This window comes from Spinacia oleracea, chromosome 1, assembly GCF_020520425.1.
Source record: "Spinacia oleracea cultivar Varoflay chromosome 1, BTI_SOV_V1, whole genome shotgun sequence".
In the NCBI taxonomy this organism is placed as follows: domain Eukaryota; kingdom Viridiplantae; phylum Streptophyta; class Magnoliopsida; order Caryophyllales; family Amaranthaceae; genus Spinacia; species Spinacia oleracea.
Genome location: NC_079487.1, coordinates 1,128,994 through 1,201,082, shown reverse-complemented (window position 1 = coordinate 1,201,082; position 72,089 = coordinate 1,128,994). Strand labels below are relative to the sequence as shown.

Below are 72,089 nucleotides of genomic sequence, written 5' to 3'. Positions count from 1 at the left end.
AAGCACATCTTGTTTGTCGCTTTTGAGCGTCTTTTCAGCGGTCTTCAGCATACCGTGAAGCTTAGTGAGCGTTTTGTCCAGACTATTCATGATGTAGTTTAGCTTGAATTGATCATACCCGCTATGAAGAGAATGGAGGATGGTGTCTACATCCATTTATTGAGAGAACTGTTGATCTAGCCGACTCATATTCTCAATTAATCCAATCATCTTGAGAACATGTGGACTTACGGGCTCTCCCTTCTTGAGCTTAGTGTCAAGAATTTGCCTATGAGTCTCGAATCTTTCGACTCGAGCCAGATCTTGGAACATGTTCTTTAACTCACTGATGATTGTGAAAGAATCTGAGTTGATGAAATTTTTCTGTAGATCTGCACTCATGGTTGCAAGCATTAGACATTTCACATCCTTGTTGGCATCAATCCAACAATTGAGGGCTACCTGAGTGACCCCTTCGCCCGCGGCATCGGGCATCGCCTCTTCTAGAACATACTCATTTTCTTCCTGCATCAGAACTATTTGCTAGTTCCTTTGCCAGTCAAGGAAGTTTTTCCCGCTCAACTTCTCATTTTCAAGAATTGATCGGATGTTGAATAAATTGTTGTTTTCCATAATTAAAACTACAATTGAAAAGAATAAACAAATAAATAACCATTCATACTTTCTCTTAATTATCTTAAATTCTAGCATTCATGCATAATTCAATATTTATTAAGCATTTTATTCGAGTTTTGTGTTGTGACAGGTGTGAATAAAATGAATCCAAGATCCTTAAATCATTGAAGAATTAAGAACATTATGTATTTGTTAATAGTCTAGAAACTACTCTTGGTTGATAGGTACGTCTAAGAACTTATTAGGTAAACCTATCCCATTTGCCACGACATAAAATGACTCCTTACTTATATCGTTGAGTTTTACCAAAACTAACATGTACTCACAATTATTTATGTACCTTACCCCTTTAGAATCAACAAGTAACACCTCACTATGGCGGGAAACTATTACTTAGATTGATGTAAAGGTTATCCAAGTAAGTGTTATTTTGGAATGACACCTTTTAACTCAATTTTTAAAGTTTGGAACTTAAGGCTCTTACTATGTTGGTTAGATTTTAAGTGAACTAAAATCCTTAATTATGCAATATAATCAAACCATAATCTCATGCATTATTAATACATATTTAAAGCAATAAATAACTTAAAGCATGCATAAGATATAAATGTCATCTAGTATGACCTGACTTCATCTTGAAACTTCAACTTCAAACTCCGTCTTTGAAAATGGATTTGAAACTCCGCCTTCAATTTCACCATGGGAGGCGCCATTTTCTTCAAATAGGATATGCTATAATTAAAACTAATTACAATTATTTGATGGTACGCATACCATATTTAAATAAAAACTTTGGTGCATAAGACCAATTTTACATTCAAATTAATGGTACGCAGACCATATTTTCTATCCTATTTGGGCCATACTAGTCACTTTCCATAACCTGCAAAACAATACATTTACAATATAACATTCATCCATTCATTTATCAACGAATGGCCCACATAGCAAGTTAGTAGAAAAAGCATGCATCACATAAACATTTGCAGCAACTAATAAGAGGTTCCAACAATCTACAAATGATTCAACCTTATTAGTTCTAATCGAGTTATTTTAACCTTAAAGGAATGTAGACCTAATCAAGAGTTTAATGACTAAAAGCTCCCACTAAAACCAAGAATTTACATGTTTTACCAATTTTAAACATAAAATTGTATTTCCTAGTCCAACAGAAAACTTACAAATTTAATTAAAATTTAAAGCTTATATAGAATAATTTTTAAATACCTTAATATTATTTTCAGTTGATTAAAATTAATTAATTATAATTTTACCAAGGTTTTAATTTTAATAAAATAATTAGTATAAAATAATTTATAATAATTAAATTAATCAAAATTAAATTCCGAGAAAAATTATATTACGAAATTAAATTTAATTAAAAATCGTTTTCAACCGAAAAATTAAACGAACGACCCAACGTGCCAAGGAAAGGCCGTAGGCCGAAGCCCACGCCTTGCCCAAGCAAGCCACACCGCAGCGCCCATGGGCCGCGTGCACTAGTGCAGCACCCATGGCCTGCTTGTCGCTGGCCGAGTGACGCATCATAGCGAGAAACGCAACATCTCTTGATGTGCTTGCTGCTGTGCGCTGGGCAGGGGGCTTGGAACAGCGACACGCAAGTTCCCTTGCTCGTTGTGCTGCTGCCTTGCCTCTTGCCTTGCGCTATGATGCATCATCGCCTTGCTCGATCACCCGCACAGAACACGCCGCACAGGCCCGTGCCCGCGCGCGCATGCTCGTGCTAGCTCCCTACCTCGTACCGCATGGGCGACGAGCTCCCTTGCTCGTCGTCGCATGCCCGCACTATGCAACACCCCTTAAGGGTAACACTTAGCTTACATTGCTACGTTCGTGCAAGATTTGTGACCGATTTATAAAAATTAATAACTTTTATATTTAAATTTAACGACAAATTAATAATCCATATTAATTTCACTAAATTTAGGCGAAAAAATCAAAAATTTATTATTCAAATTAATTTCCGATTACATATATTCTTAGGGATTAAAATCTAGGTCATAAAATTTTAAACTTTACAATTTGAACAAATTTTTATGGTGGTTTTTAATCATAGTATCCTAATTAAATTATCAATTAATTATTAAATTCAAAACAAATTCTAAATTATTTGAAATTCAACAAATTAATCATAATTACAAATTAGTTGTATAATTAACAAAATTAGACCTTAAACTTGTTAAACATATACAGTAGGTCAATCATAGATTCAAGATTTACATACAAGATTCGCAATATTTCATTTAACATCATAAAAATTGCAAATTTTGCATTCGAAAAACTAAAACGTCCGAAAAGTCATAATTAGGATTCGAATTTGGGAATTCTGGGTTCGGCATCAAATCTCTAAATCATGTCAAAATTTTAAAACGTCGTTTACATGCGAAATTCGCTAAAAAAACATAAGATTTCAACCATTATTGACAAAACTGCCGAAAAATCCTGCGAACATATAATCAAATAATCGCACGAATTTGCAATTAATTACAATCAGGAAATTAATCACCCCTTTAATTCATTGCAAATTTATAAAATTTAATCCATGTTAACTATGATTGATTATGGAATTTAATTAGAGGCTCGTGATACCACTGTTAGGTTATGAATAATACAACAATATAACTCATGCGGAAAAAATCATAAAGCCAGAATCCAAATTAATTGCCACATAGTCAATTAGCATAATTTAGGAGACATACAATGTGATGCGTGCCTTCCCTAGCTGCTCCAGAACCGAACTAGAACAAGTCTTTAGATCCCCAAACGTTGCTCCTTCGTAGAAAGTCTACATCACGTTCGGATACGCCTTAGGTTTAACCAACTAGGATTTTACTTAAGGTTTTATGTATTCGGGCAGGCTTTTATTATGTTCTCCCTTGAACACAATGGGAATAAAGAATATATGTTTTCAATTCAATTGATGTGTATAATTATGAGGCCCTAGCCTTATATTTATAATGTATGAAATAAGAATTTGAGTTTTACTAGGAATAGAATTACCAAATCTACTAAGATTGAAATTCTTATTCAATTAAAATTGCAACTATAATTAAACTCTTAATTATTTGAATTCTAGTAAAACTAGGTGTAATCCCCCCGTAAATATAGAAACATTATTTATACATTTTAACGTATAATTAATTATATTTAAATAAGAAATTACGGATTTTAGAAATAAATATATATACTTAACGTATATTTATTTTATAAGATTTTGAATATTTTTAACGATTTACGAAATCAAAATAATTTTATAATTTTAAGGTGAAAAGAAATCGAATTACGAAAATTGATTGAATATAATTTTATATATTGGTTTAGATCGATTGATCGTTGTTCCCTTTTAGCTTTTCACTACTTTATGAAGCCGAGGACCTTGTTTAGTAAGTTGAAACCTTATACCCATGTAGAGGGGTTGATCATTATTAAAGGAAATGTTGAATTAATTGGAATGAGTCTTGATTGATACCTTTGTGATCACATACTTAAATCTAAGATAAAAACAATTGTGAATAATTGTTGATTGTATGACTTATGTGATTGTTGAGTCATAACAGAGTTTTAATATGTAAATCATGTAAAGTGAAACTGAGTAGCAATAGCTTTAGACTGTGCACGTCTGAAGTGACGGACAATCAGGAGTTGGGGTCATGGATCGCCTATGGCTTTTCTGGGGCCGGACTTATCACCGGTTTTATTTTATTCAAAAGTTCCTCGATATCGCAGGTCATTGGGGTTACGGAGTCGCGCCCGTACCTCGTCTTCTTTAGTGAAGGCTTCTAGTAGACAACTCAGTCCATTGACTATTTCAATTAAAATAATGTTAATGATACAAAGGTCTAGTCGGTCAAATATAGTCTTCAAGTTAATATGTTTTGGTTATCCTTACTTATGTTTTGTTAGTATCATGTTAGGGTTGTTCGTTTAATAGAATCATCTTAGGATTATTATTGCTTTAGTATGTAGTACTCAGCTTTGCTGATTACGTGTGTTGTTTGTGTGTGTTGATCATGGCTATGCCTTATTGATCCTGTGATGACCCATTTTGGTGGGAATTCTCTAAGGATCAATAAGCGTTGCCCATCTACAGGTTTGAAGATGATGCATCATTGGGATCGGGATTAGAGAGCTTGTATTTATTTTGTTTTGCTAAGTGATTTGGATTGTTAAATTAGACTTTAAACTTGTCTTACTATTTGCATTTTCTTGTTTTCGTTGATTGGTTTTTGGGATTAATTCTGTAATTGATTATTTATAAACCTAGAGTTAGTTTTATGTTTTCCGCTTCAAAATTCTGAATAAGCTGTTACGTTTTCACACTGGCGATAATACTTTGATAATTCTCTATAGTTATATTTATAAAAAGGGTTATTTTAGAAAAGGGAGAATTGTCAGGGTGTTACAAAGTGGTATTTTTGAGCTAAAGGTTTTACTGACTTTTTGTGTCTACTTTTTAAATTTTTAGGCGCCTAACTAACTAATTACCTAAAACGAATTTTGTTGAATTAAGCTGCAACTATTAAGTAAAGGAAAATCTGGTAATATTAATCCAACCTTGGCAGATTTTCTTTTATTAAGCCCACCTACGACATATTTTTTAATAATCCCACCTTTACTACCCAACGAATTTTATTGGGCCTAACATGTCATAAACCTGTTGTTGCCGGTAATATGTCCCTACATAGCAGTACTCTCTCTAGATATATTCAGTCATCATCATCAATTCTGAAGGAAATAGTGCCCTTGGTCCAAGTATGCATATAATATTAAGTCTAATAAATGCGGTTCAGTATTAATTAACAAGTTAATAATTCAGTGAGATCAAGTGAGCTGAATGCCTGACTAGAGGCCGCTTCAGTTCAAGTGGAATTAATTATATTAATCCACAACTTACTCTTGACTGAACCCGTAAGGTCACCCAAATAGTACGTAAACGGATCAAGTATTTAATGGAATTAAATACTCCATCTATGGATATTCGGAATCGACGGATCTTGGTTTCAGTGGGAGCTGAGATCGTCACAGGCAAGAAATGAATACTCCGGAAACGATGATATTGCCGAAAACGGAAATATGGATCGTATCGGAAATATAAATATTATCCAAGTCGTAGATGATGCCGGAAACGGAAACATGGTACGTATCGGAAAATATTATCGGAAATGGAAATATTGCCGGAATCGGAAATATTGCCGGAAACGGAAATATTGTCAGAATCGAAAATATTATCGGAATCGAAAAATAATTCGGAAACGGAAATATTAAATATTTGTTCGAAACGGAAATTAATCCGGAATCGAAAATATTAAATATTGTTCGTATCGGAAATAAATTCCGGAATCGGGAATTTAATCGGAAGTGTATCGTACGAATTAGCATCGGACGAGGCCTGCCAGACGAAGGCCCAGCACGAAGCCGGGCCATCGCCCAGCAAGCCATGCGCGCCACACGAACAACCAAGGCCACGCCAGGCCCAGCGCAAGGCCAGGCCCAGCAGGCCGTGGCAGCGCGCGCAGCGCGCGCAGTAGGCTGCGAGCATTGCTGCAGCTCGCGTGGGCTTGTAGCTCGCGTGGGCCGAGCGACCGTGTGGGCTGTGCGCGGGCATGGCCTGCACGCTTGCGGGTCATGCTCGTGTAGAGTTTGTGTTCACATACGAAACCTAAAAAGTATAGGATTTGTTTAATGATTAAATTCCTAATCCTAAAAGATAAATTAATTAAATAAGAATTCTACTAGGATTCTAATTTAATTAATTCGTATCCTAGTAGGATTCGATTACTTATTCCATGGTCTATAAATAAGTTAAGGGCTCATAATTTACATCGAGTATTCAAGTATTCAAAGTGATTTTGAGAGCAAAATTCAGTCACACAATTGCCTACAACTAGCCGAAAATTCCAAGTACCTTAAGGGTGACTTTAGTTGATTAAGCTTAAGGCGGATCCGGACGTGCTGTGGACTATCTACGGAGGGACGACACTTGGAGTCCTAAAGACTTGTTCTTGGTCGGTTCGGGCGCAGCTAGGGAGGGCACGCAACAAAGTGTATGCATCTAAACTATGCTAAATGATTATGTGTAAATAATATGCTTTCCGGGCTTTATGGTTTTTCCGCATGATTTATGTTTTGCAATATGAATCATAACCTAACAGTGGTATCATGAGCCTCTTATTATTTTCATAATCTAAATTGCATAAACATGGTTAAATTTCACAAATTTGCAAGGAATTAAAAGGGGTGATTAATTTTCGTAATTGTTAATTAATTGCAAATTGCGTTTATTTAATTATATGTACGCAGTTTTTCGGCAGTTTCTTCGTTACTCATCCAAATCGAGTGATTTTTGTGTCAATTCCGCATGTAAAAGGCATTCCCAAATTCGAAGCCTAACTATGACTTTTCGGAGGTTTTAGTTTTTCGAACGCAAAAGTTTGTAAATTTAAGATGTTAAATTAAATATTTGCGATTCTTGTTGATAAATCTTGAATTTTTGATTGACCTACAGTATATGTTTAACAAGTTTGAATGCCTAGCCTTGTTAAACAACCTAATTTGTAATTATGATTAATTTGTTGAAATTCGAATAATTTAGAATTAATTTGATTTTCATAATTAATTAATAGTTCAATTAGGTATCTATGATTAAAATCCACCATAAAAATTGTTAATTTATGTTAAATTTTTAATTTTTATGACCTAGATTTGAATCCATGTTAATCGGAAATTAATTGATTAATAAATTTTCGATTTTTCGCCCTAAAATTATGAAATTAATATGTTTTATTAATTTGTCATAAATTTTGAATTAAAATTTTTTAAATTTTTTATAAAAACGCTCATTAATGTTGCACGCACAAAGCAATGGAAGCTACGTGTTACCCTTAAGGGGTGCTGTATAGTGCGGGCACGCGACGACGAGCAAGGGAGCTCGTCGCCCGTGCGGTACGAATGCAGCGAGCAACATAACGCATGGCGCGGGCACGAGGCAAGGGAGCCTGTACGTGTGTGCCGTGTGTGCTAAGCGATGGGCGAGGGCGACGATGCAAGGCACGAGCGACGAGCAAGACGCGTGTGGGAAGCGATGCTGCCGCGCCACAGCGCGCCTGGCTCGCTCAGCAAGCAAGAAGAACGCGCGAGCAGGGAGCGATCCCTCGCTCGGCGCGCGCTGGCCTTTGCAGCAACACGCGACACAGCACAAGGCTGCGCGCAGCGTGGCCAGCAATGGCCCGTGTGCGTGTGGCGTGTGGCTGTCTGTGGCATGTGGCTGTGTGTGCCTTGTGCAACGATCGATCGAGCGGGGCGCGCTGCCTCGTGGATTGATGGGGCTTGGGCGCAAGCCCAAGTGCCTCGTCTTGCGACGATTGGTACGTTTTTATTTTAATTTTGAATTTTCAGTTCGGAAATAACTTTAATTAACTTTAAAATTGATAATTTAAATTGTTTTCTTAGGAGTTTAATTTTGAATATTATAATTATTATAAATGTTAATTTATACTAATTATTTTAGTAAAATTAAATCCTTGAATTAATTTAAATTCAGTTAATTCAAACTGAAAATAAATTAAATAAATGGATTCAATTATAATTTTATATGAGCTTTAAATTTTAATTAAACTTTTATGTTTCCGGTTAGACTAGAAATACATTTTTATGTTTAAAATTAGTAAAGCATATAAAGTTATTGGTTTAAGTGGGAGCAATTTTAGTCATAAACTCTTGATTAGGTCTACAAATCCCTTAAGGTTAAACAACTTGATTAGAATTAATAAGGACTGAATAATTGGTAGATTATTGGTGCCCTTGATTAATTGCTGCAAATATTTATGTGATGCATAACGTGTTTTACTAACCAGCTATGTGGGCCATTCATGATAATGAATGGGTGAATGGTATATATTGTATATGTACTGTTTTGCAGGTTATGAAGTGACTAGTATGGCCCAAATAGGATAGAAAATATGGCCTGCGTACCATTAATTTGAATGTAATTGGTCTAAAGCACCAAATTTATTTTTCAATTCAAATATGGTCTGCGTACCATCAAATAGTTGTAATTAGTTTAATTATAGCTTATCCTATTTGAAGAAAATGGCGCCTCCCACGGAGATTTTCAAGACGGACTTTGAAGTTGAAGCTTCAAGATGAAGTTGGGCCATACTAGATCACATTTATCTTATGCATGTTTTAAGTTATTTATTGCTTTTAAATATGTCTTAAATATGCATGAGATCGAAGCTTGATTATGTTGCATGATTAAGGATTTTAGTTCACTTAAAATCTAACCAACATAGTAAGAGCCTTAAGTTCCAAACTTAAAAATTGAGTTAAAAGGTGCCATGCCAAAATAACACTTACTTGGATATCCTTTCTTCATCGATCTTAGTAATAGTTTTCCGCCATAGCGAGGTGTTACTTGTCGATACTAAAGGGGTAAGGTACACAAATAATTGTGAGTACATGTTAGTTTTGGTGAAACTCAACGATATAAGTAAGGAGTCCTTTTATGTCGTGGCAAAATCGATAGGTTTACCTAATAAGTTCTTAGACGTGCCTATCAACCAAGAGTAGTTTTTAGACTATTAGCAAAAGGCTTTTGCTTACCTAAAAGATTTTAGAATTGAGTCTAAATACATAATGTGCTTAATTCATCAATGGATTTTAGGATCTTGGAATCATTTTATTCACACCTGCCGGAACAATAAATTCAAATAAAATGCTAATAACTTGTTTAAATTGCATAATTGCTTTAATTTTCAAGTTATTACTCATGATAAATGTTTAGACTTTGCATGCTTCAATATATGTTTTAATTATTGTTTATAATTAAATATCTTGCACTGCAGTAAACCCTTTTAGAAAGGTAACAGTAAATTTCCTCGATTGGCAGTGAATCCAAGAACGATTCACGAAAATGAGAGAAAATGAGCAATTTAAAATGTACGTTTCTTTTAGCGACTTTTATGGTTGTTTTCGAGTATCAAAGTCGAATGGCGAACCGATTGGTGCTTGTGAATTCAAAATACAATGTAGTTTTGAGATCATAAAGCATTGAGTTTAAACGCTCAGCTTTACCAATGGTTAACAACCTAAAATCATTTTCCATTTAATTCTCGAATGAGTCTAGTCCCTAGACATTCGAATAGATCGATGCTTAGAGAACTTTAGAAGCTTCTGGTAAGATCATCTAGTTGAAACAAAATATTCAACATAAATTAAAATGGTAAAAAAAACCTTGTTGGTGACATTGGACATGTCTAAACAAAGTATAAAAGTCAAATCTAGAGAAATCAATTCTTAAGACTATAAGAAAGGGTACAAGAAATAGGAAAACAAGGAGCAAATGAAAGAAATTTTACGATTTCGTTTCTACCTATAAATTTATGTTTAAAGAGAAGTGACCTAGCAATCAAACTTCCTTGGTATCATATACCGCTCGAGGTTCTTACTTCGGTAATAACTCAAACAATGGAAGCTAGGCTACACTAATGGCCTACAAGTGGGAAATGAAGCATGGAAATGCTACATTAGTTGTAGGGTCATCTAGTTTGTTTTAAGTCCTTTCAAAGGCTGGAACTTAATGGCTATTTTGTTCCATAATCAGCATACCTAAATTTCTGTTTCAAACACAGAAAGACTCACATTCAGAAGAACAAAAACAATGTTTGTTTGTTTATTTGAATGAAATGGTCATTTACGGGTTGAGTCAATATGCTTGATTAAAACAAACAACTCTTTAACAATAAAAACTTTAAATCAAACCCTTGATTTGAGTTCCACTAATCTTTGGCATTGTTGCTTAGACCATATCAACAAGATAACATTCATAAGCTCTATTTTGATGGACTTTTGAAAGTTGATTGATTTCTAGATCAATTCAAGACAAGCTAGTCTTACTTGTTGAAAGTAACAAAAGATATGAACTATTGCTAGAACGCCTAGACGATAGAGTTCAAAGCTAAAGAAAGGTTTTATGACTTTATTATTTCACACAGATTTGAGTGAATATAGGTTTATTTACTCAATGTGATATAAGATTGAATTTGTTTGGCTAGTTCAAAGATTCAGAAGTATAAATCCCACTTGGCAAGAAATCATAAAGATCTAAGTTAGATCATGTCGATGATTACTTTAAGACCAAATATGATCATCTATGATTGTGTGTTGTAATTTCACGATCTAGCTCCATAAGATATTGCGTATCTAAGTTGGGATGATCAAAGTCAATTAGTACTTGATTCGATCGATGATGAATCATAAAGACTTTTCCTATAATTTCTAAAACAAAATGCTCAACTACCACCAAACTAAACCAAATTCGTCAAAGCTATTGAAAAGTAATTTCAGAATATCTTTTCATAAATATATATCCAAAGAGTTGCTAAACTCAGTGGGAGCTTAGTGTTTGTTATTCAACAAACTAAGGCCCATGTCTAGATATATGTTTCATTGTGATTTATTCAAATGAGACACAAGGGTATTGTTTCTACCACGAGATTTTGAGAACATAATGTTTGTTTGCTCGAAATAATATCCTTTTGGAGATTCGTTTCCAAAATGACAAGTGGGAGAAAATAGACCTCGAAAGTCTTCGAGGCGAACAACAAACATAAACGGACATTCCGGAGGCTTTTCGAAGTGCTTCAGAAAATCCGAACTTATTCTTTAAGGACTTTAGAAGTGGTTTTAAAGAATAGACATCTCTTAGAAGACTTCACAAGTGCTTCAAGGTGAAACAGAATATTCAAAGGACTTTCAAGTGGCTATTGATATTCTATTGTTTGATGTTCTATACCCAAATAGGCATAGAGTTCAAGTCACTGAAACTATGAGATTCTTCTATTAGATAGTGAAGAATCATGGAGTTCAGGTCACTGAAGCTATGCGATTCTTCTATTAGATAGTGAAGAAACCTACAACTTGTAGTCAAACTATTATCATGTAGATTAATGAGTTTGTGACCTGTAAGAAAGCTATGACGAAACCCAGATCCCAAAAATGGTTAGAGGCCATATATAGACTCAAATGTTTTAAATGGTTAGAGGCCATAAAACATACTCAATGTTTTGATGATTTGCAAGAATAGTTTCACACCTATTGGTTGCAAGTTTGTTTTAAGGATAAAAACCATCAAACATAGAATTGTGTTCACACACAAAGCTAAATTAGTTGCTAAAGGTTACAAGCAAATTCACGACGTGGATTGTGTTGAAACCTCAAGCAAAATCGTAATGCTTAAGTCTATAATTCAAGCAATGATTGCATATTGGTACATATGGCAATTGGATGATAAAACAATTCCTCAATCAAATGTTGGAATAAACTATGTACATGGTATGTCATAGGATTTGTGGATCTAAATAAATGCTTGAAAAGGAAAGCTAGCTTATGAAATTTAAGTATAGATTTAAGCAAGCAATTGGAAATTGGAAATGTATCTTAGTGAAGCTAATAAGTATTTTAGTTTCATAAAATGTACATAATTCTTATAGATATATAAGTGTTTAGTGGGAGTACATAAAACTTAATTGGTCCTATGTGTATCACACACATATCTCTCCATTGTGAAATAACATTCAAATGCTAATGACTTAGAGTTGAAATTATTCATTAATGATGGACCATGGCGAAACTTAGTACATACTGGGTATTAAGATCTATTTACAAAGATCTTATGATATTGTTTTGGATTAAGTAATGGCATTTACTAAATCAAACACGAAATACTCCATTGGAGATATTCGACCCATGTGAATAAATCTAAGTAAAATATGTTTGAACTATGTATAAGCGTTTACTAAGTTAAACATCAAAGGATCTAAGGAAGATTCTTACCCTATATTATATGTCAAAGAATTTAGCTGGATTTAGTATCTACTGAAACTAGATGAGCTAAAGTTACATGAATAGAATTCAATTGGGAATTATTCTGCAAAAGAATTTATCATGTATGATATAATATGAGGATCTCCAAAAACGTATCGTATGACTTTAGGCATGACGAACATATACCAATCTCTATTGATCTAAGTGAAGATCAACTAGATTGAGATCAAGAATACTTATGGTACTTGAAAAGGTACATAGGAATAGTTCTTGATTCAAGGTGTTAGGTTATGATACATATGATATTACATAAATCATGCGGAAACAACCATTAACCCAGGATTACATATTATTTACACATAATCATATAGCATAATTTAGATGCATACTCTTTGTTGCGTGCCCTCCCTAGCTGCGCCCGAACCGAGCAAGGACAAGTCTTTAGGACTCCAAGTGTCGTCCCTCCGTAGATAGTCCACAGCACGTCCGGATCCGCCTTAAGATTGACCAACTAGAATCGCCCTTAAGGTACTAGAATTTTCGGCACTTTTGAGCAAGATGTGTGGCTGAATTTTTCTCTCAAAAACTCACTTTGAATACTTTTTTTAAAACTCGTTATAAATTGTGAACCCAGGCCACATATTTATAGGGGTATGGAAAGGGAATTGGAATCCTATTCAGATACAAATTAATTAAACCTAGAATTCTACAAGAACTCTAATTTAATTAATTTATCAAATAGAATTAGGAATTTAATCATTAACCGAACTCTGCACGTTTTAGGAAACGTGCACGAACACAAACACTTACACACGCACACACGGCAGCCACGATGGGCCGCCCATGCGTGCGCACGAGCAGCAGCCCACGCAGCGAGGCCTGCGCGAGCTGCAGGCCCACGCAGCTCCCGCGCGCGCTGCGCGCGCTGTGCGCGCTGCCACGGCCTGCTGGGCCTGGCCTTGCGCTGGGCCTGGCGTGGCTGTTTGTGCGGCGCGCTTGGCTTGCTGGGCGATGGCCTGGCTTCGTGCTGGGCCTCGTCCGGCAGGCCTCGTCCGATGCTTATTCGTACGATACGCTTCCGATTAAATTTCCGATTCCGGAATTCATTTCCGATACGAACAATATTTAACATTTCCGATTCCGGAATTAATTTCCGTTTCGAACAAATATTTAATATTTCCGTTTCCGGAATTATTTTCCGATTCCGGTAATATTTCCGATTCTGACAATATTTCCGTTTCCGGCAATATTTCCGATTCTGGTAATATTTCCATTTCCGATAATATTTTCCGATACGTACCATGTTTCCGTTTCCGGCAACATCTACGACTTGGATAATATTTATATTTCCGATACGATCCATATTTCCGTTTCCGGTAATATCATCGTTTCCGGAGTATTCATTTCTTGCCTGTGACGATCTCAGCTCCCACTGAAACCAAGATCCGTCGGTTCCGAATATCCATAGATAGAGTATTTAATGCCATTAAATACTTGATCCGTTTACGTACTATTTGTGTGACCCTACGGGTTCAGTCAAGAGTAAGCTGTGGATTAATATCATTAATTCCACTTGAACTGAAGCGGCCTCTAGCTAGGCATTCAGCTCACTTGATCTCACTGAATTATTAACTTGTTAATTAATACTAAACCGCACTTATTAGACTTAACATAGAATGCATACTTGGACCAAGGGCATTATTTCTTTCAGTCTCCCACTTGTCCTTAGGGACAAGTGTGCATTTCCTAATTCCTTTGTCGTTCGATGCTTGCTCTTGAACATAAGGTAAGAGTTGTCATCCTTATTATGTCCAGAGGTGTTCCTCGGTTTCAGAGTTCAACTGATCAAATAAACAGATAATCATAGCCTATGATTCATCCGAGCACGGCCATGCATTTCACAGTTTCTAGCTCTCCGAGTGGCCTTGTACAACTTTTAAGCATCTCATCCCGATTTATGGGAGGACAATCCCAATCTTGCGATCTTGAGATTAGACTTCGTTTGATAGGTGATTACCTGAGCGTTGCCTTTATAGCCTCCTTTTACGGTGCGACGGTTGGTCAACGTCAAAGCAACCAGTTCTCAAACAAGTAATCTCAAATCACTCAGGTATTGAGGATTTAGTGTCTAATAATTTAATGAAATTTACTTATGACAGACTTTCATCTCTTACAGTAAAGTTTCATAGGTCTTGTCCGATACTAATCTTCCCAAAGTAAGTATCTATGCAAATGATTATGACATTGCCATGTCCACATAGTTCAAGAAACAGAACTACTAGTCATCTTGCATTCTAATCGTCTAACGTTTTCTATGCGTCCAATTTTATAGAAAACTCCGACCAGGGACCATTTTCAACCTTTGACACTCAAGTTCACTTGATAGACATTTCTTAGTCATAGGACTGGTCCTGACAGTCTATCTTGAATATATCGTCAAATTTGAAGGGACTCATCATTTAATACTAAACCAAGATTAAATGGAATATGAAAATACATTTCATATATGATAAATGTTCAACCCCAATGTTTTACAACCATGGGCCTCAAACCCATCTTCTAAAACAATTCATGGAATTCAAAGCTATGCTTGATTTCCAGTGCTACAACGTGAGTGTTGCTTCTCACTTGTTGCATAGGTTTAGTTATCATGCTTTGCCAATCTTAATATCCTTTTCATCGAATGTTCTTCGAGATATGATGATAAGATCTTTTCGAGTTTGTTTATTATGTGATCTAGTCTTTCTTACTTCGATGGTGGTTTTACTCATTTTGCAATGAAGAACCATCAAGTTAGCAGCCGTTTTTCTTGCTTCAAGAGTGGTTCTACGCATTTTTCAATGAAGAACCATCAAGCCAGCAGATAGGTGACCTACCCAAGTTCAGTGAAGAACTTTAAACAACCCTGTTTTATTGCTTCTTAGGCAATAATTACTTTTACTTCAAGTGTATAGGTTGCTAGTGATGCTTTGTTTGGATTTACCTATCCAACCAGTTCACAGATATGTGGAATACTTTCCAGCTGTATCTTAATATTTTAATATCCCACGCAACAACTCATGGTCTCCAATCCATGTTGCCATTTCAAAACACGATGCTCTATAGCTCGTCCTTATCAATGGTTAACTCCAAAGGGTCTTGCTTGATCCTTTGCCAGTGTTTATGCGTGTAGCATCAATATTTAGCATATCTTTATTTCCTTGAATCAAGAACTATTCCTATGTACCATTTCAAGTACCATAAGTATTCTTGATCTCAATCTAGTTGATCTTCACTTAGATTAATAGAGATTGGTATATGTTCGTCATGCCTAAAGTCATACTATACGTTTTTGGCGATCCTCATACTATATCATACATGATAAATTCTTTTGCAGAATATTTCCCAATTGAATTCTATTCATGTAACTTTAGCTCATTCAATTTCAGTAGATACTGAATCCAGCTAAATTCTTTGACATATAATATAGGTTAAGAATCTCACTTAGATCCTTTGATGTTTTAACTTAGTAAATGCTTATACATAGTTCAAACATTCTTTTACTTAGATTTATTCACATGGGTCGAATATCTCCAATGGAGTCTTTCGTGTTTGATTTAGTAAATGCCATTACTTAATCCAAAACAATAATATAAGATCTTTGTAAATAGATCTTAATACCCAGTATGTACTAAGTTCCGCCATGGTCCATCATTGATGAATAATCTCAAATCTAAGTCATTAGCATTTGAATGTTATTTCTCAATAGAGAGATATGTGTGTGATACACATAGGACCAAATAAGTTTTTATGTACTCCCACTAAACTTCTTATACATCTATAAGAATCATGTATATTTTATGAAACTAAAATGCTTATTAGCTTCACTTAAAATACAGTTCCAATTCCCAATTGCTTGCTTAAATCTGTACTTAGATTTTATAAGCTAGCTTTCCTTTTCAAGCATTTATTTGGATCCACAAATTCTATGACATACCATGTACATATTATATTCCAACATTTGATTGAGGAATACGTTTTGTCATCAAATTGCCATATGTACCAATATGCAATCATTGCTTGAATTATAGACTTGAGCATTACGATTATGCATGAGGTTTCAACACAATTCACACCATGAATTTGCTTGTAACCTTTAGCAATTAATCTCGCTTTGTGTGTGAACACAATTTCATGTTTGATGGTTTTTATCCTTAAAACAAACTTGCAACCAATAGGTGTGAACCTATTCTTGCAAATCAACAAAATTTCAATTTTGTCATCAAAACATTGAGTATGTTTTATGGCCTAGCTCTAACCATTTAAAACATTTGAGTCTATTTATGGCCTCTAACCATTTTAGGGAATCTAGGTTTCGTCATAGCTTTCTTACAAGTCACAAATTCATTAATCTACATGATAATAGTTTGACTGCAAGTTGTAGGTTTCTTCACTATCTAATAGAAGAATTGCATAGTTTCAGTGACCTGAACTCCATGTTTCTTCACTATCTAATAGAAGAATCTCATAGTTCCAGTGACTTGAACTCTATGCCTACTAGGGTATAGAGCATCAAACAATAGAATATCAATAGCCACTTGAAAGTCCTTTGAATATTCTGTTCTCCTTGAAGCACTTGTAAAGTCTTCTAAGAGATGTCTATTCTTTAAAGCCACTTCTAAAGTCCTTAAAGAATAAGTTCGGATTTTCTGAAGCACTTCGAAAAGCCTCCGGAATGTCCGTTTATGTTTGTTGTTCGCCTCGAAGACTTTCGAGGTCTATTTTCTCCCACTTGTCATTTTGGAAACGAATCTCCAAAAGGACATTATTTCGAGCAAACAAACATTATGTTCTCAAAAATTCGTGGTAGAAACAATACCCTTGTGTCTCATTTGAATAAATCATAATGAAACATATATCTAGACTTGGGCCTTAGTTTGTTGAATAACAAACACTAAGCTCCCACTGAGTTTTGCAACTCTCTAGATATATTTTATGAAAAGTTATTCTGAAATTACTTTTCAAAAAGCTTTGACGAATTTGGTTTAGTTTGGTGGTAGTTGAGCATTTTGTTTTAGAAATTATAGGAAAAGTCTTTATGATCCATCATTAATCGAATCAAGTACTAATTGACTTCGATTATCCCAACTAAGATATGCCATATCTTATGGACCTAGATTGTGAACACACAATCATTGATGATCATATTTGGTCTCAAGTAATCATGAACATGATCTAACCTAGATCTTTATGATTTCTTGCCAAGTGGATTTTATACTTCTGAATCTTTGAACTAGCCAAACAGATTCAAATTTATATCACATTTGAGTAAATAAACCTATATTCACTAAAATCCATGTGAAATAATAAAGTCATAAAATCTTTCTTTAGCTTTGAACTCTATTGTCTAGGTGTTCTAACAATAGTTCATATCTTTTGTTACTTTCAACAAGTAAGACCAGTCATCTTAAATTGATCTAGAAATCAATTAACTTTCAAAAAGTCCATCAAAATAGAGCTTTTGAATGTTAACTTGTTGATATGGTCTAAGCAACAGTGCCAAAGATTAGTGGAACTCAAATCAAGGGGTTGATTTGAACCTAGTAAAGTTCTTTAAAGAGTTGTTTGTTTTAATCAAGCATATTGACTCAACCTGTAATTGACCATTTCATTCAAATAAACAAACAAACATTGTTTTTGTTTTTCTTGAATGTGAGTCTTTCTGTGTTTGAAACAGAAATTTAGGTATGCTGATTATGGAACAAAATAGCCATTTAGTTCCAGCCTTTGAAAGGACTTAGAACAAACTAGATGACCCTACAACTAATGTAGCATTGCCATGCTTCATTTCCACTTGTAGGTCATTAGTGTATCCTAGCTTCCATTGTTTGAGTTATTACCGAAGTAAGAACCTCAAGCGGTATATGATACCAAGGAAGTTTGATTGCTAGGTTACTTTTCTTTAAACATAAACTTATAGGTAGAACCGGAATCGTAAATTCCTTTCATTTGTTCCTTTGTTTTCCTATTTCTTGTACCCTTTCTTATAGTCTTAAGAATTGAATTCTTTAGTGTTGACTTTTATACTTTGTTAGACATGTCCAATGTCACCCCAACAAGTTTCTTAACATTTAATTTATGTTGAATATTAAGTTTCAACTAGATGATCTTACCAGAAGCTTCTAAAGTTCTCTAAGCATCGATCTATTCGAATGTCTAGGGACTAGACTCATTCGAGAATTAAATGGACAAAGATATTAGGTTGTTAACCATTGGTAAAGCTGAGCGTTTAAGCTCAATGCTTTATGATCTCAAAACTACAGTGTATTTTGATTTCACAAGCACCAAATGGTTTGCCATTCGAATTTGATATTCGAAAACAACCATAAAAGTCGATATAAGAAACATATATTTTAAATTGCTCACTTTCTCTCTTTTCCGTGAATCGTTCTTGGATTCACTACCAATCGAGGAAATTTACTGTTACCTTTCTAAAAGGATTTATTGCAGTGCAAGATATTTAATTATAAACAATAATTAAAACATACATTGAAGCATGCAAAGTCTAAACATTTATCATGAATAATAACTTGAAATTAAAGCAACCATGCAATTCAAACAAGTTATTAGCATTTTATTCGATTTTATTGTTCCGGCAGGTGTGAATAAAATGATTCCAAGATCCTAAAATCATTGAAGAACTAAGCACAGTTTGTCGACTTAATCCTAGAACATCTTAGGTAAGCAAAAGCCTTTTGCTAATAGTCTAGAAACTATTCTTGGTTGATAGGTACGTCTAAGAACTTGTTAGGTAAACCTATCGAATTTGCCACGACATAAAAGGACTCCTTACTTATATCGTTGAGTTTCACCAAAACTAACATGTACTCACAATTATTTGTGTACCTTGCCCCTTTAGGACCAATAAGTAACACCTCGCTGAGCGAAAACTATTACTAGATTGATGTAAAGGATATCCAAGCAAGTGTATATTTTGGCATGGCACCTTTTAACTCAATTTTTAAGTTTGGAACTTAAGGCTCTTACTATGTTGGTTAGATTTTAAGTGAACTAAAATCCTTAATCATGCAACATAATCAAGCTTTTGATCTCATGCATTTTAAGACATATTTAAAAGCAATAAATAACTTAAAACATGCATAAGATATTTGTGATCTAGTATGGCCCGACTTCATCTTGAAGCTTTGACTTCAAAGTCCGTCTTAAAAATCTCCGTGGGAGGCACCATTTTCTTCAAATAGGATAAGCTATAACTAATTACAACTATTTGATGGTTCGCAGACCATATTTGAATTGAAAAATAACTTTGGTACTTTAGACCAATTACATTCAAATTAATGGTACGCAGACCATATTTTCTATCCTATTTGGGCCATACTAGTCACCTCATAACCTGCAAAACAGTACATATACAATATATACCATTCACCCATTCATTATCATGAATGGCCCACATAGCTGGTTAGTAAAACACATTATGCATCACGTAAACATTTGCAGCAATTAATCAAGGGCACTAATAATCTACCAATTATTCAGTCCTTATTAATTCTATTCAAGTTGTTTTAACCTTAAGGATTTGTAGACCTAATCAAGAGTTTATGACTAAAAGCGCTCCCACTTAAACCAATAAATTCATATGCTTTACTAATTTTAAACATAAAAATGTATTTCTAGTCTAACCGGAAACATACAAATTTAATTAAAATTTAAAGCTCATATAGATTTATAATTGAATCCAAAAAGTTTAATTTAATTTCAGTCGTATTTAAATTAATTCATGATTTTAATTTTAGTAAAATAATTAGAATAAATAACATTTATTATAATTACAATATTCAAAATTAAAATCCAAGAAAATAATTTAAATTATTAATTTTAAAATTAATTAAAATTACGTGAACTGAAATTTTCAAATTAAACATTCAAAACGATCTAATCGTAACGCAAACACCCTACGCATTGCACGCCCATGGGCCGCTCGCACACAGCCATCGCTGGCCATGTGCGCGCAGCCCATGCGCTCGTCGCATAGCTGCTGCATTTCCATCGCAAGCCATCGCACGCTGCGCGCGCGCCAGCGCTCGTCGCACGCGAGCCATCGCTCGCAGTGCGCGCGAGCCATCGCTCGCTGTGCGCGCGACATCGCTCGCTGTGCGTGCGAGCCATCGCTGGCTGGGCGCGCGACATCGCTCGCTGGGCGCGCGACATCGCTCGCTGGGCGCGCGACATCGCTCGCTGTGCGTGCGAGCCATCGCTCGCTGGGCGCGCGACATCGCTCGCTGTGCGCGCGAGCAACGCTGGGCGCAGCGCTCGTGGCACGCGAGCTTGCGCTCGCTGCGCGCAAGGCTGCGCGCTCTTGCGCGAGGCAGTGCGCGTTGTGGCGCAGCTCGCTTGCTGCCCACACGCGACTGCCTTGGCTCGCCCTTCGCCCATGCCCATTCGTCCATTGCTCGTGGCCCACGACATAAGGCAGGGCTGCTGCCTTGTGCACGTGCACCATGCCTTGCTCATTGCATTCGTGCCGCACGGGCGACGAGCTCCCTTGCTCGTCGTCGCATGCCCGCACTATACAACACCCCTTAAGGGTAACACGAAGCGTCCATTGCTTTGTGCGTGCAAGTTATATGAACGAATCGCATAAAAAATTTAAAATTTATAAAATTAATGACAAATTAATAAATATTATTAATTTCATAATTTTAGGGCGAAAAATCGAAAATTTATTATCCAATTGATTTCCGATTGTTATGGATTCAAGTCTAGGTCATAAAAATTTAAAATTTATCATAAATTTACAATTTTTATGGTGGTTTTTAATCATAGGTTTCCAATTAAATTATAATTAATTATGAAAATCAAATTAATTCTAAATTATTCTAATTTTCAATAAATTAATCATAATTACAAATTAGATTGCATAATTAACAAGGATGGGCATTCAAACTTGTTAAACATATACAGTAGGTCAATCAAAAATTCAAGATTTATCAACAAGAATCGCAAATATTTAATTTAACATCTTAAATTTACGAAATTTTGCATTCGAAAAACTAAAACCTTCGAAAAGTCATAGTTAGGCTTCGAATTTGAGAATTCTGGGTTCGGCAGAAAAATACTATTTTTGTCAAAATTTTAGAATGCCTTTTACATGCGAAATTGACACAAAAATCACTCGATTTGGATGAGTAACGAAGAAACTGCCGAAAAACTGCGTACATATAATTAAATAAACGCAATTTGCAATTAATTAACAATTACGAAAATTAATCACCCCTTTTAATTCTTGCACATTTGTAATATTTAACCATGTTCATGCAATTTTAGATTATGAAAATAATAAGGGGCTCGTGATACCACTGTTAGGTTATGATACATATGATATTACATAAATCATGCGGAAACAACCATTAACCCAGGATTACATATTATTTACACATAATCATATAGCATAATTTAGATGCATACTCTTTGTTGCGTGCCCTCCCTAGCTGCGCCCGAACCGAGCAAGGACAAGTCTTTAGGACTCCAAGTGTCGTCCCTCCGTAGATAGTCCACAGCACGTCCGGATCCGCCTTAAGATTGACCAACTAGAATCGCCCTTAAGGTACTAGAATTTTCGGCACTTTTGAGCAAGATGTGTGGCTGAATTTTTCTCTCAAAAACTCACTTTGAATACTTTTTTTAAAACTCGTTATAAATTGTGAACCCAGGCCACATATTTATAGGGGTATGGAAAGGGAATTGGAATCCTATTCAGATACAAATTAATTAAACCTAGAATTCTACAAGAACTCTAATTTAATTAATTTATCAAATAGAATTAGGAATTTAATCATTAACCGAACTCTGCACGTTTTAGGAAACGTGCACGAACACAAACACTTACACACGCACACACGGCAGCCACGATGGGCCGCCCATGCGTGCGCACGAGCAGCAGCCCACGCAGCGAGGCCTGCGCGAGCTGCAGGCCCACGCAGCTCCCGCACGCGCTGCGCGCGCTGTGCGCGCTGCCACGGCCTGCTAGGCCTGGCCTTGCGCTGGGCCTGGCGTGGCTGTTTGTGCGGCGCGCTTGGCTTGCTGGGCGATGGCCTGGCTTCGTGCTGGGCCTCGTCCGGCAGGCCTCGTCCGATGCTTATTCGTACGATACGCTTCCGATTAAATTTCCGATTCCGGAATTCATTTCCGATACGAACAATATTTAACATTTCCGATTCCGGAATTAATTTCCGTTTCGAACAAATATTTAATATTTCCGTTTCCGGAATTATTTTCCGATTCCGGTAATATTTCCGATTCTGACAATATTTCCGTTTCCGGCAATATTTCCGATTCTGGTAATATTTCCATTTCCGATAATATTTTCCGATACGTACCATGTTTCCGTTTCCGGCAACATCTACGACTTGGATAATATTTATATTTCCGATACGATCCATATTTCCGTTTCCGGTAATATCATCGTTTCCGGAGTATTCATTTCTTGCCTGTGACGATCTCAGCTCCCACTGAAACCAAGATCCGTCGGTTCCGAATATCCATAGATAGAGTATTTAATGCCATTAAATACTTGATCCGTTTACGTACTATTTGTGTGACCCTACGGGTTCAGTCAAGAGTAAGCTGTGGATTAATATCATTAATTCCACTTGAACTGAAGCGGCCTCTAGCTAGGCATTCAGCTCACTTGATCTCACTGAATTATTAACTTGTTAATTAATACTGAACCGCATTTATTAGACTTAACATAGAATGCATACTTGGACCAAGGGCATTATTTCCTTCACAAGGAAATAAAGATGTTCTAAATATTGATGCTACACGCATAAACACTGGTAAAGGATCAAAGCAAGATCCCTTTGGAGTTAACCATTGGCAAGGACGAGCTATAGAGCATCGTGTTTTGAAATGGCAATATGGATCGGAGACCATGAGTTGTTGCGTGGGAAATTAAATATTAATTTCTATGTTCTAAGATACAGATGAAAAGTCTTCCACATATCTGTGAACTGCTTGGATAAGTAAATCCAAACAAAGCATCACTAGCAACCTATACAGTTGAAGTAAAAGTACTTATTGCCTAAGAAGCAATAAAATAGAGTTGTTTATATTAATAAGTTCTTCATTGAACTTGGGAAGATCACATGTCTGTTGACTTAATGGTTCTTCATTGCAAAATGCGTAGAACCACTATTGTAGTAAGAAAGACTAGATCACATAATAAACAAACTCAAAAGATCTTATCATCATATCTCGAATATTATTCGATGAAAAGGATATTAAGATTGGCAAAGCATGATAACTAAACCTATGCAACAAGTGAGAAACAACACTCACATTGTGGTACTGGAAATCAAGCATAGTTTTGAATTCCACTAATTGTTTTAAAGATGGGTTCAAGGCCCATGGTTGTAAAATATTGGGGTTGAACATTTATCATATATGAAATGTATTTTCATATTCCATTTAATCTTGGTTTAGTATTAAATGATGTCCCTTCAATTTGACGAAATATTCAAGATAGACTGTCAGGACCAGTCCTGTGACTAAGAAATGTCTATCAAGTGAACTTGAATGTCAAAAGTTGAAAATGGTCCCTGGTCGGAGTTTTCTATAAAATTGGACGCATAGAAAACGTTAGACGACTCGAATGCAAGATGACTAGTAATTCTGTTTCTTGAACTATGTGGACATGGCAATGTCAAAATCATTTGCATAGATACTTACTTTGGGAAGACTAGTATCGGACAGACCTATGAAACTTTACTGTAAGAGATGAAAATCTGTCATAAGTAAATTTCATTAAAATTATTAGACACTAAATCCTCAATACCTGGGTGATTTGAGATTACTTGTTTGAGAACTGGTTACTTTGACGTTGACCAACCGTCGCACCGTAAAAGGAGGCTATAAAGGCAACGCTCAGGCAATCACCTATCAAACGAAGTCTAATCTCAAGATTACAAGATTGGGATTGTCCTCCCATAAATCGGGATGAGATGCTTAAAAGTTGTACAAGGCCACTCGGAGAGCTAGAAACTGTAAAATGCATGGCCGTGCTCGGATGAATCATAGGATATGATTATCTGTTTATTTGATCAGTTGAACTCTGAAACCGAGAAACACCTCTGGACATAATAAGGATGACAACTCTTACCTTATGTTCAAGAGCAAGCATCGAGCGACAAAGGAATTAGGTAAATGCACACTTGTCCCTAAGGACAAGTGGGAGACTGAAGGAAATAGTGCCCTTGGTCCAAGTATGCATATAATATTAAGTCTAATAAATGCGGTTCAGTATTAATTAAGAAGTTAATAATTCAGTGAGATCAAGTGAGATAAATATTATCAGAATCGAAAAATAATTCCGGAAACGGAAAGATTAAATATTTGTTCGAAACGGAAATTAATTTCGGAATCGAAAATATTAAATATTGTTCGTATCGGAAATAAATTCCGGAATCGGGAATTTAATCGGAAGCGTATCGTACGAATTAGCATCGGACAAGGCCTGCTAGACGAAGGCCCAGCACGAAGCTGGGCCATCGCCCAGCAAGCCATGCGCGCTACACGAACAGCCAAGGCCACGCCAGGCCCAGCGCAAGGCCAGGCCCAGCAGGCCGTGAGAGCGCACGCAGTGGGCCGCGAGCATTGCTGCAGCTCGCGTGGGCTTGTAGCTCGCGTGGGCCGAGCGGCCGTGTGGGCTGTGCGCGGGCATGACCTGCACGCTTGCGGGTCATGCTCGTGTAGAGTTTGTGTTCACATACGAAACCTAAAGAGTATAGGATTTGTTTAATGATTAAATTCCTAATCCTAAAAGATAAATTAATTAAATAAGAATTCTACTAGGATTCTAATTAAATTAATTCGTATCCTAGTAGGATTCGACTTATTCCATGGTCTATAAATATGAGTTAAGGGCTCATAATTTACATCGATTATTCAAGTATTCAAAGTGATTTTGAGAGCAAAATTCAGTAACACAATTGCCTACAACTAGCCGAAAATTCCAAGTACCTTAAGGGCGATTCTAGTTGATCAAGCGTAAGGCGGATCTGGACGTGCTGTGGACTATCTACGGAGGGACGACACTTGGAGTCCTAAAGACTTGTTCTTGTTCGATTCGGGCGCAGCTAGGGAGGGCACGCAACAAAGTATGCATCTAAACTATGCTAAATGATTATGTGTAAATAATATGCTTTCCTGGCTTTATGGTTTTTCCGCATGATTTATGTTTTGTCATATGAATCATAACCTAACAAATTCATCATCATCTCGGTGAATTTTTCACGGGTTATCGGTCACTTAAGCCCAATAAAAGTCGTTGGGTAGTAAAGGTGGGATTATTAAAAAATATGTCTTAGGTGGGATTAATAAAAGAAAATCGGTCAAAGGTTGGATTAATATTACCAAATTTTTCTTAAGTAAATTGAAATATTTCCGTTATTATTTAGAAAGGTTCGAATTTATATTAAGTTAAATCCTAGGATTATGTGTTTTGAAATATTTTGTCGTTTATGTTAATTAAGTGTGTTTCCTTTTTTGTATTTAAATTTATATTTTCGGAATTAAAAAAAAAAAATTTACTGCTGCTGCTACAGTAACGTTAAAAAAAATTATTACTTTTACTCGTAAATTAATTATTCGTTAATTATTTCTTACAAATCATTCTTGTTTTATTCTTTAAATGCTTCAATGTTTGACCTATTATGACTTATTATGAGAGATGGGTAGTGTAGGAAAGGGCATATAGAATTGAAGCATTATGTTTGCATTATGTCAACATGATTGTATTTTCTCTGCCTGCTAATTCCTTATGTCTTTCCTATGCTTTACGATGGCTATTTATTCTTACTTATTGTGTATTGTGGGATTGTACGGTAAGTGAGAGTACTAATTACTAACATAGAAACTATGTTTAATTGTTATAGATTCACGAATCATGTCTGACATAGAAGAAAATATATTAGGGAGTAACTCTAACCCTGTCGCTCTGAGCGATGATGAAAGTGAAATGGATTACGAGTCTGACATTAATAGTTACACCAGCTATGAACTTATTCTGCGTCAAGTTTTAAGAGTAGGAGAACCTGATAGTGATGATGAAGCCCTTCGTGAGTTTGATCGTGCTAGGGGGCAAACTAGGGCCGATATTTATCATGCTGTTTTGAGACCCGATAGTGATACTGAGTCTGAGCTTGAGCCTGAGCCTGAGCCTGAGCCTGAGCCCAAGCCTGAGCCTGAGCCTGAGCCTGAGCCCGAGACCGAGCCTGAGCCTGAGCCAGAGGAAGATAATCATCAACCTCAAGGTCCACAAAGACCCACAAGGCCAAGAAAGCAAGCTTATTATTTTGATATGGATGATGATGATGATGAACTTAAATACGAGTTATTTACCCTAAAAGGTTATAGCAAATCAAAGGACAAGTGTGATGATGTATCCCTCTAGCTTTGTTTACATATTTAGTTGTGTTTGGGAATAATGTTGGACCATTTTCCCAACCATAGTTTATGTTTATATCATAGAACCTTATATTTTATTTTGAGGACAGTTGTGTGTTAATATTTAGGATTGTTTTTTTTTTTGTGGGGGAAGATATAGCAGGCATTTTATTAAAGTAAATCGAGTTTCACCAAAGTTTGTAGACTTTGGGGGAACGAGTTCATACAAATACGCTACGAGTTAACTTCGGTTTCCCATCTAGCTACAGAGTGGGCTACCGTGTTGCCCGTTCTTCGCACATGAGCACACTTAAATAATTCGAAAGCACTGCTAAATCTATGGATATCATCATAAAGAAGGAAAATAGGCGCTGCTCCTTCTTGCTTCCCTTGGATGACCTTAACAACGTTGATTGCGTCGCATTCCAGTATCACCTTTCTGTAGCCAAATCTCCTCGCTATTTCAGTACCATACCTAGCTGCACCCGCCTCAGCAAGTAGGGGTGACCAATTTGCGTCTATCTTCTTTACAGCTGCGAGGAGTAACTTCCCATCCTCATCCCTAATCACAACCCCAAAGCTCACCCCATTACCACTAGTAACATGTGCATCCACATTAATTTTGACATTATTGTGAGGGGGTAACACCCACGCCCCTGCATAAGGGATGGAGGAGCTGCAAGTACCCGTACGTACCTTCTCCTTGTATGCCCCATAGTCCTCGTTGTACCGAATGAAACCCGCGGCTACCATCACATGTTCCACCCTTGTATCACCCTCAAAGACCCCCTTATTTCTACAGAACCAAGATGCCCAGGCCAGGGAAGAAAACTCACGCAGCTGAACTCTCTCCATCTTGCTCGCAGCCCATCTGAATCATGCAACGAAGGAGTCAGCAGGAGAATTAGGAAGAGTTCTAGCAAAGGTGATGTTCTCCCAAATAGGGACTGCATGTGTACATTCAAAGATTGCGTGCATCAGTGTCTCTTGCTGAGTACCACATATAGGACAACAGCTATCATTGCGTACATGTCACTTATGAAGGACATCCATCACACCAAGGATCCCCTTGTAGGCTCGCCATATAATGTAATATCCCGAATTTTCGGGTATTTTCTAATAAATTATTTTATAATTTAAAACGATTTTACAATTTAAAATGAAGATTTTAATGATCTTAATAATGAAAAAAAATAGATTTTCAACTCTATTTAATCATTATTTGTGAAAATAAATCTCCTAATAAACCCTAAATACCCAAGCTATAAATATCTCGCTATAACCAAAAAAATTTGCCGTGCGTAGTTGTGTAAACCAGAAAACCCTTATTCCTTCTCAATTGTTCTTGTGCCGTCATCACCGTCACCTCCTTCCTCCATCTCTGGTAAGTCATATACATATTCTCTTACTCCACTTTCAGTTGGACTTTAATCATGTTGCATTGCTTTCCAATTTGATTCCAATTATGTAATAATCCAACCACAATACTTGTTTATTGGAACCTTGAAAAGAAAAATTATATATATGACTAAGGCAGCCATGAATACCGAAAGATCACCTTCGTCGACCGAAACCACATACTCGCACCACCTATATACACCAGTAATCACCATTGTTTTCGACTAACAAGAAACCTGATCCATCTCCTCTTCTTTCTTGTTTGAACTGATCTTTCTTTGATCTTGCTTTAAAGTAATCACCATTGCTTCGCAAATTTCTTTTGCCTTCGTACTTGCTTGAACTGGTATTCATTGATCTTGTTTTTTTTAAGTAAGAGAATAAGAGAGCAGAAGTTGTATTTTTAGCGTTGACTCAATGTTCCCTATTTTTCAATTACGCACTTCCAGTGTGTTTTGCCTCTTGAAAACAACTATAAGTACTAATACACTAATTAATGTCCTTGTGCTTTTTAATATTTAAAAGGGGTTAGTGTAATCTATTACTACATGGGTGGGTGTTGTCGAGAAGTCGAAACAATTAATTCGAGCAATAGCACGTACTAATTTAGGTTCAATTGTTTTGTGTAATCGTAGACGAAGGCTACTTAGGGAAAACGCAAGGAGACTATTAGTTCGAAGTATGCACGCGCTCAAGGTAATATTCAATGTCCATCATATTTAGTATCCCGCTAAGAAAATGTCTCGGATATGTGTATGTGCTACTATGTGATAGACGATAGATATGTAAGTAATAATGTGATAATAATGAAGCCTGCTTTAATACTATTACTACTAGCTAGCGTTGGTCTTGTACGACTAGTGTTACTATATATATAATTACTTATCAAATATGTTTTTATATCATAGTTATATTTCGATAAAATGGGTACTTCACAATGTGAAGATGCATTAGTTGTGGATAATACTTTGGAAATGCAGTATATAATTGATTACACGTCCAAATATATGGTTACACTTATTGAGGTTTCCAAATGAGTATATATAATGGTGTATTGTAAAAGGATAAGCGACAGTGCTTGTTTTGGTTCTCTATGTTTACTTGTCTATGTGTCTGAGTCTTATTAAATTAATAATAACGTAAAGTGTAATCCCATAGGGAAAAGCCCGTAAGGGTTAGGAACAGGTTGCCCTTCTAGATGTTGTTCTATCGGTGCACTTTAGTGGAGACCCGGTAGGCTTCTAGTAGGTTTCTATTATTCTGTATTAAACATTCTGCTTAGTCTTCCTCCTAATTCTATTGGTGCGCGGTCGCGGAGACCCATAGTCAATTAGTGAGGGGTGTGCACACTAGGGACATTCTGTACTCATCTTACTTTGGCCATTCTCAAGGGTTACGCGCGACCCTTAGCGTTTTCTTTCTCTCACTTAATTAATTGATCTTATGTGATAAGTTTAATAATGGAATTATTAAATTGATACTTGTTGTTTAATTATTTATTTTATGTACTCAAAACATTTTTCAAACTAAAATTTTTTATTTTACGGGATGGAGTTGGAATTACTCAGTTTATCTGATTTTTGGGAGTTTGTCTCTCTTGTCTCTTTTTTTATTTATTTTTGCAGGTTGGTAAAGGTACTTGGCTATGAGTGAGGAGACGCTTAGAATAACCACCTAGTCAAAGGACAATTTCTATTTCATTTTAAGTTGGATTTTGTTATTTATTTTACGGGGATTAATTGTAATATTTTTATGGGCCACCTTTTAGACCACTTAGTTATTTTTTACTTTAATATTTTTAAATTGTTTTGTTGCTTTGCATTTATTTTCTATGGAGAATAAATGTAGCAGTGACACTCCCAAGGTTTGTGCGATGATTTTATGGATCAAAAACAGGGTTTTGGATTATATAAAAGGTCCAAATTTTAGGGGTGTTACATATAAAGTGGCTCAACTTCGGTGGGGCACCTAACTTCCATACCACCTTCCACAGCTCCGTTTCACTAGCTCCAAAAAATGGCTCCCATGTCCTCAAGTGCCCCAACCTCCCAAGCCAATAGCCTGATCTAACTGAGAAAATACCATCAGCCATTGACCACCAGTACCTCTTGTCACAAGCCTGCGTCTTTGATAATGGGGTGTTCAGAATAGCTCTTCTCTCACTCTCGATGATGTTGTTAGCCACCATATTCGCGTCCCACACACCCAGTTCCGCGTCAATTAAGTCACACACTTTTAGATCGTTGTTGCTGTCCGCTTGGGGAGTAAGAACCATAGCCGTACCATCCCCATATAACCAGGAATCCTCCCAAACATTGATTAAAGTACCATCCCCCACACGCCACTTAAGGTCATCGAGCAGCAAGGCCTTAGCCCCCCCCCCCCCCCCCGCACACTCCTCAATGTGTAGCTTGGATCAAAACCCAATCGAGCATTAATGAAATCCGAGTTCTTGTAGTATCTAGGTTTGAGGACCCCTTGTAGTAATGACTCGTTTTCTTCACACAATCTCCACCCTTGCTTGGCCAACATAGCTTGGTTAAAGCATTTTAAACCGCGAAAGCCCATTCCTCCCATTGATTTGGGAAGGCATAGCGATTCCCATCGGTGCCAATGCATTTTCCTCTCCGTCCCATTTGACCCCCACCAAAATCTGGCCAATGTAGAATGTATCTCCTCAATAAGGCCATATGGGATCCTAAAAATACTCATCATATATGTCGGGATAGCCTGGGCCACCGCCTTGATTAGTACCTCCTTTCCGGGTCGAGATAGCAACTTTTCCTTCCACCCTTGGAGTTTTTTCCATATACGTTCCTTAAGACACGAGAACACCGCCTTTTTCGACCGCTTTAAAATTGTTGGCAGACCCAAATATTTTTCGTGTTTTTCTACTTCTCGGACACCCAGGGTATCAATGATCTCTTTCCTCCTCTCCATCCTAACACGTTTACTGAAAGCGACCTCCATCTTGCTTAGATTAACTTTCTGACCAGATGCTCTTTTATACATACTGATTATATCAGCCACTTTAGAGCACTCTTGCAAAGTCGCTTTTACAAACAAAATGTTGTCATCGGCAAAGAATAAGTGAGACACCCTCGGGACACTCCTACATACTTTCGCCCCATGAATAAGATTATCCCTTGCAGCCTTGTTGATTAACATGGAGAATGCTTCTGCACAAATAAGAAATAAATACGGTGAAATCGGGTCGCCCTGTCGGAGACCTCGGGATGAGGTTAGGGAACCAGTAAGACTCCCATTGTATTTAAAGGAAAACGTCACAGAACTAAGGCATTTCATCATGCGCCTAATCCACGTGGGCCGAAATCCCATTTTGATCATCACTCTCTCCAAAAAACACCATTCTACCCTGTCGTACGCCTTGCTCATGTCAAGCTTTAGGGCCACCGTGCCATCCTTCCCTTCGCCTCCCCTCTTCATATAATGGAAAAGTTCAAACGCTACAAGTGCATTATCCGTAATAAGTCGCTTCGGAACAAAAGCACTTTGGTTACCGGAGATAATAGTACCAAGCATTGTCTTCAATTTGTTTGCAAGAGTTTTTGAGATAATTTTGTACATCACATTGCACAAACTTATGGGTCTAAACTCTGTCATTCTCTTTGGATCATTTACTTTCGGGATTAGCACAATACTCGTCCGGTTGACCTCCTCACTTCTGAAAAAATAATGCGTGCATTCCGTCCGGCCCCGGGGCCTTATTTGGGTGCATCTGAAATAAAGCGGCTCGAATTTCCTCACCCGTAGGCTCCTTATCCATAGTATCACGCATGTCATCCGTCACGAGCTCCTCTATACCTGCCAATGCATCATCGAAATTACATGGACTAGACGTTGTAAAAAGCCCACTAAAATACTCCTCAATAATCCCATCCATTTCCTCCTTTGATGTTTTCCAGGAATCATGGGCATCAAAGAGGCCACTAATAGCATTGCGTTTCCGTCGTTGTGATGCCTTGTGGTGGAAGTATTTTGTATTCTTATCTCCGTCTCTCAGCTCATTTGCTCTAGCCCGGGCATGCCAATATGACTCTTCAAGCCTGCGCAGATCATCTAATTCATCCATAATGTCATTGCACGCTTTTAATTGAGCAACATCAAGCGCCCCTCCCTGCACTTCACTAAGCCTTTTTTCAGCCTTCTTAATCCGTTTCAGGACAGCCCCAAAGGTACACTCCGCCCACGAGGTGAGTCTTTCAGCTACACCCTCAATTCTTGTATGTATTGGGTCCCCTACTCCCTCCCTCCACGCATCCGCCACCACCTTCCCACACTCCTCGTTTGACAACCACATCGCCTCAAACCTAAAAAACTTACCCATTCTCCTTTGTTCTGCCCTCTCACCAAATTTTAACAATATCGCCGCATGATCTGAATGACAAATATGGAAATGAATTACCTCCGCATATGGGAACATGGAGCACCACGGCGTGTCAGCAATGTATCTATCAAGCCTCTCTCGAACCATAGTCTCAACAGAAGTGTCACGCTACCATGTAAATGTGTTGCCCTTGTACCCTAAGTCACGGCTCTCACAGTCTTCCAGTGCTTTCCTAAACGCCTCCAATTGTCTCTCCCCATGAACCGCCCCTCCTTCCTTCTCTTGTAATCCAAGGATTTCATTGAAGTCACCAAACATTAAGGTGGGAAGTGTGCTGCGAGCCTTTATAGTCCTCATTAACCCCCAAGTTTGGTGCTTATTTGCTGCTTCAGGCCACCCGTATACACCAACCTCCCTCCACACTGGCATGTTATTGCTATCACAAATCTCTGCCTCTACATGATGAATAGAATAGGTTTTGATACTCACATTGATATCCTTCCACCAGAACCCCAGCCCACCGGACCTCCCTTCACTACTAATACACAAGCCATTGTCAAAGCCACATCTGTTCCGAACTCGTTCAAGTCTACGAGCATCCATCTTTGTCTCCATAACGAAAACAATACTTGGCCTATCTCTCCAACATCAATCTTGGAGATCTTTAACTGTCAATGGGTTGCCAAGCCCATTGCAGTTCCAGGCTAAGGTTTTCATTGGCCTTCGCGGGGTTGGACGCTTCCAACCGACGCTACTTGAAGTTCAAGAGGTACTCCGTGAAGGAAATAATGCCCTTGGTCCAAGTATGCATTCTATGTTAAGTCTAATAAGTGCGGTTCAGTATTAATTAACAAGTTAATAATTCAGTGAGATCAAGTGAGCTGAATGCCTAGCTAGAGGCCGCTTCAGTTCAAGTGGAATTAATGATATTAATCCACAACTTACTCTTGACTGAACCCGTAGGGTCACACAAATAGTACGTAAACGGATCAAGTATTTAATGGCATTAAATACTCCATCTATGGATATTCGGAATCGACGGATCTTGGTTTCAGTGGGAGCTGAGATCGTCACAGGCAAGAAATGAATACTCCGGAAACGATGATATTGCCGGAAACGGAAATATGGATCGTATCGGAAATATAAATATTATCCAAGTCGTAGATGTTGCCGGAAACGGAAACATGGTACGTATCGGAAAATATTATCGGAAATGGAAATATTGCCGGAATCTGAAATATTGCCGGAAACGGAAATATTGTCAGAATCGGAAATATTATCGGAATCGGAAAATAAATTCCGGAAACGGAAATATTAAAAATTTGTGCGAAACGGAAATTAATTCCGGAATCGGAAATATTAAATATTGTTCGTATCGGAAATGAATTCCGGAATCGGGAAATTAATCGGAAGCGTATCGTACGAATTAGCATCGGACGTGGCCTGCCAGACGAAGGCCCAGCACGAAGCCGGGCCATCGCCCAGCAAGCCAGCGCGCCACAACGCACCAGCCAAGGCTGCGCCAGGCCCACCGCAAGGCAGGCCCAGCGCGCGCCAAGGCTGCGGCAGCGTGTGGGCCTTATGGCAATGGGCTGCGAGCTAGTGGGCTGCGCGCGCGCGCACGGCGCCTTTCGTGGGCTGCTGTGCGTGCGTGTGTGTGTTTGTTTTCTATACGAATCCTAAAGCTATCAGGTTTCGACATATGATTAAATTCCTAAACCTAAAAGGATGAATTAATTAAATTAGAATTCTATTAGGATTGTAGTTTAATTAATTCGTATCCTAATAGGATTCCAGTTCCTTTTCCATACCTCTATAAATAGGTGCCTAGGGTCATAATTTATAGAAACGATTTAAGTATTCAAAGTGATTTTTGAGAGCAAAATTCAGTCATACAATTGCCTACATTAGCCGAAAATTCTAAGTGCCTTAAGGGCGATCCTAGTTGGTCAACCTTAAGGCGGATCCGGACGTGCTGTGGACTATCTACGGAGGGACGACACTTGGAGTCCTAAAGACTTGTTCTTGTTCGGTTCGGGCGCAGCTAGGGAAGGCACGCAACAAAGTGTATGCATCTAAACTATGCTAAATGATTATGTGTAAATAATATGCTTTCCTGGCTTTATGGTTTTTCCGCATGATTTATGAATTGTCATATGTATCATAACCTAACACTCCGGACCCATCAGAATTTAATTTCACCCTCCTCGCCGCCTCCTCCCTCTCTTCCATTATTATATCTTCATCCCCTACCTTACGCTTTTCGCCTACTGCATCGACAGCTACCTCCCCATGAGCAATCTGAGGTGCATGATGATGTTGACGAATTATCTTCTTCACCTTCCGTAGGTGAGGTCTGGAGGTTGTAGCTATCCCCATCGAGAAAACAACCGGATTCGCCCGCACCTCGGTACTATGCAGGAACTTGTCACCCACCTCTTTCACCCCATCATCAACCCTACTCACTCCCTCCACTTCACGAATTGGAATCCTCCCCTCCACCCCCTTATCCACCCGTCACATCTGCTCCCTCCGCCTTTTCTCCCGTGTCAAGTTCAATCATGTCTTTCCCTGCAGCCCTTCTTCTATCACCCACCACCTCTTTCTCCCCAGTTGTCAATGCTCTCACCGGTTAGGCGTAAGGTTTTGTAACAAATAAAGCCTTTTTTGTTGCATTAATTTCCTTCAACCCCTCCACATTGTTCATATGGCCCTTCCTTGGTGAAGCCTTCAACCCCATTCCCCACGTCGGGCCACGTTTTTGTTGCTCCTCCGATAACACAGTGCAATCTCTCTCGCTGTGCCCAATGATGCCACACATGAAGCAGAAAAATGGCAACCTCTCATACTTCAACTTGATCTTAACAGTCATATCCTCCCTGTTTACCACATTCTGGGACTGATGTAGCGGTTTATTTACGTCCATCATCACCCGCACCCTCCGATCCTTTTCAATCCCCAACAAATCCTCCTCAATCTCCATTAGGTTGCCTAGTTTTGCAGCGATCGCCTTAACATAGCCATTCGAACGACAATTGAACGGGAGGTTCTCAATTCTGACCCAAAAGGGGGAGTGGGTAAGTACCACCTTGTTTGGTTGTTTGTTCCCTGTTATGTCATTAAGGAGAAGAAGGTTTTGTTCGAAGCACCATGGCCGCCCCGCCATTACTCTATCCTTATCACGCCAATGAAAGAATTGGAAGGCAAACAAGTTTTCTCCTATGGCACGAATTACAACTTTAACTTTCATCGACCATGCATGTACCATTGTTTTCTTGAAAGCTTCGACGTTAAAGCCAGGATCCGTCACTAATTTTCCCACGAGCATAAGTGAAACTCTCTCATCATGTTCTGTTGAATCCACCACGCTAAGGTCAACCACGTCGTTCTCGTCATCCTCCAGATTAAGAGTACTCCATTTTTCTGTGATTTTTGTCCGCCATGAGTGCCGGAGTTTGAACTGCCGTCGTAGCAACGTAGTTAGGGTTTCCTTTTTTTCGAAGGAGTTTCGCCCTCTCTTTCAAGGGAGTTTTTGTTTTACAATGTTTTTATTTGTCGCTTAATATTTAGGATTGTTATTGACATTATTTTGAGGAATAAAAGTTAGATTATTGATTATCCAAAGGATCAAGAGTTTATTATGGGCACGCAAGGGGAATGTTTTTTTCTTTTATCCTACCTTATTATTCGTGATGATTGAATTTTATTCTGTTTTTCAGTTGAATGTCCTGTATGTGAATATCATTAATAAATGATCGAGGGGATCACCTTCGTAAATAATTGTTGCACATTCGTAAATGATTGTTTATTTTATGTGAATTCTGGATGTTGATGTGATATTACATTGCTAGAGGATTATATAAGTAAATTTTTAAACCTGAATTAGAGTATATTAATTTTAGGTTGCGCTCTAGGATAGCAAACAATAATGACCTAGCTGCTGCTATTCGCCTCTTGGCGGAAAGGTTAACCCAGGAAAGAACTGAACGCCCTGATTCTGCACGGGACATGTTTGAAAGGCTTGCGAAAGTTAAGCCACGCCATACTTCAAGGGGCAAGAAGACCCGACCTTCTTGGAAAACTGGATTAGGAAGTTTGAAAAACTATTTGGGGCGGTAAACTGTTTTGAAAATATGAAAGTAGACCAAGTTGTCCTTTACCTGAAATATGATGTAACACCCCGACAATTCTTTCTTTTCTAAAATAACCTTTTTATATAAAACGTAGAGAATTATCAAGGCATTATCGCCCGTGTGAAAACGTAACGGCTTATTCAGAATTTTGTAGCGGAAAACATAAAACTAACTTTAGGTTTATAAATAATCGATTACAGGTTTAATCCCAAAAACCAACCAACGAAAATAAGGAAATAGAAATAGTACGACAATTTTAAAGTCCAAATTAACAAACCAAGTCACTTAGCAAAACAAAACTAATTACAAGCTCTCTAATCCCGATCCCCATGATGCATCATCTTCAAACCTGTAGATGGGCAATGCTTATTGATCCTTAGAGACTGCTCACCAAAAATGGGTCATCACAGGATCAATAAGGCATCGCCATGATCAACACACACAAACAAAGCACGTAATCAGCAAAGCTGAGTACTACATACTAAAACAAGAACAATCCTAACATGATACTAATAAACGAACAACCCTAACATGATACTAATGAAACATAAGTAAGGAAAACTTAAACATATTGACTTGAAAGCTATACTTGACTGGACTAGACTTTTGTATCCGTAACATTATTTTAATTGAAATAGTCAATGGACCGAGTTGCTACTAGAAACTTCTTCTTCTTCACTAAGGAAGACGAGGTACGGGCGCGACTCCGTAAACCCCAATGACCTGCGATATCGAGCGACTTTTGAATAAAATAGAACCGGTGATCAATCCGGCCCCAGAAAAAGCCATAGGCTACCCATGACCCCAACTCCTGATTATCCGTCACTTTAGACGTGCACAGTCTAAATCTATTGCTACTCAGTTTCACTTTACATGATTTACAAATTATACTCTATTTTGACTCAACAATCACATAAGTCATACAATCAACAATTATTCTCCACTGTTTTTATCTTGGAATTAAGTACGTGATCACAGAGATGTCAATCAAGACTTATTCCAATTAATCCAACCTTTTCTTTAATACTGATCAACCCCTCTATATGGGTATAAGGTTTCAACTTACTAAACAAGGTCCTCGACCCTTATAAAGTAGTGAAAAGCTAAAAGGGAACAATGAACAATCGATCTGAATCAATAAACATAATAATCTAATGTTCCCAACCAACATGTTCGCATCAATTATCTACTAACATGTTATAATTCTTATAACGAAATATATATGCTTAACATGTCCATCCAACAATATTAAACATGCACTTTCAACATAACCAAGTTCATCAACAATTTCAACATAACCAAGTTCATCAACAAATCACACACATTCCAAGCACACAGGTATGTACGTACCTTGTGTAAACAAACTGATACGTCACTTTAACACTTTCAAAAGTCGCCTAAAGAGAATTCTCCACCTAAAAACAACCAATATAGATTCATATCAACTCACATTGAATTTTCAGCAACATTAGGGTGCTTCAACCCTTCCTAAACATAATTAGAACATTCCCCAATGACAACACTTAGCTACTAAACCTCCTAGCATAGTGATTACTACACTAATGATCACCAATTATCATAAACTTCAATAAAGCATCCCTTTTTAAAATTCCAGTAATATAAAATAGTTTAAAACTTCACCAAACCATAATTAATATGCTTAAAATAATAAAAACAATAACTTTAATAATTCATAAACATCATACTATGATTTTCTAACTATTAAATCATTAAAATTCATTCTTTAAATAATTCAAATCCTCATTTAACAAAATTATATAAATCTGAAAATTAATAACTTTATTATGCAGTACATAAAATTTGAAATCTATATTTAAACCATAAAAACTATAATTTTACTTCAAGAAAACATAATTTAAATTGACAAAACATGATTAAAATCCTAACTTACACATAGATTAATAAATCTGAAATAAAATAATTTATAATATCAACATATAATCTGAATTCTAAATACATCATCAAAACCAATAATTTAAATCATGAAAATTAACATTAATTAATTTATTAAAAGATAAATAATAATTTAAATACATTGAAGGGGAAAATAACCAAAAAGAAGAAGTAAAAGGTGATGGCCGGTGTTAGGGCAGGCGCGTCAGCGAGTGAGCGGCGAGGTGGGGCAAGGCGCACGGTGGTTGAGTGTGGCTGCCGCAACAACAAAAACGAGTGAGAGGGGAAGCAGGCATGAAACAAAATAGAGGAGGGAACGAAAGAGGGAAAGAAACACGGGGAGGAGACTACCGTGCAAAGGGCCGCGGTCAGGCGACGACAGGGTGGTTGCGCTGGCTGCGAGTACGGTGGCGGGTTGCTGTGGTTGCTATGGTTGTTGCGAGAAACCAAAACAAGTAAGGGGAAGGAGAACGAACGAGTGAGAGAATGAGACGTTAACGTGTGGCGACGGAGAGGGACTGCGACGGAGGAAGCGCCGACGGTGGAGGCGGCGTGGACAGCTGCAGCAACGTGAAGCAGGGGAGGGATGGGTTCACGTGGTTGCTGAATGAGAGAATGAGGGTTTTTGAGGTTTCTTGTTTTTTCTTGTTTTTTTTACGTGCAATTGAAAGGGGAGTAAAGAGTTTTGGGTTTATAATATTGGACTTTATCCAATTGGGCTAGAATTAGGATTTAGGTTGTTGAATCCAAAATGGTTAGGATTGCTTTCTAAATTCGAATTCTTTTCAAAGTAAAATTCAAAACTATTTTGATTTCATAAATCGTTAAATATTTAGAACGTAATTAAAATAAAATAAATATACGTTAATTATATATTTATTACTAAAATTCATAAATTTTATTTAAATATAAATAATATACGTTAAAATATATTAGAAAAATTTATAAATTTACGAGGGATTATATATGAGGCCGAACTTTGGTGGAGGGAAAATGGAACTAGACTAAGTGCTGCTGAGGGGTTCGATTGCGACTCATTTATTGTTGCCCTGAGGGGGAAGTTTAATCCTCCTTTTATGAGAAAGCAGAAAGCACTTGAACTCATCAACCTTAGGATGGGGAATATGACCATTGATGATTACTATAACAAGTTTGTAGCGTTGTCGAGGTTTGCACCTGAGGTTGTAGCTACAGAGGAGCTAAAGGCTCAGAGGTTTGAGCAAGGGTTGACCGATGAGATCTTTACATCCTTAGACATTGTGTATGGGAGAGCTACTCATATTTATGGCCTGTAGACCAGGAGAGACAAGAAAAATGTTGTTGTTGGGGATAAAAGAAAAGAGTTTAATGCTGGGGGAAGTCTAGGGAATTTCAAAAGGAATAGGAATGGAAATGGGAATGGAAATGGTAATGGTAATGGTAATTTCCAAGGAAGAAACAACCAGGGAAATAACTACAACAATAGAAACCAATCTGAGAGAGTGTATCACTGTAAGATGTGTAGTAACAACCATCCTAGTAGAAACTGCAAGGGAGAATGGGTGACCTGCAATTACTGCCAGAAAAGGGGGCATAGGGAGTATGAGTGCTTTCTAAGTAGAAGAAAGAGAAGAATGGTAGTGGGAGTGGTAACCAAGGGAAACCAGGGTTTAACCATTCAGGGAACCAAGGATCGAAGCCTGCTGGGGCGCCAAATAACCAGGGGAACCAAAAATAAACCAGCCAATAGGAAGAAAAATCATAACAAGGCTCCGGGAAAACTGTTCGTAATGAGCAGAAATGAAGCTGAACGTTCTGCAGATGTAGTTTCGGGTAATTTATTTATTAACTCCTTACCTATTAAAACATTGTTTGATTCAGGGGCAACTTATTCTTTTATTTCGTCCTCTATTGTTAAAAGTTTGAAGTTAGTATATTTTGAGGCAATTGATTTACATGTTAGTATGCCTACTAGTGTAACCATAAGGTGTACAAAATTATTTAAGAACTTGCCTTTGAAGATAAAAGATTGAACTTTTCCTTCTAATCTGATAGAATTTAGGTTGGGGGACTTAGATGTGATTCTGCGTATGGATTGGATAAGTTTATACAAGGCCAGATAAACTGTGAGATACAGAAAGTGAGCCTAAGGAACCTTACTGGGAAATCAATATCATATAGGCGTTTTGAGAAGTCCAAAAACTTTGGGGTAATCTCTGCGATGCAAGTGAGGAAGCTGGTCAAGAAGGGGTGTGAATTATTTTTCTGTAGTGTCCAGGATGTAAGTAAAGAAGTTGGGGTGAATATAGAGGATGTTCCAATTGTAAATGAATTCATGGATGTATTTCCGAGTGAGATTTCAGGTATGCCACCTGCTAGAGCCCTTGAGTTTACTATAGAGTTAAATCCCGGAACGACACCCATATCCAAGGCACCTTATAGAATGACACCTCCAGAAATGAGTGAGTTGAAAACCCAATTGCAAGAGTTGTTCGACAAGGGGTATATTAGACCTAATGCATCACCATGTGGAGCTCCTGTATTGTTTGTCAAAAAGAAAGATGGGAGTATGCGGTTATGTATCGACTATAGGGAGTTGAACAATGTAACAATAAAAAACAAATACCCTTTGCCTAGGATAGATGACATGTTTTACGAGTTGAATGGGGCGAGTGTGTTCTCAAAGATCCATTTACGTTCGGGGTATCACCAGTTGAGAGTAGCTGAGAAAGAAATACCTAAGACTGCATTTAGGACTCGTTATGGTCATTATGAGTTTACAGTAATGCCTTTTGGGTTAACCAATGCACCTGCCATATTTATGGATTTGATGAATAGGATTTTCCACGAATTCCTAGATAAGTTTGTTGTGGTATTCATTGATGATATTCTGATCTATTCGAGGAGTGAAAAGGAACATGATGAACACTTGAGGGTTATTTTGGAGACGCTTAGGAAGAACCAGTTGTATGCAAAGTTCTCTAAGTGTGAGTTTCGTCTGGAAAAGGTAGAATTTTTGGGTCATTATGTGTCAAATGAAGGAGTCTCTGTGGATCCTGCTAAGATTCAAGCTGTGAGTGAGTGGCCTACTCCAAAGAATGTGTCTGATATCCGGAGTTTCCTAAGCCTAGCTGGTTATTATAGGAGATTTTTGAGAGATCTCTCAAAGATAGCAAGACCCATGACCAATTTGATGAAGAAGGAATCAAAATTTGAGTGGAGTGAAAAATGTGAGGAAGATTTCCAAATTCTAAAAGAGCGTTTAACCTCTGCACCAGTTTTGACTATGCCTGATGGGAATGAGGGGTTTGAGGTGTATAGTGATGCTTCGAAGAATGGTTTGGGGTGTGTGTTGCAACAAAATGGGAAGGTGATTGCATATGCGTCGCGTCAATTGAAACCATATGAGGCTAATTACCCTACCCACGATCTAGTGCTAGCTGCGATTGTTTTCTCTTTGAAAATTTGGAGACATTTCCTCTATGGGGAAACATGTAAGATCTTGACAGACCACAAAATCCTAAAATACATTTTCACCTAGAAAGACCTCAACATGAGACAAAGAAGATGGTTAGATTTGATCAAGGATTATGATTTGAACATCCAGTACCATGAGGGGAAAGCAAATGTGGTTGCCGATGCACTGAGTAGGAAATCGAGCCAAAGTATGAATGTCTTGGTAGTTCCTGAGGAATTGTGTCGAGATATGCAAAGACTTAGCCTGGAAATAGTGAAACCCGGAGAGACCAAAGCAAGACTGAGTGCATTATCATTGGGGTTGTCCATATTCGAGGAGATTAAAGAAAGTCAAGCTGGGGATGAATACTTAGAGAAGATCAAAGAAAAGATGGGGCAAGGGAAGGAAGTAGATTTCAAGATTCATGATGATGGTAGTTTGAGGTTCAAAGGGAGATGGTGTGTACCGCAGAAGTATGAAGAACTCAAGAGACGTCTTATGGATGAGGGGCATAATACTCCATATTCTGTGCACCCTGGGGGTGACAAGCTGTACAAAGACCTGAAACAGATCTACTGGTGGCCCAATATGAAGCGTGAAGTTGCTGAGTTTGTGTCTAAATGCCAAACCTATCAGAAAGTCAAAATAGACCACAAAAGACCCATGGGGAAAGTTCAACCTTTAGAAGTGCCTGGATGGAAGTGGGATTCCATTTCTATGGATTTTATTACTGCCTTGCCTAGATCAAAGAACGGAAATGATACTATTTGACCGTCTAACAAAATCAGCCGTGTTTATTCCGATTAAAGAGACGTGGAAAAAGAAACAGCTTGCAAAGACTTACATTAAGCACGTAGTGAGGTTGTATGGGGTCCCAACCGATATTATTTCAGACCATGATTCAAGATTCCTCTCGAAATTTTGGCAAAAGGTCTAGTTGAACCTTGGGACAACATTGAAAATGAGCACTGCTTTCCACCCTACAACCGATGGTCAGACTGAGAGAACTAACCAGACTATGGAATATATGTTGAGGGCTTGTGCTATTGACTTTAAGGGTAGTTGGGAAGACCATCTAGACTTGATCGAATTTCCATACAACAATAGTTATCATGCAAGCATTAAGATGACACCTTTTGAGGCACTATATGGAAGAAAGTGTAGAAGTCCCATTTGCTGGAATGATTTCTGCGAAAACATAGTTTTGGGAATGGAAGTCATTGAGGAGACTTTCAGGAATGTAAAGATGATTCAGGCTGGAATTCAGGCTGTCAGGATAGGCAAATGAGTTATGCTGATTTGAAAAGAAGAGATGATGAGTTTGCAGTAGGTGATAAAGTGTTCTTGAAAGTATCACCAACAAAGGGTATGATGAGATTTGGGAAAAAGGGCAAGCTAAGTGCCAAATATGTAGGCCCATATGAGATTCTGCAACGAATTGAATAGGGAAAGTAGCATACAAGTTAGCCTTGCCAATGGAGTTCGAAAAGATGCACGACGTGTTTCACATTTCCCAACTAAAGCGCTATATCCCTGATGAGCGTCATATCTTAGAGCCTGAGAGAATCCAAATTGATAGTAGCCTCACATACGAGGAAAGGCCTGTGAAAATCCTTGATAGGAAGGTGCGTAGTACATGCAATAAGGATGTCAGCATCGTGAAAGTGCTTTGGTCGAACCACGGGTACGAAGAGGCAATGTGGGAAGCCGAAGCTGAAATCAAGATCAAGTATCCAGAGTTATTTTCTGAGGTGAATTACGAGTGCGTAACTCGTTTTCTTTAAGGGGGGTAGAATGCGATAGAAATTCGCGCTTTTTACCTATTTTTATGGTATTTTCATGCATTTTATGCTCATTTTTAGCAACTTACTGTAGACACCTACTTTTGTCCCCGTTCCCGCAAGGGAAAGGTTCGATGATGAAAGCATAAAAACTCCACTTTACAACGCATCTCCTATAAAATAAACGAATCTCGATTCCCCATTTCATTTCACCCGAAACCTGCTATTTATGGAAACCTGCTAAAAATAGTAACTGCCGTAAAAGGTAGCTTCTAAAAGTGGCAAATCATAAAAGATAGAAACCTGTCAGAATTAGGTGTTGCACTCCAACATAAATCCTAAATGAGATAGAAAACCGCGAGAATCCTATTCCTAATAGGATTCGGAAATAGGAGTTACGTATTAATCAAAATCCTAACGAGCCTAGAGTTCGTAACGGGCCCAGACGCATTCCGTCACAAAATTGATACGCGCTAAAAGACTCGAATTAATCTCAAACTCTACGGATTTTAGGAATCCGAATCTGACAAAGAATTCGGCCCAGACATCACTTTCAACGCCCAGAGCTGGGTGCCAAAATCTTTGACGCCCAGCCCTGGGCGCTGAAATTACATGGATCTCTATTTTCAGCGCCCAGCCCTGGGCGCCGAAATCTTTGACGCCCAGAGCTGGGCGCCGAAATTACCTGGGACGTGTTTTTTCCTAATTCTTTATGGATTAGAACTCTGCAATTCTATCTTTCCACGAACTCTTCCCTATAAATAGGCCCCTAGTTTCGACGTGAAAGAACACACAACAACACATAATATATTCTGAGTATTGACTCTAAACCCCTTAGCCTAAGCCTCTCGCTGCGAAACTGTTCACGCGTTCTGTCGCAATCGATCCATAAATCGAACAGAACGTATCCTGTCCCATAATCGAGATTCGTTAAATAAAAAGGAGAAATAGCAAAGTCAAAGTGGTTAGTTTTCTGAGAACCGTGATGCACCTCTCAAGGGTACGTCGTAATGTGTCCCTTTTCGACGATTTAACTGCTTTCCTCACCCTTTTTATGAACTGTTAAACTAACCTAATATGATTGTTCTATCACGCCTAATAAATATAATATTTTTGGGAAATCGGATTATCATGCTAGGTCCCTTAATGCTATTTAAATCAGATAATCACAATCGAATTAGTATTATATGCTGCATATTGCTAAAATCAATCCAGATTAGTTTAATAGTTAACGCATGTCCCTTCAATTATTTATGCTGAGCTAGTAAGGATATCCTGCCTCTGGAGTTATCGACGAGCGAATTACTCCTCTCGGTAGTTACAGTCCCTCGAACCCTCAATCTCTACCTTGCGGGTGTATATTGAGAGATCCCCACACCAGGGATCACAAGGGAACCTACGGCCGTCGTGGTCAAACGTAATTGCACTCCCTTTATGTCACGATAACCGGGTTATGTCAGTTTTTCTCATTGTTGTTAAAAACTGAATGGCGACTCCTATATTACTAGTCAATTGGGTGTATACTCACAGGAAATCCAATTACACTTGATTGAATAAAAAGAAGCGTCACACCCACGAGGGACAGGTCACGCATTAGCCTCGCGCTTTTTTGACCCCCTCACAGTGGCGACTCCACTGGGGACAGTGAAGGAAGTACTCGTGCTCGTAGGTAATCAAAATAGCCGAAGGGTGAAACGATCCTACCCCGCGTTTATTTCCCCATCAAGTAGGGATGACCTGAAAATCAGCATATTAATGTGAACGGGCAGAACATCATAACGAATCTTGGCTCCCTCAGGAGTTGGGACTAAGGATACCTTTTTTCGCCAATAGGGGGGTGCATACGCCGCGCATGTTTCCCACTCGGTACTTGTGCAGGTAGTACACCTATCCCGAACCCAATCGCTCGCCCATTAGGTCCCTCTCGCCTGCCTGCCCCCTTGGCTTGCACTTGCGGGTTGGCCTCTTGAGCGAAATTCGTCTGTTGAAGACACTGACTCGACCGGGGCATGTGTTGGATCTACGATAGAAGCGGTACCAAGCCAGGCGCAGATAAACTACCTATAGAAGCCTATCATAAACTAGGTGGCATATTTTCAAATCCATGTTTGTAATGTAGTTATGTGTAGCGAAATATGTGATTGTGTGTGACAAACTATCCTAGAAAACCAACGACCTTAAAATTGCCCAAACATTCGTAGACTAATTTGCCAAAGAGTTATACCAAAATACGTTTTCCGCAAGCCCGAACGATCGCCACAAAAATAAGCGACGCTCGGGATGGCCTGTAACGAATCCCACAAACGCTGCACAACGCGTAAAGGACGTTATAAGGCAAGCACGCAAAATTAAAGTCACAAAAACAAAGTATACGCAAACAGAAAACGAGAACCAGCCAGGGACGCATTTTCAACGCCCCTGGTTGGGCGCCGAAATTTCTCACGCCCACTGCTGGGCGCTGAAGTTGTTGCCTGGCCTTTTGGTCAGGCACAACAGCCTCGGTGCCCGTGCATGAAAAAATATACGTAGCAAAAAAAAAAATTCAAAAAAAATTGCTATGAGGGCGTATGAAAAAACACTCGATTCTAAAAGCGACTTATAAAAAAATAAATAACTCTTTGTGTCGTTGTTAGGCCTCCTACGACGACAATGCTCGGCACCAAAACCGAGCATGCTAATTAAACGACCTTGAATGTCACAATGGGCGAAGTATTCAAAAAAAATAATGTTCGAATAAAGTCTTCAAGAAAAAATAAATGTTCAAATAAATCCGAGTCTAGACTAGGCTATGCCAAAATACAATCCAAATCCTAAGTCTTAGTTGTCTTATCCATAGAATCGGTCCTAATGCTTGGTGTCGTTCTACAAGTTAAAAGGTTAAACCATATTGAGCCTCCCTTCCTAACATTTAAATCAATAAGCACCCATATGTATTTGTCATCCCTTGCTAAGAATCCACGGCCTCAATACTCTCTCACCAATAAAAAGAATATACTATAGTATTTGCAAAATGGAAATGGTCACATTCTGAAAATCATTCCCCCATAGTCGCACAAACCCCAAAGTGAACCTAAGGTGTCAATACCGTTAGCAAAAATTAATGGCCTCAGGGCTTAGGATCACATCGGGTCACGACTATCATAGTCCTCTTGAGTCACTCACTCCATGAAATACTACTAAGTAGGGACTAAAAGATTTTCCATGAATGCAACATGACCAACCATGAAAATACCCAAATCGGCATGCCATAAGACAACCATTGGGGTAAAAGCAATACACACTAAGAGGGAAGCCGCACTAATGATTCTAGTCTTGCAAAAATAAAAATTCGATCTCCCCAATTAACTACCTTGCCAACATTAAACAAAATGGCGCATGACAAGTGAACACCAAAGGGTTAAAATCTAAAGTGTCAACCAACAAAAGTTATGGTCCAATTAGCCTAAGTCAGAGAGTCGCTTGGTCAAGTATTATAGGCTTACGCCATGTCATTATTTTGAGTCTAGGCCACCACCTTGTATTCATACACAGGTTATAATCAGAAAGAGTAATGAAAGTTTGAGTCTAAATCACAACTTCCAATTAAATCCCAGAAACTGGAATCTGAAAAGAAACAAAAAATTATGTTCGATGTAATTCTTTCGTTAAATTTCAATAAGGTAAAAATAACATTTTAAATCTACGCTATTTGCACATTTTAAGAAACGACTAAATACGCTTGCAAAGTAAGAGAATTTAAAAGGTCCACCCTAGGCCTACGAAAATTAAAAGGTCCACTATAGGCCCACCAAACGAGGCTCACTCAGTCTCGCCTCGTGACTCAAAGACCACAACCATCTACCTTTTAGCCCAAATAAAAAGGGGGGAATCCCAAAGTGCAAAAAAAGAAAAAAATAGAAAGAGAAAAGAAGAGCGAAAAGAACGAGCCATGAAATACTTAGCCCGTACCTCCCAAAGTACGAAATTTACCCAATTAAACGAAGGAAGAGAATTGAGTCAACCAATCCAAATCATAAAATTCTACGATGTCTACCCTTTCCAATCCTTATGCTCTCAGACGCATTCGCTCTGGGGTCCCTGTTCAGCTCATCTAACCCATCCATGTTCTCATTGCCATAACCCAAGAAACCATTACCTCGACTCTTGTTCTTGAACTTGTTGTCAACCGCAAACCACGCACGGCCATTGACACGTGCGTCATACCCATTATTTCCAAAGCCCAAAACCTGTTCTTACACCACCATTAGCATAATGACCATATAACTTGTGTGGATACATACTGTTGATATACCCTTAAGCCGTCCCCATACTACTCATTGACCTTGGTTAATTTAAACTCACGACACTAGTTCGAGGCTGCAAATTGTGAGCCCTAGCTAATACAATCCTCATGCATGACCAATACCTATACAAGTTATCCTATCTCATTCAACCCGCCTTTCAAACCGTCTTGAGTCACGAACATAAAAAAAAAAAAAAAGACAAATGAAAAGTACAAAAAATGTAAATAATACAAAAGAAAACTTTGCAAAGCGCCTCTAAAGTTAGTCTAAAAAGAAAAATAAAGAAGCATTTAGCGCACCAAAAAATATCCGCCCAGAAACTATTTCCAGCGCCCAGAGCTGGGCGCCGAAATCTTTAGCGCCCAAGCCTGGGCGCCGAATCTCTCTGCTTGCTGAAAAATTTGTCCAGAAGTGCTCGTCATTTTATCTGCACATGCACGGAAAAATAACGAACACTTGGGGGGTACAGCACGTATTCAGATATACGTACCACCAAAGAAATACATGTACTCAATCAAAAAAAAAATATAATACATGTACTCAATCAAAAAAATATAAAACAAATTTTTTGGCTTACGGCAAGGCAGCAGATTTAAATAATAATAAACTTCACTTATTCTACCGTTTCAAATAATATGTTTCCACCTCAGAACATACTTGTTTAAAATCGGCATTCTATGAAACCATTTTCTAGGCTAAGAACTACGCAAGACCTGATTCCAAATTAAATCTATTTACGGCAGATACGTAGGCAATCCATGATTCGGTCCAACCAATTTGCAAAAATATTAAAGCCTATAGAAAAACAAGAATAAAGAATAGAAGCCCCTTATTGAAATTTAATTACTTGCAACCCAAGTCGAAAGAAAAATAAAAGTCGAAAGAAGAATCCAACTCATCAAAATGCCAAAACGAGCACACATCGAAAAATAATAAAGGGCACGTACCCTCGCCAGAAGGAGCACTCACACTCCTAGGCACTTAGCCAAAACTCAAAACATCGCTTTGCCTCAATTGAAAGGGGGCTAGCGCAAGCGTCCATGACCTCTAAAGTATTCAATTTGACCCTCCCTAAAGCGAACTAACTCACTTAAAGACTTTCTTTCACCACTAGACATAGTCGTTCGCTTAAAGACCTTCTTTCACCATTAGACACAGTCATAATCGCCAACAAGTAGTAAAAGCAGTAAGCTTGCAATAAAGAGGATTGTTCTACGGCGTCGCCCCATCGTTCCGTCGAACTCAGGGCACCCGTTCATGGTAATTCAAATGCTTGCTAATCCCCTTTGGAAAAAATAAGACATTGTCAATAGGACTTGGCACTTAACCAAGGCTCACCCTACTCAGACATATGACACGGGCACCTAAAATCGAAATCTAAAAGTATCATTAAAGGGAATACATAATAGCAACTGGGGGCTAAAAATTGAAATGAAAGAGCTAGGGAAAGAACTAAGTACACATTGACCTTTTGTACGGACATACACCAAGTAAATCTAAGTCAATTTGAAAACGGTTTATATTCCTGCAATTCTGGAAAAGATGGCCCTAAAAGCCTAAAAACATATGCCAAACGGGCACAAGTATATCTTGACACCTGCACCCTGGCTTCCAGCAAATCCTTAGACAGTATTCCAAAAATCGTAACAGTATTCTGATTTACTCATGTAATCCTGTACGAACCCTTCTATAAGTCAACCTACTTAGGACACCTCGGATTGTACATAGTAGGACTCGGATTTTAAATAATTTTCAAAAGATTTTTAAAAGACCTTTTTTGAACATAATAAAGTGTCGTTGGTTTAAGCTAAGTATGCGTCTATCTCAAAGTTGCAAGTGAGTCAAAAAGATTTATAAATATGATTATGGGTAAAGAAAGGCACCTAGCTATTGGTCAAGGCACACTTCGACATGTGACTACCTTGACCATGGCAATGTCGCACAATACGACATTTACAAGAGAAGTAGCAAAATCACTACTCGAACGTACCTCACGAGTTTGGTTCAAACTATTCATGATCCATGTCATCATGAATGCATAAAGACGTATGCAAAGCATTATAGCACCAAGCCTATCCCGTAGCTACAGTTGGGGGCTTGAGAAAAACACTCTAAAAATGCTCGAAATGACGATTTTATCGCAAATTCTCGACGTTAATGCTATACATACATCATAGGGGCACAATCCTAAGCTTTAAATTGTGAAAAACAAACCTTAGAATGGCTACAACCCCTCCCAAATTCTAAGCACTACTTAGAATATATAAAGTCACCCCACTAACAAGGGTAACTGAAAATCGCGAGTCACCAAAACTCCGATCAAACTACTGCACATAACGCTCGCCCTACAAGCGCCCGTTACATAGTGTACCTCGTTCCAAAGCAAAAGCGAAAGAAAAAAAATAATACTGTCAAAGTTCTGCCCAGAAATCATTTTCAACGCCCAGAGCTGGGCGCCGATATCATTAACGCCCCAGCCTGGGCGCTGAATCTTTCTGCCAGCCAAGTTTTGCCCAGATATAAAAATAAGAAAGAAACACCTATGAATCCTCGCATCGAACGAAGTAATAAGCCGTGTAAACCCACGCAGAAGGTGCCACACTTATTCGAGCACCTGAACAAGGCATGATGAAGTACTCCAATGCAAATGATATCCCAACGCCTGAAGGAATGTTCTAAGACACGCTGTTAGGCCACACAAGCCTACGTCGCACCATAAGTTCAACCGTCCCACGGTACAAGTCTAAAAAAAAAGAGTGAGGCATATTGCATTAATGCGGGCACGGCCAAGAGCAGGAGGCAAATACTACTTATCGCCCAAATTCAAAATGCAAGCCACACAACTTCTACATCAAGGATTAAAGGTAGCAAAACATTACCTACCACGGAAGGAATAGCTCGCACCTACACGAGCGAAACCCCAAGGCATCTTTCTCGAAAGAACCTACAAAATCGTACGCCAAAAGGAAGTATCCCAACATGCATACTTGGGGGCTCCAAGCTACGAAACAACCATAACGAAATAAAAAATCTCGAAGCAAATGTTTGAACAATCGAAAGGGCACGATGATTGAGCCCACTTCATGAATGGGCCTGAACCCTATCAAGCTTCTAAGCAAACTATTCAAAATCAGTCATTGCTCAAAAAAAATGATTCAAGCAAACTGATTAATGGACCGCACACAATGGCCATTCTATGAACGCTCGTTCGCACATACGTATCATCATTCACGAACACGTTCAAAAAATATAAGAGCGATCAAATTCTTACACCTCAAGGTATGTTCCTCGGGCCATATAGACTCGCCCGACTATTGCAATAACTGTACACCTTAAGAGCAACAGTTCCTTAAAATAATCGCCCCAAAGCGACAAGCACCGTAGTCCACCAATCGGCTACGGCTTCTCAAAGAAAATCATCACGTTCTAAAAACAAAGAAAAAACGGAATTTTGAAAAAAAATAATAAAATAAAATAAAAAATAATAAAATAAAATATCGTTAAACAATAATATACACAATGTGGACCCACTTATAAGACACATCTAATCAGGAAATATTACGACCCACCAACAGGTAGTAATCACAAAAGCCCTTCTACATAGGCAAAATGAGAAATTCAAAATGGGCTCGCCCAACCTCAGCGGGCGGGGTCTGCGTCACTAGCCGCGCAGGTCCTCAGTTTTTCGAAGAATAAAGTCTTCAAATTTAAAATAGGTTCGCCACCTTCAGCGGGCGGGGTCTACGTCACAAACCGCGTAGGTCCTTATTTTCAAATTTTTTTTTTTTAAAACAGATTCGTCCACTTCTATCGGACGGGGTGTCCACCCTCAGCGGACAAGGTTCGCCACCTTCAGCGGGCGGGGTCTACGTCACAAACCGCGTAGGTCCTTATTTTCAAAAAAAAATTTAAACAGATTCGTCCACTTCTATCGGACGGGGTGTCCACCCTCAGCGGACAAGGTTCGCCACCTTCAGCGGGCGGGGTCTACGTCACAAACCGCGTAGGTCCTTATTTTCAAAAAACATCAAACAGATTCGTCCACTTCTATCGGACGGGGGGTCCACCCTCAGAGGACAGGCTCGCCCACCTTCAGCGGGCGGGGTCTGCGTCACTAACAGCGCAGGTCCTTAGTCGCTGCAGCGATAACTTTTATTGGTTTTCCCTTTTTCCAAAAATTAAAGGATTGGTTTGTTGGATTTTCCTTCGTTTTACATCCTATAAAAACAAGGGGGTTTTCTCGTTTAGCTAGCCCTGAAAATGAGAATCTTTAAAAACGTTTTACCTCGTGATTGGGCTTTGCCAGGACCAATTGCACTTTACAGCTTTAATTTCGAAAACATCTGTAGTTACTCCCAATGACAAAGTGAGGGAGTTTTCTACGCACCTTTAGATCCTTCCAATGACAAAGTGAGGAAGTTTCTATACTATCAGTTGACAAATCCCAATGACACGTGAGGGATATGTCGACACTTCAAGTGATGACCCTTAAGTCAAATGTTATCACTCCGGGGCTCGTGAGACCCTCGCAAAACAGGTCACATACACCATGGCTTGTGTGACGCACTCCGTCTAATACTTTGACCATCGTCTTACTCCAAGACTCAGTCAAAGTGGGGGCTAACTGTAGACACCTACTTTTGTCCCCGTTCCCGCAAGGGAAAGGTTCGATGATGAAAGCATAAAAACTCCACTTGACAACGCATCTCCTATAAAATAAACGAATCTCGATTCCCCGTTTCATTTCACCCGAAACCTGCTATTTGTGGAAACCTGCTAAAAATAGTAACTGCCGTAAAAGGTAGCTTCTAAAAGTGGCAAATCATAAAAGATAGAAACCTGTCAGAATTAGGTGTTGCACTCCAACATAAATCCTAAATGAGATAGAAAACCGCGAGAATCCTATTCCTAATAGGATTCGGAAATAGGAGTTACGTATTAATCAAAATCCTAACGAGCCTAGAGTTCGTAACGGGCCCAGACGCATTCCGTCACAAAATTGATACGCGCTAAAAGACTCGAATTAATCTCAAACTCTACGGATTTTAGGAATCCGAATCTGACAAAGAATTTGGCCCAGACATCACTTTCAACGCCCAGAGCTGGGCGTCGAAATCTTTGACGCCCAGAGCTGGGCGCTGAAATTACCTGGGACGTGTTTTTTCCTAATTCTTTATGGATTAGAACTCTGCAATTCTATCTTTCCACGAACTCTTCCCTATAAATAGGCCCCTAGTTTCGACGTGAAAGAACACACAACAACACATAATATATTCTGAGTATTGACTCTAAACCCCTTAGCCTAAGCCTCTCGCTGCGAAACTGTTCACGCGTTCTGTCGCAATCGATCCATAAATTGAACAGAACGTATCCTGTCCCATAATCGAGATTCGTTAAATAAAAAGGAGAAATAGAAAAGTCAAAGTGGTTAGTTTTCTGAGAACCGTGATGCACCTCTCAAGGGTGCGTCGTAATGTGTCCCTTTTCGATGATTTAACTGCTTTCCTCGCCCTTTTTATGAACTGTTAAACTAACCTAATATGATTTTTCTATCACGCCTAATAAATATAATATTTTTGGGAAATCGGATTATCATGCTAGGTCCCTTAATGCTATTTAAATCAGATAATCACAATCGAATTAGTATTATATGCTGCATATTGCTAAAATCAATTCAGATTAGTTTAATAGTTAACGCATGTCCCTTCAATTATTTATGCTGAGCTAGTAAGGATATCCTGCCTCTGGAGTTATCGACGAGCGAATTACTCCTCTCGGTAGTTACAGTCCCCCGAACCCTCAATCTCTACCTTGCGGGTGTATATTGAGAGATCCCCACACCAGGGATCACAAGGGAACCTACGGCCGTCGTGGTCAAACATAATTGCACTCCCTTTATGTCACGATAACCGGGTTTTGTCAGTTTTTCTCATTGTTGTTAAAAACTGAATGGCGACTCCTATATTACTAGTCAATTGGGTGTATACTCACAGGAAATCCAATTACACTTGATTGAATAAAAAGAAGCGTCACACCCACGAGGGACAGGTCACGCATTAGCCTCGCGCTTTTTCGACCCCCTCACACTTACACATGTTGATGCAAGTAAATAGATTCTCCACATAAGAAAATGTGTTCGTGAATATTACAAGTAAGTCTAAGTTGGCAAAAGAGTGCACGTGAGTGGCACAAATACTTCTCCGGTAAGAATAAGTTGAAAAGTTTGGAAAAATATGTAAATTTTTCGTGTCAAGTTACGGGACGAAACTTCTTTTAAGAGGGGTAGATTGTAATCCCCCGTAAATTTAGAAACATTATTTATATATTTTAACGTATAGTTAATTATATTTAAATAAGAAATTACGGATTTTAGAAATAAATATATATAATTAACGTATATTTATTTTATTACATTTTGAATATTTTTAACGTTTTACGAAATCAAAATAATTTAAGAATTTAAAGTTGAAAAGAAATCGAATTACGAAATTAAACTGATTGAATTTAGAAAACGATCCTATTCGGTTTTGGATTCAAATCCTAAAACTAAATCCTAATGCTAGCCCAATTGGGTAAAGCCTCTTCCCTTCTATACTTCTATTCCACGTGAAAAAAACAAAACTCAAAACCCTCATCTTCTCCCTTGCAAACTCACGTGAACTCTCAAACCCTCAAAAATTTCCTTCTCCCTCACACTGCCTCCATTGATGCCGCTGCTCAGCCGCCACCACAGCCGGACCTCCTCGCCGCCGCAAACCACCGTTCTTCGCCGCCCCCACAGAGCCGCAACACCACTGTGACCGTCACTGCAGCCGGTAACCTCTCTCCTTCTCCTTCTTCTTCTTCTTCTTCTTCTTCTTCTTCTTCTTCTTCTTCTTCTTCTTCTTCTTCTTCTTCTTCTTCTTCTTCTTCTTCTTCTTCTTTCTTTCCCCCTTCATTTTTCTTTTCTCTCTTACTTTTCGTGGCTGATCTTTGCTCATTCGCGCAGCCACCACCAACGCACCACCGTGTGCCGCCGTCCTTGCTCCTGCCGCCGACAGTTTCTCTCTCTCCCCTTATTCGGTTAAATCCTTAAACCTTAGGCTAATTGAATGTCTTAATTATATTTTTAGTTTAAATTATGATTCTTGAATTTAAATTATAAGTTTCATGATTTAATTTGCAAATTTCAGATTTTTATGTTTACGTAATTGAATTATTAATTTTCAGATTTGTATATTATATTTAAATAATATATATAATTTTTAGATTATATAAATGCATTGAAATATTGATTTTAAATTATTTAAAGTATGAATTTTAAGGTTTTAACGGTTGTAAATCATGGTAGGATGATTGTGGATTATTAAATTTATTGTCTCGATATACTAGGAACGTAAATTTGCCTTAGTGAAGTTTTTAAATAAGTTATATAGCTGAAAATTTAAAGTACGATGTTTGCAAAGAGTTTTCAACGAATTTCAATCACTAATTCAATAATTATGATGCTAGGAAATCAAATATTCAAGTTTTGATATTGGGAAAGGTTCTAACTATGTTTAGGATGCATTTAGAATGCTTTATTATGGTTGCGAATGATTAAAAATTGATTGGGATTATTTGTTGGTTGTTTTAGGCGGAGAATTCTCTTTAGGCGACTTTTGAAAGTGTGAAAGTGGCCTATCAGTTTCTTTACACAAGGTACGTACATACCTGTGTGCTTGGAGATGTGTGTTGTTATTGAAACCATGTTGAATTTGTCGATGAACTTGGTTATGTTGAAATTTACATGTTTAATATTGTTGGATGAACATGTTGAACATATATTTCGTTATGAGAATTATAACATGTTAGTATGGATGATTGATGCAAACATGTTGGTTGGGAACACTAGATTATTTTATATATTGGTTTAGATTGATTGATCGTTGTTCCCTTTTAGCTTTTCACTACTTTATGAGGGCCGAGAACCTTGTTTAGTAAGTTGAAACCTTATACCATATAGAGGGGTTGATCATTATTAAAGGAAATGTTGAATTAATTGGAATGAGTATTTATTGATACCTTTGTGATCACTTACTTAATTCCAAGATAAAAACAGTTGTGAATAATTGTTGATTGTATGACTTATGTGATTGTTGAGTCATAACAGAGTTTTAATCTGTAAATCATGTAAAGTGAAACTGAGTAGCGATAGCTTTAGACTGTGCACGTCTGAAGTGACGGACAATCAGAAGTTTGGGTCATGGGTCGCCTATGGCTTTTTCTGGGGACGGACTGATCATCGGTTCTATTTTATTCAAAAGTTCCTCGATATCGCAGGTCATTGGGGTTACGGAGTCGCGCCCGTACCTCATCTTCTGTAGTGAAGGCTTCTAGTAGACAACTCAGTCCATTGACTATTTCAATTAAAATAATGTTAATGATACAAAGGTCTAGTTTGGTCAAATATAGTCTTCAAGTTAATATGTTTTGGTTATCCTTACTTATGTTTTGTTAGTATCATGTTAGGGTTGTTTGTTTAATAGAATCATGTTAGGATTATTATTGCTTTAGTATGTAGTACTCAACTTTGTTGATTACGTGCGTTGTTTGTGTGTGTTGATCATGGCTATGCCTTATTGATCCTGTGATGATCCATTTTGGTGAGAAATCACTAGGGATCAATAAGCGTTGCCCATCTACAGGTTTGAAGATGATGCATCATCGGGATTGGGATTAGAGAGCTTATATTTATTTTGTTTTGTTAAGTGATTTGGGTTTTTTAAATCGGACTTTAAACTTGTCGTACTATTTACATTCTCTTGTTTTCATTGATTGGTTTTTATGGATTAATTTTTGAAGGAAATAATGCCCTTGGTCCAAGTATGCATTCTATGTTAAGTCTAATAAATGCGGTTCAGTATTAATTAACAAGTTAATAATTCAGTGAGATCAAGTGAGCTGAATGCCTAGCTAGAGGCCGCTTCAGTTCAAGTGGAATTAATGATATTAATCCACAGCTTACTCTTGACTGAACCCGTAGGGTCACACAAATAGTACGTAAACGGATCAAGTATTTAATGGCATTAAATACTCCATCTATGAATATTCGGAACCGACGGATCTTGGTTTCAGTGGGAGCTAAGATCGTCACAGGCAAGAAATGAATACTCCGGAAACGATGATATTGCCGGAAACGGAAATATGGATCGTATCGGAAATATGAATATTATCCAAGTCGTAGATGTTGCCGGAAACGGAAACATGGTACGTATCGGAAAATATTATTGGAAATGGAAATATTACCAGAATCGGAAATATTACCGGAAACGGAAATATTGTCAGAATCGGAAATATTGCCGGAATCGGAAAATAATTCCGGAAACGGAAATATTAAATATTTGTTCGAAACGGAAATTAATTCCGGAATCGGAAATATTAAATATTGTTCGTATCGGAAATAGATTCCGGAAATGGAAATTTAATCGGAAGCGTATCGTACGAATTAGCATCGGACGAGGCTTGCCGGACGAAGGCCCAGCACGAAGCCGGGGCCAATCGCCCAGCAAGCATGCGCGCCACAAGCCCAGCCAAGGCAGCGCCCAGGCCTACCGCAAGGCAGGCCCAGCGCGCGCCAAGGGCCACGGCTGCGTGGGCCGTGCTACGCGGGCTGCTGCTCGCACGCGCATGGGCAGCCCTTGTGGCTGCCGTGTGTGTGTGAGTTTGTGCTCATGCGTGATTCCTGAATCTACAAGAGTCAGTGTATGATTAAATTTCTATTCCTAATTGGATAAATTAATTAAATACAATTCATGTAGGATTCTAATTCCAATTAATTCGCATCCTACTAGGATTACGATTCCTTTTCCATAACTCTATAAATAAAGGCCTAGGGGTCATAATTTATACACAAGTTTCAAAGTATTCAAAAGTGAGTTTTTGAGAGAAAATTAAAACACACATCTTGCTCAAAAGTGCCGAAATTTTCTAGTACCTTAAGGGCGATTCTAGTTGGTCAATCTTAAGGCGGATCCGGACGTGCTGTGGACTATCTACGGAGGGACGACACTTGGAGTCCTAAAAGACTTGTTCTTGTTCGGTTCGGGCGCAGCTAGGGAGGGCACGCAACAAAGAGTATGCATCTAAATTATGCTATATGATTATGTGTAAATAATATGTTGTCCTGGGTTAATGGTTGTTTCCGCATGATCTATGTAGTGTCATATGTATCATAACCTAACAGTGGTATCACGAGCCCCTTATTATTTTCATAATCTAAATTGCATGAACATGGTTAAATATTACAAATTTGCAAGAATTAAAAGGGGTGATTAATTTTCGTAATTGTTAATTAATTGCAAATTGCGTTTATTTAATTATATGTACGCAGTTTTTCGGCAGTTTCTTCATTACTCATCCGAATTGAGTGATTTTTGTGTCAATTCCGCATGTAAAAGGCATTCTAAAATTTTGACAAAAACAGTATTTTTCTGCCGAACCCAGAATTCTCAAATTCGAAGCCTAACTATGACTTTTCGAAGGTTTTAGTTTTTCGAATGCAAAATTTCGTAAATTTAAGATGTTAAATTAAATATTTGCGATTCCTGTTGATAAATCTTGAATTTTTGATTGACCTACTGCATATGTTTAACAAGTTTGAATGCCTAGTCTTGTTAATTATGCAATCTAATTTGTAATTATGATTAATTTGTTGAAAATTAGAATAATTTAGAATTAATTTGATTTTCATAATTAATTGTAATTTAATTAGAAACCTATGATTAAAAACCACCATAAAAATTGTAAATTTACGATAAATTTTAAATTTTTATGACCTAGACTTGAATCCATATCAATCGGAAATCAATTGGATAATAAATTTTCGATTTTTCGCCCTAAAATTATGAAATTAATAATATTTATTAATTTGTCATTAATTTTAAATATAAATTTTAAAATTTTATGCGATTCGTTCAAATAACTTGCACGCACGAAGCAATGGACGCTTCGTGTTACCCTTAAGGGGTGTTGTATAATGCGGGCATGCGACGACGAGCAAGGGAGCTCGTCGCCCGTGCGGCACGAATGCAATGAGCAAGGGCGTAGTGCACGAGCACAAGGCAGCAGCCCTGCCTTGTGTCGTGTGCCACGAGCAATGAACGAATGGGCATGGGCGAAGGGCGAGCCAAGGCAGTCGCGTGTGGGCAGCAAGCGAGCTGCGCCACAACGCGCGCTGCCTCGCACAAGTGCGCGCAGCCTCGCGCGCAGCGAGCGCAAGCTCGCGTGCCACGAGCGCTGCGCCCAGCACTGCTCGCGCGCGCAGCGCGCGATGTCGCTCGCCCAGCGAGCGATGTCGCGCCTCAGCGAGCGATGGCTCGCGCGCGCAGCGCGCGATGTCGCTCGCCCAACGAGCGATGTCGCGCCCCAGCGAGCGATGGCTCGCGCGCTCAGCGAGCGAGCCAGCGCGCCCAGCGAGCGATCTCGCGCGCGCGCACTGCGAGCGATAGCTCGCGTGCGATGGGGCGCTGTGCGGAGGCTTGCGATAGGACAGCAGCAGCTATGCGACGAGCGCATGGGCTGCGCGCACATGGCCAGCAATGGCTGTGTGCGTGCGGCCCATGGGCGTGCAACGCGTAGGGTGTTTGCGTTACGATTAGATCGTTTTGAATGTTTAATTTGAAAATTTCAGTTCACATAATTTTAATTAATTTTAAAATTAATAATTTGAATTAATTTCTTGGATTTTAATTTTGAATATTATAATTATAATAAATGGAATTTATTCTAATTATTTTACTAAAATTAAAATCATGAATTAATTTAAATGCGACTGAAATTAAATTAAATTTTTGGATTCAATTATAAATTTATATGAGCTTTAAATTTTAATTAAATTTGTATGTTTCCGGTTAGACTAGAAATACAATTTTATGTTTAAAATTAGTAAAGCATATGAATTTATTGGTTTGAGTGGGAGCGCTTTTTAGTCATAAACTCTTGATTAGGTCTACAAATCCTTAAGGTTAAAACAACTCGATTAGAATTAATAAGGACTGAATAATTGGTAGATTATTGGTGCCCTTGATTAATTGCTGCAAATGTTTACGTGATGCATAATGTGTTTTACTAACCAGCTATGTGGGCCATTCATGATAATGAATGGGTGAATGGTATATATTGTATATGTACTGTTTTGCAGGTTATGAAGTGACTAGTATGGCCCAAATAGGATAGAAAATATGGTCTGCGTACCATTAATTTGAATGTAATTGGTCTAAAGTACCAAAGTTATTTTTCAATTCAAATATGGTCTGCGAACCATCAAATAGTTGTAATTAGTTATAGCTTATCCTATTTGAAGAAAATGGTGCCTCCCACGGAGATTTTCAAGACGGACTTTGAAGTCAAAGCTTCAAGATGAAGTCGGGCCATACTAGATCACAAATATCTTATGCATGTTTTAAGTTATTTATTGTTTTAAATATGTCTTAAAATGCATGAGATCATAAGCTTGATTATGTTGCATGATTAAGGATTTTAGTTCACTTAAAATCTAACCAACATAGTAAGAGCCTTAAGTTCCAAACTTAAAAATTGAGTTAAAAGGTGCCATGCCAAAATATACACTTGCTTGGATATCCTTTACATCAATCTAGTAATAGTTTTCGCTCAGCGAGGTGTTACTTATTGGTCCTAAAGGGGCAAGGTACACAAATAATTGTGAGTACATGTTAGTTTTGGTGAAACTCAACGATATAAGTAAGGAGTCCTTTTATGTCGTGGCAAATTCGATAGGTTTACCTAATAAGTTCTTAGACGTACCTATCAACCAAGAATAGTTTCTAGACTATTAGCAAAAGGCTTTTGCTTACCTAAGATGTTCTAGGATTAAGTCGACAAACTGTGCTTAGTTCTTCAATGATTTTAGGATCTTGGAATCATTTTATTCACACCTGCCGGAACACATAACTTGAATAAAATGCTTAATAAACATTGAATTATGCATGTATGCTAGAATTTAAGTTTATTAAGAGAAACTGTGAATGGTTATTTATTTGTTTATTCTTTTCAATTGTAGTTTTTAATATGGCAAACAACAATTCATTCAACATTCGATCAATTCTCGAAAAGGAGAAGTTGAACGGGAAAAACTTCCTTGACTGGCAAAGGAACTTGCAAATAGTTCTTATGCAGGAAGAAAAGGAGTATGTCCTAGATGAGGCGATGCCCGAAGCTCCTGGCGACGGGGTCACTCAGGCTGCCCTCAATCGTTGGATTGATGCCAACAAGGATGTGAAATGTCTAATGCTCGCCACCATGAGTGCGGATCTGCAGAAAACGTTCATCAACTCAGATGCTTTCACAATCATCAGTGAGTTGAAGAACATGTTCCAAGATCTGGCTCGAGTCGAAAGATTCGAGACTCATAGGCAAATTCTTGAGACCAAGCTTAAGAAAGGCGAGCCCGTAAGTCCACATGTTCTCAAAATGATTGGACTCATTGAGAATATGAGTCGGCTGGATCAGCAATTTTCTCAGGAAATGGCTATAGACACCATCCTCCATTCTCTTCATAGCGGGTATGATCAGTTCAAACTGAACTACAGTATGAATAGTCTGGACAAAACGCTCACTGAGCTTCACGGTATGCTGAAGACCGCTGAAAAGACGCTCAAAAGTGATAAGCAGGATGTGCTTATGGTGCGTGGGGGCAAGTTCAAGAAATCTGGAAAGAAGAGGAATGCTAAGAAAGGTGGCAACAAGGCCAGCCCAACTAAGCAAACTGGCGCCAAATCTGCAAAGAGGAAGGTCAGTCAACCCACTTCTGAATCCGAATGCTTCTACTGCAAGAAGAAGGGGCATTGGAAGAGAGATTGCTTGAAGCTAAAGGAAGATCAGAAGAACGGAACAGTCGTTCCATCTTCAGGTATTTTCGTTATAGACTGTATACTTGCTAATTCAACTTCTTGGGTATTAGATACAGGTTGTGGCTCACACTTATGTTCCAATCCACAGGGACTAAGAAGAAGTAGAAAGTTAAGCAAGGGTGAAGTCGACCTACGAGTGGGAAATGGAGCACGGATTGCTGCATTAGCTGTAGGAACTTACTATTTGTCGTTGCCCTCCGGGCTAGTTTTGGAACTGGAAGAATGTTTCCATGTTCCAAGTCTTACTAAAAACATCATTTCAGTTTCTTGCTTAGATGCTAAGGGATTTTCCTTTATAATAAAAGACAATAGTTGTTCGTTTTATTTTAAAGAGATGTTTTATGGATCTGCTAGATTAGTCAATGGACTTTATTTATTAGATCACGACAAACAAGTATATAACATAAATACCAAAAAGGCCAAAAAGGATGATTCAGATCTCACCTATCTGTGGCATTGTCGATTAGGCCATATAAACTTGAAACGCTTGGAAAGACTTCAAAGGGAAGGAATTCTAGAACCATTTGACTTAGAGGATTATGGTAAATGCGAATCATGTTTACTTGGCAAAATGACAAAGCAACCTTTCTCTAAAGTTGGAGAAAGAGCAAATGAACTATTGGGTTTAATCCATACAGATGTATGTGGACCAATGAGTACAAATGCTAGAGGTGGTTTCAGCTACTTTATCACTTTCACTGATGACTTCAGTAGGTATGGTTATGTCTACCTAATGAAGCATAAGTCTGAATCCTTTGACAAATTCAAGGAATTTCAGAGTGAAGTAGAGAATCAATTAGGCAAGAAGATTAAGGCACTGCGGTCTGATAGAGGCGGTGAATATCTGAGCTATGAATTTGATGACCATCTGAAAGAATGTGGAATTCTATCAGAATTGACTCCTCCTGGAACACCACAATGGAACGGTGTGTCAGAACGGAGGAACAGAACCTTGCTAGACATGGTCAGGTCAATGATGGGTCAGGCCGAACTTCCATTAGAATTTTGGGGACATGCACTAAATACAGCTGCACTCACTATAAATAGAGCTCCGTCTAAAGCTGTCGAAAAGACTCCATACGAATTATGGTTTGGAAAGCCTCCAAATGTGTCTTTTCTTAAGATTTGGGGATGTGAAGTATACGTCAAACGATTAATTTCAGACAAACTTCATCCAAAATCTGACAAATGTATCCTTGTGGGCTATCCAAAGGAAACAAAGGGGTATTACTTCTACAATACATCTGAGAACAAAGTGTTTGTTGCTCGAGATGGTGTCTTTTTGGAGAAGGATCACATTTCCAAAATGACAAGTGGGAGAAAAGTAGACCTCGAAGAAATTCGAGTCGAACAACAAACTCTAGAGAATGCTCAAGATGACATTCAGGATGAAACTCAGAGATCTTTAGAAGAATCTGGTGAGAATCATGGTCAATCTAGAAATGTTACCCCGCGTAGATCGCAAAGATATAGATCTCAACCGGAAAGGTACTTAGGTATTTTGACGAACGAGAGCTATGACGTTCTATTACTTGAAAGTGATGAACCTGCGACTTACAAGCAAGCTATGACGAGCCCTAGCTCCAAGCAGTGGCAAGAAGCCATGCAATCTGAATTAGACTCCATGTCTGAAAACCAAGTATGGGATTTGGTCGATTTGCCAGATGGCTACCAAGCCATTGGAAGCAAATGGGTTTTCAAACTGAAAAAGGACAAGGATGGGAAACTTGAAGTTTTCAAAGATAGATTGGTTGCAAAAGGTTACAGGCAAGTCCACGGTGTGGATTACGATGAAACCTTTTCACCAGTTGCAATGCTAAAGTCTATTCGAATAATGTTAGCAATCGCTGCATATTACGATTACGAAATATGGCAGATGGATGTCAAAACTGCTTTCTTAAACGGCGTTTTAACAGAAACTGTGTTTATGACACAGCCTGAAGGTTTTGAGGATCCAAAGAATGCTAAAAAGGTATGCAAGCTAAAGAAGTCAATCTACGGATTGAAGCAGGCATCCAGGAGCTGGAATATACGTTTTGATGAAGCAGTCAGTGACTTTGGTTTCATCAAGAACGCGGACGAATCTTGTGTATACAAGAAGGTCAGTGGGAGCAAAATTGCTTTCCTAGTATTATATGTCGACGACATATTGCTTATCGGAAATGACATTCCTATGTTGAACTCTGTCAAGATTTGGCTTGGGAAATGTTTTTCGATGAAGGATCTAGGAGAAGCACAGTACATATTGGGCATCAAGATTTACAGAGATAGATCTAAAAAGATGATTGGACTTAGTCAAAGCACTTATATCAATAAGGTGCTTGATAGGTTCAAGATGGCGGACTCCAAGCGAGGCTACCTACCCATGTCTCATGGAATGACTCTAAGCAAGACTCAGTGCCCAAAAACACTTGATGAGCGTAGACGAATGAATGGGATTCCATATGCATCATTGATTGGTTCAATAATGTATGCTATGATATGTACACGCCCGGATGTTGCGTACGCACTCAGTGCTACGAGCAGATACCAGTCAGACCCAGGAGAGGCGCATTGGACTGCTGCCAAGAACATTCTGAAGTACCTGAAAAGGCACAAAGATGACTTCCTGGTCTATGGTGGAGATGATGAATTAATTGTTAAAGGCTATACGGACGCAAGTTTCCAAACCGACAAAGATGATTTCAGATCACAGTCTGGGTTTGTCTTCTGCCTCAACGGAGGAGCAGTAAGCTGGAAAAGTGCTAAGCAAAGCACCATTGCGGATTCTACAACTGAAGCGGAGTACATTGCTGCACATGAAGCAGCAAAGGAAGCTATATGGCTAAGGAAGTTCATAGGAGAACTTGGTGTAGTCCCCTCCATTAAAGGACCAATAGCCCTGTATTGTGATAATAACGGAGCTATTGCACAGGCAAAAGAGCCTAGACACCACCAGAGAGTCAAGCATGTACTTCGTAGATTTCACCTTCTACGAGAGTTCGTTGAAAGAAAAGAAGTCGAAATAAGCAAAATTGGAACTGATGACAACATATCAGATCCATTAACTAAACCTCTGCCGCAAGCGAAGCACAACTCGCACACTGCAGCTATGGGAATCAAGCATATTGGAGAATGGCTTTGATGTCTCTGTTTAATGTTTTAAAGTTTTAGAGTTTAAATCTTTGTAAAACATTATTGGTTAATCATTCACAATAAATGAAAGAAATTCATTTTTCCATTTAATTTGTGGTTTATTAAATGATGAGTCCCTTCAATTTGACGATATATTCAAGATAGACTGTCAGGACCAGTCCTGTGACTAAGAAATGTCTATCAAGTGAACTTGAATGTCAAAGGTTGAAAATAGTCCCTAATTGGAGTTTTCTATAAAATTGGACGCATAGAAAACGTTAGACGATTAGAGTGCAAGATGACTAGTAGTTCTGTTTCTTGAACTATGTGGACATGGCAATGTCATAATCATTTGCATAGATACTTACTTTGGGAAGACTAGTATCGGACAAGACCTATGAAACTTTACTGTAAGAGATGAAAGTCTGTCATAAGTAAATTTCATTAAATTATTAGACACTAAATCCTCAATACCTGAGTGATTTGAGATTACTTGTTTGAGAACTGGTTGCTTTGACGTTGACCAACCGTCGCACCGTAAAAGGAGGCTATAAAGGCAACGCTCAGGTAATCACCTATCAAACGAAGTCTAATCTCAAGATCGCAAGATTGGGATTGTCCTCCCATAAATCGGGATGAGATGCTTAAAAGTTGAACAAGGCCACTCGGAGAGCTAGAAACTGTGAAATGCATGGCCGTGCTCGGATGAATCATAGGCTATGATTATCTGTTTATTTGATCAGTTGAACTCTGAAACCGAGGAACACCTCTGGACATAATAAGGATGACAACTCTTACCTTATGTTCAAGAGCAAGCATCGAGCGACAAAGGAATTAGGAAATGCACACTTGTCCCTAAGGACAAGTGGGAGACTGAAGGAAATAATGCCCTTGGTCCAAGTATGCATTCTATGTTAAGTCTAATAAATGCGGTTCAGTATTAATTAACAAGTTAATAATTCAGTGAGATCAAGTGAGCTGAATGCCTAGCTAGAGGCCGCTTCAGTTCAAGTGGAATTAATGATATTAATCCACAGCTTACTCTTGACTGAACCCGTAGGGTCACACAAATAGTACGTAAACGGATCAAGTATTTAATGGCATTAAATACTCCATCTATGAATATTCGGAACCGACGGATCTTGGTTTCAGTGGGAGCTAAGATCGTCACAGGCAAGAAATGAATACTCCGGAAACGATGATATTGCCGGAAACGGAAATATGGATCGTATCGGAAATATGAATATTATCCAAGTCGTAGATGTTGCCGGAAACGGAAACATGGTACGTATCGGAAAATATTATTGGAAATGGAAATATTACCAGAATCGGAAATATTACCGGAAACGGAAATATTGTCAGAATCGGAAATATTGCCGGAATCGGAAAATAATTCCAGAAACGGAAATATTAAATATTTGTTCGAAACGGAAATTAATTCCGGAATCGGAAATATTAAATATTGTTCGTATCGGAAATAGATTCCGGAAATGGAAATTTAATCGGAAGCGTATCGTACGAATTAGCATCGGACGAGGCTTGCCGGACGAAGGCCCAGCACGAAGCCGGGGCCAATCGCCCAGCAAGCATGCGCGCCACAAGCCCAGCCAAGGCAGCGCCCAGGCCTACCGCAAGGCAGGCCCAGCGCGCGCCAAGGGCCACGGCTGCGTGGGCCGTGCTACGCGGGCTGCTGCTCGCACGCGCATGGGCAGCCCTTGTGGCTGCCGTGTGTGTGTGAGTTTGTGCTCATGCGTGATTCCTGAATCTACAAGAGTCAGTGTATGATTAAATTTCTATTCCTAATTGGATAAATTAATTAAATAGAATTCATGTAGGATTCTAATTCCAATTAATTCGCATCCTACTAGGATTACGATTCCTTTTCCATAACTCTATAAATAAAGGCCTAGGGGTCATAATTTATACACAAGTTTCAAAGTATTCAAAAGTGAGTTTTTGAGAGAAAATTAAAACACACATCTTGCTCAAAAGTGCCGAAATTTTCTAGTACCTTAAGGGCGATTCTAGTTGGTCAATCTTAAGGCGGATCCGGACGTGCTGTGGACTATCTACGGAGGGACGACACTTGGAGTCCTAAAAGACTTGTTCTTGTTCGGTTCGGGCGCAGCTAGGGAGGGCACGCAACAAAGAGTATGCATCTAAATTATGCTATATGATTATGTGTAAATAATATGTTGTCCTGGGTTAATGGTTGTTTCCGCATGATCTATGTAGTGTCATATGTATCATAACCTAACAATTTTGTAATTGATTATTTATAAGCCTATAGTTAGTTTTATGTTTTCCGCTGTAAAATTATGAATAAGCCGTTATGTTTTCACACGGGCGATAATGCTTTGATAATTCTCTATAGTTATATTTATAAAAAGGGTTATTTTATAAAAAGGAGAATTGTCGGGGTGTTACACTAGGAATAGTTGATCCAAGGTTACTTGGGAATTAAGAAATTGGATATTTCTTAGAGCCCAAGACGAACAACCCAGCACAGCCACAAGGGCCCGCGTGGGTGTGCGTGCTGCCTCAGCCCATGCCTCGGCAGGCCTTGCACACGGATCTTGCAGGTTGGGCGCAGCCCATACGCTGCTGCCTTGCCGCAGGCGTGGCGCGGCCCATGAGCTGCTGCCTTGCTTGCAGCTTGGCGCGACCCATGAGGTTGTTTCCTTGCTCGCAGGGCGCGGCCTCATGGTTGTTGCCTTGCTCGCAGGCGCGGCCTCATGGCTGCTCCCTTGCTCGCAGGGCGTCGCCTCATGGCTGCTGCCTTGCTTGTCGAGCGATGGGCCGTCTCGCTTGCCGGCTTGTCGCTCGTCGAGCTTCCGATTCGTTTTTTGATTCCGATATACATTTCCGTGTCGAACAAATATTTACGTTTCGTTAATATTTCCGATTCCGGAAATAATTTCCTTTTCCGACAATATTTCCGATTCCGGTAATATTTCCGTTTCCGACAATATTTCCGATTCCGACAATATTTCCATTTTCGATAATATTTTCCGATACGAGCCATGTTTCCGTTTCCGGCAACATCTACGACTTGGATAATATTTATATTTCCGTCATGAACCATATCTCCGTTTCCGGCAATATCATCATTTCCGGAGTATTCTTTATTTTGCCTTTTGACGATTTCAGCTCCCACTGGAACCGATATCCGTCGTTTCCGAATGTTCATAAATGGAGTACTTAATGAATAATATATTCACTCAAATACTTGATCCGTTCACGTACTATTTGTGTGACCCTACGGGTTCAGTCAAGAGTAAGTTGTCCATTAATATTATTAATTCCACTTGAACTGAAGCGGCCTCTATCCAGGCATTCAGTTCACTTGATCTCACTGAATTATTAACTTGTTAATTAATATTGAATCGCATTTATTAGACTTAGCATTAAATTATGCATACTTGGACCAAGAGCATTATTTCCTTCACGGACTCCTACCGACAGTCGGGCCATACCGACGGAATCCCAGTGCATAAAAGCATAAAAACTAAAGAATGAAACAACGTCTTGTATCATTCAAGGAGTACAAGTTTTCCGGAAAGACCCCCCCATTGTTCATACTCAAGGTATATACGTTCCAAGAGTTTTGAAACTCATTCGGGTTACACTTTACGTTAATTATATGTTATGTTCAAGACAACTCAAGAATCAATACAAAGCATAACATACAAGCAATTAAACAATGACACTTTATTTTAATACTTTAGGACTTGTGATCAAACATAGGACTCAAGTGATATTACTCCCATTGTTCCTTTTCAAGACACTGTCGAGATAACCCGACATTGCCAGTTAACAAGCGGGGTGTGCCCATAGAACGAATAGTCCTTAGTTCAATTCACATAAACTTCCCCAACATATTCTACTCGGCGGTAGAATAAATAATGCACAGTGGCATATCTACTAGGCTCAAAGTATGCTAGACATCCCGTACAATAACATAACCATAAAAAATTGCATGTGAAACACTCATACATGCATATAAACTTGAACAACATGCTTGACATAATTCAATGATTATAAAAGATCACAACATGGTTGTTCACATAGAATTCATAAGTTCAATAATAATTCATAACATGCTTGTTCACACATCAAACATGAATTCTCAACACTTCAATTCCACATGATTCACAATTAATAAACATCACATAATCCTCATGGAATAGGTGGTCACCCTAGTCATGCACGTATCTTGAATACCTAAGTATGGGGGCCACTTTGCGAATCACGACTCAAAGCTAGAAATTACCTCCTATAATTAAAATAAAGAAACTTAATTATTATCCATGTTTACTAAATTTTTAGCAACTATTATAGATTCTAGAACCTTTTTTTTATTAGAAATTAATCGTTCATAAATAAACTAATGGTCTCAATTGGTCAATAAAGTCATAGTACAAAGTGGACTGGTTCTGAGAGTGGTTCAAGGAAGGCACCTGTTGCCTGGGAGCAGTTGTGTTTTCCAAAGAGCAATGGAGGGTGGAATTTGAAGGATCTTACAATTTGGAACAAAGCAGCTGTCATGAAGCATTGTTGGGCTCTTTCTATGAAGCAAGGTAGGTTGTGGGTTAGGTGGATTCACACCTATTAATTATGTTAAGAATAGAGATTTCTGGACTATGCCAATTCCTAGTGGGCTTACTTGGTCACTAAGGAAATTCTGGCAGTGCAGAGATGTTTTTATTCAGAGTGGTGGAGCAGATCAGTTTGTGAAGGCTGGAAAATTCAGAATTCAAAGACTGTACAGGTTTTTGCATGATAGTGGTAACCAAGTTGAATGGAGAAGAATTATTTGCAACAGTAGAGCTAGACCCAAAAGTACTTTCATTGTTTGGCTTGCTGTTCAAAATAGATTAGCTACCAAAGATAGACTTCTAGGTTGGAATCTGTCTATTCAGAGTAGTTGTGGGTTGTGTCAGATGCATGATGAAACACTGTGTCATCTCTTTTTTGAGTGCAGTTATGCCAAGCAAATCTGGACTGCAGTGTTGCAGGAACTAGGCATAGCTAGGGGGTGTCTTTCTTGGCAGGAGGAGCTTAGCTGGGTTGCTAAGAAAAGTAGAAGTAATAGGTTGAGTCATATTAAATGTAGTGTTGCCTTCATAGAGACTGTTTATGCAGTCTGGATTCAGAGTTGTTTAGAGATAAACTGGAGCCTGTTCCAGTTGTAGTTAGACAGATTTTGTTTTGTGTTGCTGGTAGAGTTCAGTAAGGCTTAGTTTGCCTTCTGAGTTGGTTGGGGCTGTTTTGCTCTGTTGTTTGGTCTGTCTGTAATATCTCAATTTTGGTAATGAATACAATATCTATTTGCCAAAAAAAAAAGTCATAGTACAAAAATATTGACTTTGGCCTTAAAAATCATTAAAAATCAAATCTTTAAGGCTTTATATTATATCTGAAAATTAAGTTTGATTCCCATAATTTAAATCATCATTAAATTATGTAAATCAATTGCCTATTAAGTTGGGATTAAAATCCTAGTAATAAACAATCATAAAAACCATGTTTTGGTAATAAAAATTAACACTTTATTATTTTATTAAATCTAAAAATTATAACTCTTCTAATTAAAATCAATCTCATGAATTCAAATACGAAAAACATCATAATACGGTGTTCATAACCGTTCCCAATAGTTTAAAGAATCAAAATCAACAATAATAATAATAAAAATAATAATTTAAATACGGAAATTAAATTAGGATAATAAGTATACGGACTATTTAGGACAACAATACACAACACACACGAGCACCATGTGTGTGTGCGGGCAGCAAGAGAACAGCAGCAGCGCGCGCACGAGCGTGAGGCAAGGGACGAGTGAGCAGCGAGGGCGCGCACTTGTCGACCACAACAACAACGCACAACAAAAACACTTGGATGTGATGTGGCGTGACGTGAAAGGGAGGGAGGGACGGAGTGTTCGTGAGGCACGAGAGGGAGAGGGACGAGTGTGCACGAAGGCACGGGCACGCGACAACGAAGGCACGAGTGTGTGCGAAGGCTGGGCGAGGCAATGGCGAGGCACGAGTGTGCTCGTGCTTGCTGGTGAGGCCGGACAAAGGAGAGTCGGGAAAGAGAGTAAAAGAAAGAGAGAGAGGGTTATGAAATTTTAGAGGGGATCAAGAGAAGGGAGGGTTATATTTATAAGTTTCTAGTCCTCATGGGCTTAGGTTTTAGGAATTTGAGTTGGGCTTGCAATTGAGTTTAATTAGAATTAATTACTAGCAAGCCTAGTTGGGTTTACCAACGGAATCGGATTGAGCTCGGAATATAATTAAAATATTTTTGAAATACGACCCAACAATTCCCGAATAAATAAATTCATTTAATTTATTTAATAAAAATCCGGTTTTCGTAAATAATTAATAATTAAATTATTTTAAATAAAATACATTTAAATCACATTAAATGTAATTAAATTCATAAAATCCTTTATAAATACATTAAAATATATTTATAAATTCCGAAAAATACGAGGTATTACAACCCAATTAAGTAAAACTCTAAAGTTTTCACATGAATCACATGTTGTGGTATTTTTACAATTAAAAAAATTTGGTGGGTGTGGAGGAGGGGATCGATAGAGGATATCCATGTGGGTGGTGAAGTGGGTGTAGATTTCAGGTTGTACCTATGTGGGTGGTGAAGTGGGTGTAGATTTCAGGTTGTACCTATGTGGGTGGGGATAGATTTGGAAAATGTATCCGAAATGGGTGGTAGGTAGGTGGTGGGTATGAGAGATTAAGGCGGAGGTGGATGTGGAGGAGGGGTATCTACACTCGCCCCACCCCATTGCCATCTCTAGTGGTTTCCTCTTTATGAATGTTGAAAGATTATTGATATGTATACAAAAACCATGTGC

At 38.5% G+C, this 72,089-nt stretch overlaps 3 protein-coding genes across 3 annotated transcripts; 2 read left to right on the top strand and 1 right to left on the bottom strand.

Moving 5' to 3' along the window:
- Positions 1-35,282: 35,282 nt before the first annotated feature.
- LOC110780586 (uncharacterized) lies at positions 35,283-35,918 on the bottom strand. The gene has a single exon (XM_021984943.2). The coding sequence runs from the start codon at positions 35,916-35,918 to the stop codon at positions 35,283-35,285; it is 636 nt and encodes a 211-aa protein (XP_021840635.2).
- Positions 35,919-41,857: 5,939 nt separating this feature from the next.
- On the top strand, positions 41,858-69,815 carry LOC130462588 (uncharacterized). The gene is made up of 3 exons (XM_056831179.1): positions 41,858-42,046; positions 42,284-42,741; positions 69,614-69,815. Exons 1-3 carry the CDS (start codon positions 41,858-41,860, stop codon positions 69,813-69,815), a joined length of 849 nt encoding a protein of 282 aa, XP_056687157.1.
- Positions 69,816-69,843: 28 nt separating this feature from the next.
- LOC130462587 (uncharacterized) lies at positions 69,844-70,395 on the top strand. The gene has a single exon (XM_056831177.1). It carries the CDS (start codon positions 69,844-69,846, stop codon positions 70,393-70,395), a length of 552 nt encoding a protein of 183 aa, XP_056687155.1.
- The last annotated feature ends 1,694 nt before the right edge of the window (positions 70,396-72,089 follow it).

Bases quoted from the DNA above. Each gene is read 5' to 3' on its own strand.
- LOC110780586 (XM_021984943.2), bottom strand. From the start codon at position 35,918: ATGGTACATGCATGGTCGATGAAAGTTAAAGTTGTAATTCGTGCCATA.
- LOC130462588 (XM_056831179.1), top strand. From the start codon at position 41,858: ATGACCAATTTGATGAAGAAGGAATCAAAATTTGAGTGGAGTGAAAAA. The intron at 42,047-42,283 runs GTGATTGCATAT...TTGAACATCCAG, and splicing joins TGTTGCAACAAAATGGGAAG to TACCATGAGGGGAAAGCAAA. The intron at 42,742-69,613 runs GTTTGTGTCTAA...TGGTCAATAAAG, and splicing joins ATGAAGCGTGAAGTTGCTGA to TCATAGTACAAAGTGGACTG.
- LOC130462587 (XM_056831177.1), top strand. From the start codon at position 69,844: ATGCCAATTCCTAGTGGGCTTACTTGGTCACTAAGGAAATTCTGGCAG.